Here is a 62,675-nt window from a genome sequence, read left to right on the forward strand (position 1 = left end):
GTTTGTGAATTCTGGTGCAGAGACATTATTTACCTTTGGTTGATCATCTGCCATCAGACATGTGACAACTTCATTCTCTTTTTCGGTAGGAGGCTCCTCCGAATCACTGTCAGCCCAACTGGATTTGTTTTTACTGCATATGAACGCTTTCTGGTTCTTCTTTGCTTGAGAGTTTGCACCGTAGATCTAATTAAGCTTATCCCAGATCTCTTTAGCAGTGGAACAGGACTTGATCTCACAGAACATATTCATATTGAGTGACTGATACAGAATATTCTTAGCAACATTATCCAGGTTGTTGGTCATCTTATCTTCAGTAGTCCACTCACTTCTTGGCTTTGAAATCTTTATGGGGCCATCAGTGATAACGCTCCACATATCATATTCAATAGCAGCCAAGTGAGCATGCATTCTTATCCTCCAACATTCGTAGTTTCTCTTGACAGAAGAGGAATTTCATTGATGATAGACATGCTTCGGGTTCTTGATGCTTGAGAATAGAAACAAGGCTCTGATACCAATTGATAGGATCGGCTTTATCGATAGAGACGAGGGTCTGGCTAAGGATGAAGACTTATGAAAAATGGTTTGAAAGAAATCTTGTTAGGGATTTAATTCGCTTTCTATTCTACACAAACTTGTGTAAATACTTGAAACAGGTTCAAGGCGGAATTGTTTACTTGGGTTTGAAGCACAAGATGAAATATAAAAAGATGACAGAAATGAAGAACAGAGCAGTTTGTTTATGAATGTTCGGAGAAACTCTCCTACATCACCCCTTCTTCCAACCACCGGAATGATTCACTATAATATGATTCGAATCAAATACAGTTTACACACACACTTAGCTCACAATTGAACAGAACACTTTCTGTTCAATTACAAGATGAAGAATATCACTCAGCTAAAGGTGTTTTAATTCTAGCTCTCTCTTGATTCACACACAGTACAATCAGAAAGTAGCTTCACAGTATGAGTTCAGTAAGCAAGATGATTGAGTAGTTTCTCTCTCTGCAAAATCAGATTGCTTGTTTGTTAGGCTAATTCGTAAGGCTCCAGTCACTACTTCGTCCGTTGTCCTTGAGATTTGTTAAATACTGAGCAGGAGCTAACGGTCGAATCTTCAAGAATGATACGTGGCACTCTTCCATTGGAAAGCCTCCATTGTACACAGCAGGTTCTGAGCACAAGGATCGTGGTCGTACATCACTAGTAGTGCGCTGAATATTCCATTAGGGATTTACTTGTAAAACAAGTAATGTGAGGAAAACTCTCTTACGTGGCGATCCTTGATTGGATGCATATAACTGTTGTACTAATCTTCATTAGAAAGTGGAGCAGAAGTAGGGTACAGATATAGCACGTGGGTAGGTGAAATGCTAGATTCAAGCGTACTACTTAAACTGAGCATTAGACGTATTTCAGTTAGACGGATTGTGAAAATCAGTCTAATGAAATAACACATCTCCTTCTAAAGGAAAAACGTCTATTAGACCGCCTGGTCTAATAAAATTAGACTCGCGTCTAATTACAATAACTATTAGACTGCACGTCTAACTCCACTGAGTTAGACTACACGTCTAATTCCGGTTCTACCTCAGACTTGTCTGAAGGAGTTAGACGCACGTCTAACTTTCACTAATTAGACTACACGTCTAATTATCCAATAACCATTAGACTGCACGTCTAACTCCACTGAGTTAGACTGCACGTCTAATTCTTGTTGTCTACCTCAGACTTGTCTGAAGGAGTTAGACGCACGTCTAACTTTCACTAATTAGACTACACATCTAATTATCCAATAACCATTAGACTGCACGTCTAACTCCACTGAGTTAGACTGCACGTCTAATTCCAGTTCTACCTCAGACTTGTCTGAAGGAGTTAGACGCATGTCTAACTTTCAATTTCTATTAGATTGCACGTCTAACTCCACTGAGTTAAACTGCACGTCTAATTCGCATAAATTAGACTACCCATATAATTGCAAATATATTAGACTACACGTCTAACTCCGGTGAGTTAGACTGTACGTCTAATTCCGTGTATTCATTAGACTTACGTCTAATTCTTTACATTCATTAGACTACACGTCTAACTCCGATGAGTTAGACTGTACGTCTAATTCTATGCATTCATTAGACTACACGTCCAACTCAGATGAGTTAGACTGTACGTCTAATTCTATGCATTAGACTTACGTCTAATTCAGTGTATCTATTAGACCATCCGTCTAATTACACGTCTATTAGACTACATGTCTAACTCCGATGAGTTAGACTGTACGTATAATTTTATGCATTGAAAGCCAAAATCGGTCTAATGACCCTCATTAGATTCAAGTCTTATGACATGTTATTTCAATACACCTGTATCAAAACTCATAAGTTATTTCATCATCAAAATCTCAGTGGTTAAATTATTTCAACACTTAGTCAAAATAATTTGACCCAACAGGTGTCACCTCACCCCATCACTTTAGATAATTTGTGGCAGTTTGTCTTCGTGAGTTAATCATTTTTAATATACATTTTCGTTTGAAATTAATCATTTGTTTTTATAAATCGTTTTATTTCAGGATATATTTAATTCAAATGATATTGGGAGTTACCGAGACAACGCCTTGAGAGACATAAAGACGAGGTGAGAGGATTGGAGGTACTAAATTAATGTCAACAATATAAAGAAGCACAATAGAAATGTGGAAGCAATCAGGACGGATAACCCTAATGAAATAACCCAACAAGATTGAGAGTTACTACTTAGAAATCATTATTTTACCGATAAATTTCAGGTTTCGTCTTTCAATTTTTTTACTTAATATAACATTTTTAATCTAACATTATATATATTAATTGTAGAAACTAAGCGCTACCATCATAGAAAACAAAACAAAAAATCAAAATATGCACATTAGTTTGGTAGCAAATCATTTACACAACTACAACGAGAAATGGTAAGACTTATTTTTTAACTTTTGCTTTCAAATAAAAAAAAATTAAACTTTACAATATTAGAAAGTGCAAGAAGGATCAACTCCAATATAAAATATAAAATATAAAATATAAAATATCTTTACTTTACATTTTATCTATTATTGGTATTAATATATTTTGTTGTAGGATGAACTAAGACATATGTGAGCTGAATGTCCCAACATTTCTAATATCGATTTAGTTGAAGGAGATTTTGGCCCTCAAGACAAGGGAAAAATTATTGGGATCACTTTTACCTTCCTAAGTTCAAGGGTCAGCATAGTCCAAAAAATAACTACGTCGAGACAATATGAAAATGCAAAGAATACTCGATGATATGGAAGAGACAATGAGGGGCCGAGTGGGCCGAGATGGAAAACATGTTGAGGATTGATAAGGAAGAGAGGATGAGGGTGGAGAGAGTCGAGATGATGAGTCTTATCTAACAGTTTATGTCTGGCGGTGCATCAATAGATCCTATATTGTTTGCACAATTTACTAATATTGGCGGTCAATCATCGGGTCAAGGGTCATTCACAACAATATTTCCACTTGTGCAGCCCCAACAACAAGACAACAATGATTCTAGGGAAGACACAAATTAAATAAGAACTTTTGTTATAATTTTGGTTCAATTTCAAATGTTGGTGTAGTACTTTGATTATGTGTTTGTTTAAGAACTTCTTTTGTTATGATTTTGGTTCATCTTGGTGTAATACTTTGATTATGTGTTTGTTTAAGAACTTCTTTTGTTATGATTTTGGTTCATCTTGGTGTAATACTTTGATTATGTGTTTGTTTAAGAACTTCTTTTATTATGATTTTGGTTTATCTTGGTGCAATACTTTGATTATGTGTTTGTTTAAGAACATTGGTTATGATTTTGGTTCAATTCAAGGTTTGATTTATGGTATTGTAATTTTTTGTTTTATACTAGGTATTGTAATATTATTTAAATTTGTATTTTTAATTATATATGTGTTATCGATTGGTCAATCAACCAATCGGTGCTTCTCCATAAGCCTGTACCGATTGGTCAATTAACCAATCAGTATAGCCTTATGGAGAATCACCATTTGGTTGATTGGCCAATCGGTATAGCCTTATGGAGAAGCACTGTTTGGTTGATTGACCAATCTATATAGGCTTACGGAGAAGCACAGTTTGGTTGATTGACCAATCGGTATAAGCTTATGGAGAAGCACTAATTGGTCAATCAACCAATCAGTGTTTCTCCATAAGACTATATAGATTGGTCAATCAACCAATCGGTACAGGCTTATGGAGAAGCATTAATTGGTTATTAACCAATCGGTGTTACCTAATAAGGTAACACCGAGAGAGCTTTTATCGATTGAGACCGATTTGAATAAAACCAATCGGTATTGGCTTATATCAGAAATCAGGTTAGTACTGATCGGTATATGATATTTTTTACTACTGTTAAAAGGAGTGATAGGGGAGAGAAATTATAAGAGGAAATGGGAGAGAGAATGACGTGGCATCACATCATTGGCTAAAAAAATAAAAAAAGTGTGAAAAGAGAGAGAAAATTTTATATTTTTCGGTCAATCAGATTGCGCTATGTTATTCCCTTTCTCATTCTCTCTTTCAATTTTCTTCTCCTTATCATTTCTCATAAAGTAATTAGCATTGGTGGTTTAGTTGAACATCGAAAGCATAATTGGTTCATCAAAACCATCTATTCACTTGTTGTTGAGTTTTGTTTCATATTTTATTATAGTTTATATATTGTAATGGTCTTTAGCCTTTATTAGTCTTAGGAGAAATAGTTTAGTCTTTAAGCTTTTTTATGTACTCTTATAAATAGAGACATTGTAACCTGGGATTATTTGGACCATTATTCCATAGATAATAAATATAATGGACGATTTCCCGAGGATGTAGTCATTTGTTAACCGAACCTCATAAAGTTATTTTAATTTAAGTTATCATGTATAATATTTTTTATGTTAACATTTTATACTAACTATTATAATGTCAATTCATATCAAAATATGATGGCAACTACAAAAATTTAGTTGCAAGAGTTATGTACATGTGGGTTGCAATAAATACTAAAAAAAAATAATGAATTACTAAGTATTGATTTCATATTAATAGACAAGGATGTAAGTGTGTTTAGTATTTTGTTATATATTAATGTATGTTATTATAATGTGCATCTTATTACTACAAACTGTTTCTGAGATTCTAACTATTCTGAGATATAAATTAGATTTATGTGATTACAAGGAGGTTGTTTCTAGAGGTGACAATTGCTCACAACTAACCGATAGTGTTTTAATTAACTATTGTATTTCATTCATTTTTTTAACTTACATTTTGCTTTTTTATGTTATAGTTTTTATAGCTCGTCTTATTAGTTTGGGCTCTAAGACATTTAACAAAATTGGATATAACACAGTTGCGAGACGTGGTTTGAACCTTCAATTTGATAGGTTGATCATTTATAAATCTATAAGTTAAATGAGTTCTTTTGTTTTTTTACTCTATTAAATATTTTAATTTTTAAAATATTTGTATATGTTATTTTATAGTGGAGAAGATATTAATCGAACTTTATGAGGAAACATAGCCGACAAATTCCAAGATCCTATCGTAGTAGTTGTGATCGGCTTACTTGTCAAGTTATACCAAGGTATGAATTGTAAAATAAAATATGCTTATACGTGCTAACCATTTGTCTTAATTTGTTTGTGTTAACCATTTTTACGTGCTTTCAATAGGCCATTATGTCCTTTTTTCAACAACAAGCCATACAAGTTTTTCAAAATCTAATGATTCCAAAGGTGGTGACTATGCGACAAAGGTTGATATTGTCTTTCTTTATTCAATACTCTTTGTTTAAATATTTGTTGTTTTAATGGCTATTATGTTTGTGCCACATTTACTCAACTAATTGTAGATTTTTTGTTCATCCATCTCAACTATGTTTGTTGGATGATACTATTGAAAGTTCGATGTCTTTACAAGATGAGATAACGAAAGATCGACACACAATTGAGGAATTATACAATCTATTGTCAAATGAGGATAACAAGGTTGGTAAAATTAGTATTTCAATATTTTATAATTATCTTACTGGTTTATTGATTAACAGGAGTGTATACGTACCGTTGAAGCGACAATCAACAATGTATACAACCACAATGGTTGGTTTTACTACTCTTGTGATGATTGTCGCAGAAAAGTAACGCTCGAGAACAATGTTTTTTTGTAACTCATGTGTTAAAGTTACAAAAAAACTCCGACTCCAAGGTGTTAAATGTTTATATTTTGTCTATTTGATCATTAACCAACTATGTTCATATATCTGATTATATCTATTTTCTTTTCTCATTGATTATTTTTTTATACATTTTAGATATAAATTGGAGATTGAGGTTAGTGACGAGTTAAAAGCTACATTGTTTGTGACGTTTGATAGAGTTGTCAATAAGTTAGTTAATTTAACTATTTCAGATTTGTTACAATTATATCCAAATTGTGATAAGGATTTACCATTGCCGCTATCATCGATGTCATCGTGAAAACTTGTGTTCCAAGTTAAAATAACCGATTACAACTTAAAGAAAAAATCGCACAATTTTATGATTATAAAAGTGTTTGATCCAAGTCAATCACTGATTAAGGTAAACATATTTTGAATATCTCTGTACTATTTGTTGTATGCAACTTTGAAATATATTTTATATATTAAATTAAATTTTGTTAAGGGAGGAGAATCAACTTTAGGAAAAAAATGTTGAAAATATACTTTTTTAAATTTTTGTGATTAAATAAATTGTTTTTTTTATATATTTTAATGTCTTATCTTGGTTTTTGAAACGTGCTTTATATATTAAATTAAATTTTATTAAGGAGAAACATTAACTTTGGACAAAATTATTGAAGAGGTACTTTTTCAATTTTTGTGATTAAATAAATTGTTTTCTTATATTGTTTAATATTTTAATGTCTTAATTAGGTTGTTAAAAATACAAATAAATTTGAAAATAATTGCTTGAATGACAATTTACTATGACGAAAAAACAGAAGATTTAGTTTTTTTTTCATTTTACATTTTTTAATTTCGTTTTATGGAATTTTTTTTTATTAATAAACATTATACATGTCTTATTTTTTCTATAGTATAGGATATTTTAAACTACACCAGAGTTGTACATTTAATTTTTTTTTATTAATGTTAGTTTAATATTATCTTTTAGTTTTTATATATGGTCTTTTAGAATGACAAAATAATTCATATTAATTAATTTGTTAACTTAAATTTTTATTTTTATGTTTTGTATTATTATTATTTTCAGTTTTAATCAACTCCTTTTTTATTTTCTCATCTTATTATATATATATATATATATATATATATATATATTATCTTTCATAACTAATTTTATATAAATATTTTTTTTTCACATAATTTTTTCCGTGAATATATAATTTATTTGACTATTAATTCCAAAAAAAACACCACTAAATTTCCATTAAAAAATTATTATCTAACTTTAAAAAAATATAAATTATAAAAATGAATACAAAATTATTGCAAATTCATGTTTATATGTATATATAAAAATATTTGGTTCATAAAAGTTTGTTTCATAACTTTTTCCATATATATATATATATATATAATATTATATATTTATTTATTTTATACAATTTATTTATATTATGAAATAACTACTAATAATTAATTATATATTTATATTAAATATATTATCTTTTATTAAATTAAATATTTTTACAAAAATGGTTTATATTTTTCATGTATAAGGTATTCGGCTAATTAGTGATAATTTTGAAAATGTATTAATTTTGAGAAATGACAATGAGAAAATTGGATGATGGAATGTGTGAAGAAATGATATATTATATTCATCATTTCATTAGTTAAAAAAAAATGTGAGTAGAGAGAATGAAAAATTAAAAAAAAAAAATTCAGGCAATCCAATTTATTCTCTCCTTATCATTTTTCTGTATTTTGTTTTTAGTAAAAGAGTTAAATATATATAATGATAAAATAAAAAATAATAATTTAAAATAAAAAAATATTTTAATATTTTAATTAATTAATTAACGAAAGAAGTCTAATGATGTTTTTAAATTGAGTTATTTAAATAATTCAAACTGAACAAATCAACAAATCATGAGGGAGGATTATTAACAACTTTGTTCGCCTTATTACAAATACAACACCTAGTAAAAACAAAACATTTCTTTTTCTAATTTGATATATGAACATTTGCAAGAATATCTATATACCACACTTCCATTCAAATAAAATTGGAACCTTATAATTACAAATTCGCACTCAATCATAAATACACTTCCAACTTCCAACTCATGTAGAATAACTTTAGAAAATAAATGGGAAATTGTATGTACACCAAAGGAGGAAGGAAGGTTTGGCATTTAAAATGGTGTCATATGGAATCGAGCGCTCACAATCAGACATGTATGGGCTCTTGAGATGAAGGCAAATTCATTATGGGTCAAATGGGTTCATACGAGATTCATGAAAGGAGAAGCTAGCATATGGACATGCCAAATCAAAAATGAAATGGCATGGTCCTTAAAGAAAATCCTAAGAACTAGAGGAGAGGCATATCAAATGATAAAGTTCAGAATCGGGAATGGAAATGGAATATTATTCTGGCACGATCCATGGTTAGAGAATAATCTCATAATTCTTCGGGAGGAATTCCAATCTATTAGAGTCAAAATCAGAAGAAAATGTCTCTTGTACTCAATTAGAGATATTCAAAAAGGAAAATGCAGCTCTATTCTTAGGTGTATTCCAGAAGGAGTCAGAATTCTAAATCTGATCAATAATATATAATTCAATGGAAACATTGATACAAAGAGTTGGGATACTGTTATGAATGAAAAGTTCGTGGCAGGAAAAGCATGGGAGATCATTAAAAAAAAGGAGATGGTGGTCGATTGGCACAAAGTAGTATGGTCTTCAAATGTTATATCTCGAAACCAATTCATTCTTTGGCTGACATTTAGGAAAAGATTGGCGACAAGACAAAGAATTAAGAAGTATATGAATATTCAAAATGTCAATTGCCCAATCTTCACAGAAAAAGAGGAAAGCATTGATCACTTGTTTGGAGAGTGCGCATTTGTATCCAAGTTGTGGATTAATTTTGCTCAGAACATTAATATCACTAAATTTCCATGTACATGGAACAAAATCATAGAGCTTGTAAAGAAAAAGGCAAAGGGAGATAACTTTTACGCGAATGTTTTCAAATGGTTCTTTGGAGCTCTGGTCTACAATATTTGGAGAGAAAAAAATACAAGAATTCATAGCACGAATAAAAGAATAGAAGGAAAAGTTAAGGATGATATTGTTTCTGATGGCAACGTTCTCATACATACATGGAGGGGAATTCCGATTAATGAAGATAGTTGAAAGCTCAGTCAAAGATGAAATATCCCCTATAAAATCATTACAAGGAAATGAAGATTTAAATAGTTCTTGTTTGATGACTTATTTGTAATTCAATTGTTTGTTGTTCTCATTTGGTTTTTTCAACAAAGCTAAGGTTTGTCTAGCTTTGTTTCTTGAAACTCATTTTTCCTCTTTGAGGGTTTTTAATGAAATGGCACTAAGCCATTTTTTAAAAAAAAAATAACTTTAGAAAATATAAATAGTAACTTGAATATAAGTATATATATTAGTATAAGTTTTAACTAGAAAACGTCAAAAAAAAATATTAATTCACGCCTAATTAAATTATGTTTCAAAATATTATATCACCTAAAACAATGTCTCAATTAAATTCAATACAAAATAGTTCAAATAATTTTATTAAAAAAATATCATACAAACTGAGGTACATATTCAACTCACAAAAGTATTTTAAAATGAAATACCTTGTGATTATACCAAACAAGTTTCCAAATACTCAAAGAGGATAAACATGTTTAATTAAGTGTTAGTTTGATAGAACTTATAGTCTTAAATTGTCACAGTAACATTAATCAATAAATTATCTTGAATAAATAAAATCAAATATACTTGTTCGTTAAACAAATAAGTTGAATAATTTGAAACAAGTAAAAAGAATAAGCCGAAATAATTAAGCATATCAAACACAACCAAAATAAACTTCCCATCATTTTTAAATTTTCTCAATAAGACTTTTTTTGTCACCGGGTTCCACTTGATCTCTATATATAACCCTGCCTACACCTTTGGTCTTTACCAAAATCAAAGAGCCAAATAACTAATAATCTATCATCAAAGAAAGACAAATTAAGATGATGAAGTCCCAGCTGGAGATTGAAGTTATTTCAATTGAGAAAATCATACCATCATGTCCCACCCCTCACCACCTTAGACACTATAACTTTTCCTTCCAAGATCAGATTAATCCACCCGTTTTCATGCCCATGGTTCTCTTCTATCCAAACCCTAATCCTAATACTATTTTCATGGATCATCATGAAGATTATGAACGTCAAACTAAATGTAACCATCTCAAGATTGCCCTATCCCAGGCCTTGACACAATTCTATGTCCTTGCTGGCCGAGTTGTTGATAATTCCCATGTCAATTGTGAAGACCAGGGAGTACCCTATGTCGAGGCACGAGCTAATTGTCAAATGTCGAATGTCATTCAAAACCCGGTTCCTTCTGAAATGAATATGTTTGTGCCTCGTGCTCTCGACGATGTTCAAGACCTTCCTATGGTCATCCAGGTAATTAATATTTTCATATTTTTTAAACAACTTTCCTCTCTTTTTTGAAAAAAATGAAAATCATTCAAACCGTACTTAGTTAATGTCAATGTCCCATTGACTTTGGTAATAGAAAATGAACCAAATAAATACAAGTAATTACATGGAAATTAACCAACGTAGGTTTTACTTTTTGAAACAACAATTAAAAAATGTCGTGTTTGTTGTTTAAAATTAGTTATCTCCACCTTTATATCGATTATGAAATTAATAATGAAAATTGTATTATCCTTTAAAAAAATATATATAATGTTTGATAAACAAAAATAGATTATTTGGATAACTAGTGACTAAAATATTGTTTGTGTTTAATCTTTAAAATTTTATAAAAAAAAAATTAAAGTATGACTAATTTTGTATTGTAGTAAATAATTTGATTGGACTTAATTTTTTATTCCATTTCTTAAGAGCATAGTCTATAATTTTGTTTTTTTCTATATTTTTCTTCTATATGATTTTCTCTTTCTCTATTTCATTAATTTGTCACCATTTCAATCTAAAATAACTTATAATTTACCAATTTGTAACTTTTTTTTGTTTATTATTATAACAGATCACTCACTTTGATTGTGGTGGCTTAGCCGTTAGTGTCGCGGTCTCCCATAAAGTGGGGGACGCCTTGTCCTTTTTCATGTTTCTCAATGCATGGGCAGCCACAGCCCGGGGCGAGACCACCGGTCCACCCCCACGGTTTGAATCCGCCACCTTATTCCCTCCAAAAAACATCGATAGCTTCAAGCCCAACATCGGAATGGTTAAGGAAAACATCTCGACTAAACGGTTCGTCTTCACTGCCCCAAACATAGCTTCTCTCCGAGACAAATATGAGTTCCCCGCAGGGCGACCCACACGGATCGAGGCCCTCTCAGCCTTCATATGGACAAGGTTCATATCCGCAACCAAATCAAAGATATTTGAATCCAAAAACAAGATCCACACCATTTTTCACGCGGTTAACCTCCGCCCAAGGGTGGACCCGCCGCTGCCCGAGAATTACTTCGGGAACATCAGCCGCCCCGCGATAACAATCCCCACGAACGATAACAATGATGACGACGTGGCAAGGTGTCGGGGGATTATAGAGACGATGAGGAGTGCTATAAGAAAGGTGGGAGATATAGGTGATGGTGAGAAGCATTTGAGTTGGATGAAAGAAAAAGGGAGAAGCTTTGTTAAAGGAGAATTGGTGACATTTAATTTCACTAGCTTGTGTAGGTTTCCGGTTTATGAGGCGGATTTCGGGTGGGGAAAAGCCGAGTGGGCCGGGTCGGCTAGCTTGACCTTTAAGAACCTTGTTGTGTTTATGGACACGAAAAATGGGGGCGGGATCGAGGCGTGGATTAACTTGAAGGAGGAAGATATGGAAAAGATGGAGGCTGATAAGGAATTTCTATCCTATGTTAATTCATCATAATCCATCAACCCAATTACCACTCATGCATGTTTAATTAATTACAATATATAGGGTTTTTAATAATTAATTTCAAACTATCTAGTCAGTCTATATGAATATGAATGTAAGTGTGTACAATTGTTGTCATGTAAATGCAAGAATGTGCTATATGATTGACATTCTCTTTTTGGTAGTACCTTAAATTTTTATTTTTTATTTTCTTTTCTTTAGTATATGATTCGAGTTTATGGAAAAATTTTGTATCACAGTTTGTTTTATCAATAGTTTTAACTTTTAACTAGGTCTAAAAGACATACTTTTTATTTTAACAGTTCTTTTGAACTTATCTTCATTTTTCTTCATATTTTTATGGGTTTTAATTTTTTTTAAATAATAATTTCAATAAAATTTCAATAATCAGGTCAAAAGTCAAAATTATGATCATCAAAATTCACTAACAAAAATACACTAGCTATCTTTTTTTTTTTTTAAATATAAAATGACATTTTTTAAAAATAGTTTTAGATCCTTAAAAGGTAAAATTTATTGGAAAAAATTATCGGACCCTAAACCCTAAAAAAGATAAAATTTTATAATTCCGTGCGAAATAATTATTTTTTTATGTTAAAACTAGATAATCAACGAACTAAACCAAATAATAAATAATAAAACCAAGCACACAACAAAGACATAATTTTAGCGTAAAAAAATCAATAAAAAAATAAAATTACAGGATTTTATAATTGCCAGCAAAATAATTATTTTTTAAGTCAAAATTAGATAATCAACTAACTAAACCAAATAATAAATAATAAAACCAATCACACAACAAAGACATCAATTTTAGCGTGAAAAAATCAATAAAATAAAATAAAATTACAGGACTTGTATGCCTCTTAAGACAATCTTCAACCCACAAATTCATTCTCAAACTCAAAATACAGTAAACGTCACATCAAACAGTAATTCATCTCCAACCCAAAAACTTATTTTCAAACTCAAAAAAATATTTTTAAAATATTTCTTTCTTACTCTAACTTGTTAGTCTTATTAATATTATTTATATATTTATTAACTTTACATATTTAATCTCAATCTTTTCTCATTCATTTAATAAAATTATGATAAAATTAATTATATATTAATAATTCATACACAACAAAATAAACATTACTAAAAATAAATTATATAACAAAATTAATATATAAATAAATTATATAAAAAATAAAATTAAACCTACCTATAACTTTAAACTCAGTTTGTAAATATTAAAATACATGAAAGACTGAAATATATATAAAATTGTTTTTGGTTGATGAATAGTAAAAACGCATATATATGCGTTTCTAGGAGAGATAAATTGATAAAAAAAAAACTCATTATACATATGAGTTTGATGGTGGGATGGAGCTTCTAAACCCAAAATGAGTTTGGGTATGCCGTTAGGTTGGAGACGGTCTAAAACCATATTCACTGTATTATAATAAGTTTCACTAAAAATTTCTCTAACACCCTAAAAGTTCACTAATAAAAAAAACTTGTCACCATTAATGTTGAATTAAAGGAAAAAAAAATTGATATTACCAAAGTGGAATACCCAAACGAGTATCTTAAATAAGTTCAAACAAAAATTTAAACCGGTCGAATTGTAGAGAACACCGCGAGAATTCATCACTTATGATTCGAGTAGAAACAAATATCGTTAGACAGGTCTCGCTAAAATCCTGAACTCAACCTTGCTTTACTTTTTAAATTTTCTTATTTGTGTATATTTTTACTCTTTTCTAAGCAAAGAGAATTATTTATAAAGATTTTATGTTTTATTTGGTCTTTTAGTTTTTATTGTTCAAGTCCATCACATGAGCTGACATTTAAAAAAAAAAAATTCATTCAACTCCCAACCTAATTAATTGATCAAGCGAGAATTATAATAACTAATCATTAATTTTTCTTAATTCACTAATAAAAATATTCTTATCTTATTTTTATTAAATTTTAATTTAAATATAAAATGTCATTTTATAATATTTTTTTAGTTTGCAAAATCAAACAAAGTTTTTAGTATATAAATAATAGTTGACGATAAAAGAATATTGATCGACAATTTAAAAAGAAATGAATAAAAGAACATTTCAAACAAAAGTTTTAGAGGGTAAGTGTTTTATGTTAAATGAGTTTGCTTTTATAAAAAAAAAAATAGTTTTGTACAAGAGGTGAATTTTTTTATTTTATTAGCATTTAATTTATCTTTAAATGTTTTTTTTTCTCTTTATCTCTTTAATTTGTAATATTTTTAACACTTTATTAAATTTTCTTTTATTTTAATGAAAATTGAACTTCTAACAAATAAAAAAGGGTCTCTCTTTTTATTGGAAATTTCTCAATCCATCTAATCATTATTATACTTTCATTTACCTTTGTTATTAGATTTGTTTGGAAGTATTTTATTTTTAGATTTAAATATGAATTCCATTTATGATGAAAAATAACTATTAAATTTATGAATCTCTTTCTGATTAAGATGAAGTAGTCATTAAATTTAAAATTTTGTATCTTATTAAATTTTTCAAAAGGTGATCTGATTAAATATTTCATATGAAATAATTCACCTCTCCTAAGCCAACAACTTAAGTATAGCTCATAATAATTATACATTATTGAACTCTTAAAATAGTGTGCTTCTGGAAGACCAAAAAAATCAACCATATTATTATAAATTAACAATATTTTTCTCCATTCAAAATAAAGAAAGATGTGACCTCTCACTCATTCAAATTAATCATCTCCTTTTTAAAATGAGATGTTCATATCAATTTGACTTAATTTGTGGTTTAATTTTAAACCATTTTTCCATTAAATATTATATATTACAATTCAATTTTCCCATTTTGCTTGGCCTCTTCTGTTTGTTGCCTGAACCTATATATAATTGGACTATATCTAACAAAAAGCAAATTGTATTCCATGTAAATTATCTCTAATTATATAAATGTAAATTAACCTAATTGAGTGTTGTTTTAAGAGAATACAAATCCCGAGTTCAAGTAATAAGGGTTTGGTTTAAAATAAAAATAAATGTTGAGTTTGATTCTGACTCTCTAGATTGAAGGGAAGGTTTATAACTGAATTTTCAAAATTAATATATATTAATTTTGAAAATTCAGTTATAAACCTTCCCTTCAATCTAGAAAGTCAGAATCAAATATATATATAAATAAATAAATAAATAAATAAAAGGTCAATTTTAAAAGTAAGTAAATGTCTTTGTCATTACAATTTTAATATCGTTTAAAATATTTGTTAAAGGGTTTTTCAGCACCGTTTAAATGGTTTGTTCGACTTACTCTATTTTATTACTCATCATTACGAGTATTTAGAGTTTACCCTTAAACTTAAACTTACAAGATTGTTTGATCTTTTATAATTATAATTTTAATTATTACAAATATGTTATATTATTTAACATTTAATTTTTTATTTAATTTATTAAATTTTTGTTGACATTATTTTGTAATATAATTTTGTATACTTAACACTTTATTTAATTAATTATTTATAATTAATTCCTAAATAAATAATAAATAAAAGTCTTTTATTCATTTTCATGATTAAGAGAACTTTTTCATAACATCTAAGAATATAAAAATGGCCAGTCTTTTTCATGTCTTTAAAGTCAATGAACATGAAATATGAGAAATGGCTTAATTATCCTTGAACTTACACATAATGTGCAAATTAAGGTCTGAATAATATATTATGTAAATGATATGAATGCATAGAACAACCCTATCACTGAAACTGAAATATCATTTTATTATGAAATGTCTAAATTATCCACTTTGAATAACTTAATAACAAGATATTTAGACAAAATGATCTAAAATGTATAAATTAAGTGATATAGTAAGTACAAAAGTCTAAGCTTATAAGAGAAAGCATTCAAATTTGCAAACAACTAGTAATACTAAATAATGAAGTGTTGGATAAGAAAGAAAGAGATTAGTAATAACTAATCTCCAACTGTTTTTTCAAGAGAAAATTACAATAAATAGACACCAAATCATTGAGTAAAATGGGCAAATGTAATAGTTTTGACATAATAATAATAATAATTAATAATAATAGTAAGCCACAGTCAATCATTCATTCATCTTGGGCCATAGATTCAATTTCTCTTTACAAGTAGTAGTTCTTCATCCAAATATCCTGCCTGAACCCACAAACAAACACTCAAACCGAAGAAATGCGTAAGCGTGCTAAATTTGGCATAAGCACGGCTTGATTGTTGGTAGATTTGGCTGCAGCAATTTCTTCCATTCGCCTCCAAGTGGATTCGCGCTTTACCTTTGCCTCTTCTTCCTTCAGTTCGTCTTCTTGAAACTTTGCGGTGCATTCTTTGAATAAATCTGAATCGAAGTCAAAGAAAATCTTGCGAACATTCAGTGTCAAACTGTGGACAGCTTGATTCCAGTGATTTTGAGCATTTTTCTCCAGTGCTGGGAATATAATTGGAAGAACAACCCTTCGATTTTGCTTTATCAAGTTGTCAATGTGATCATTGTTCCACAAGAATAAGGCTCTTTCTGCCACCTGCAAATAAATATGATTGTTTTAGCAGTAGTCTGTAGACTACTGGATTTTCAATGATTTTGAAAGTTTATTCTCCAAAAAGGTACACACATATCATACACAGAAGTTAGTAGTAGAAAAACTAAATAAGCAAGTTCCACATCATCCTAATATGGATCTAAACAGGATGGCCTCATTTTGATCACATTTGACAACTAAACTTAGGCCACTATTGATGAAAGATTTTTTGGATTTCATCCGAATAACCCCTTATCTCATTATCAATCAAATCATCCCCCATTTTAAAGGTATACAAGAAATGATTATTTCATAAAGCCCTAAATCAAACAAGCTCACAAAGGACAGATTCTGGAAGTTCCTCATCTGGATCCAGAAACAATGACAAAAGTGTTTCCAAATAGAGTATTCAAAACTTTATTTGTGGTGTCTCATCCAGATCCAGATTGAGATACCGAAACATAATAGTTTCCAAATATGCGTTATAACTTGCAACAACATTATACAAATCCAGAATCATGCTCCTAGATCTAACCAATCAATCTCTATATTAAACCTGAACTTTGGATGCCAAAAAAGTGACTAGACTTTGGTTTTCTATCACATTGAAATGTCAGAGACATAAAAGAAAGCCACTAAACCCATTCTATATTGCAGAGAATCAAACACGATATAGAACTCGAAGTCAATGCTCCATGTTATGGAGAAAGATTATCTTGAAGACCTATCATAGCAACAGAAGGTCAAACAACTAGAAATATGCAAAAGTATCAAACATAAGACAAAACTATGATCGGATGGCCATATTCTCGGCCAAGAATAGCTAAAGAATGAAGCATAGGACTTTTCTTTATTTAGGTTAAATATTTCATCACCAATCTCCTCGTCAATCACATCATTCAAATCGCCAACCAAAATACCCTATAATATACCTCTCTTTTTCTTATTATACTATATTTAAAAGGGGATTTGGTACTAGAATCTCAAATAACCCGGTTATTTGAATGTGCGCAGCAAACAACGTCATTTTCAAATAACCCAAGATCAAAAAAGGCCTTTACAGAACCAAACTACTAAGACACCAAAGATTGGCTAAAAAAGATTAGAGTGAAAAAGACGGAACCTGGAAATGCAAACTATTCAAGCAACGAGCAATTTGTCTGAACAGTGGTACCATGCAGCGTTGGAATTCGGGAGGTTGAGTTAATTCAAGAACTTCTTCCAACTCATTCAAAAATAACACTTCCTTCGAACTGTTGGTGACCGGCCAATACTTTAACAAACCCCTAATAACTGTATCAGCGAGCTTGCAGTCTTTCTCTACAAATTGAGTAATACAATAGGACAATTGCTGGTGATACATGGCTAAACATTTTGGTTTGTGCAGAGGAATTAAAGCTCTTACAAGAAAGAGCTTATGTTCTTCTTTGAGTGGCAAGGCAAATCCATTAATGATACTCCCCAAGATCTCCAAAAGTTCGGCAATCCCATTATGCTTTTCCGTCTCAAAAATGAAATTATAGAATATGTTATTTATAGCTTTCCTGATGTAAGGCCGATGCACCATGAACTTCCCGTAGATCCTATGTAGTATCGTCTTCAAGTATTCCCTTTCTCTAGGATCCTCAGAATCAAACAGATCCAGCAATTTAAGGACAAAGGAATGATCTATATACCTTTTAGCCAGCTTAGCATCGGTTTCAGGCGAAACGAGAAACCTTAGAAGATATTCGTATACAATCTGTAAATGAGGCCAAGCAGGATCCATGGCAGGCTCATCTTCTTCCAAATCGTAAGCTTCCAATACTTTGTTCTCACGTGGTTGAGGAGTGGGTGCTCTGAATATATTAGCTGATACCATCTTCACAGCCTCTTGCATAACATTCTCTGGGAATTTCCCATTCGCAGAAGTGACATAATCTACTAGCTCCAGTAATGTCTGACGCTTAATCTCTTTTTCCTTGATATTCTTAGTAGGATCGGTGAAATCGAATATGACAGAACACATGTTAAGCTTTCTGATGAAAAGATTCTGCTTCTCAGAGTTTGGAACATCCCGAAAACCTGGCAGTGCTTCATAAGTAAAGATTGGATTTCTGTTCAGTCTGGTGTTTATACCAACTGATCCTTGATTTTGGACTGCGTTAGAACCAGAATATTGGCTGGAAACTGGTCTGCTAATTGCCTCTCCAGTTTTGCTATTTCCGTTATTGTTATTCTTTGAGTTGGCATAAGCGTTTGAAGATGATAAACTATTTCCTGACAATTCATGGTTGCCTCCTGATTTCGAGCTCTTTCGAGGAAGCTTGCTAAGGAACTGCTTGAACATATCTGGGCTTAATCAACAAAAACCCACCCTAAAGCAGACAAACCAAAACAAAACAAAACAAAAATATGAAGGTCTAAGAAGATACACAATATTGGACGGAGTAGCAAAAAAAGTAAATTTTGGTACGAATATGTCTCACCCAGAATCACATGTATTTGCTAATTGAAACATGGGGAAAAGAAAGCCCCCATTCTCATCTGAAAAGCGAGGAATCGAAAGTCAAATCTACAGATCAGCTTCAATCACCACGAATGTCTCGATCAAACCAAACAGAAAACCCTTTGTTTATCTTTCAGATATAAACTCCCAAAGAATCCGCTTATTGTCCCACCTTTTGCTTAATCTTTAGAAGAAGAAGAAGAAAAAAAAAAAAAGATAAAGCTTTAACTTACGAATCAACTCAAAATTCGCAGAAGAAATTCGAAAGCAGAAATCGACAATATCGCCTTCCTATATCCTTTAGAAGCAGTAGAAATCGAATCGATTAATGATATTACCCTGACTCGGCGTTGATCTCAACTCAACCTCAATCTTGTTTTATAGAAAAGTTGAAACATAAACAGAATTCCGATCAGGGTACCAACGAAAACGAAAGAGATGAGCCACTGAGCAGTAATAAGTTACAGATGTCGATGGAATAATAGAAGGAACATGTAAAAAGTAGAAAGAATCAAATGAAAAGAGAGAGGGAGAGAATGGGCGATGATGACGCTTACAGATGAGATGAACTTGTTCGTAGGTGTAAAGCTTAGTTCTTTATGGCCGCCCCAACCAAAGATTTTCTTCTTCCCTCTTTCTTCACTTGTTCGTCCGAACAATGTTGACTTAGTAATGAATCGCACCTTTTTAATGCAATTGAGTTTGTGGGTCGTAGTAAAATCATCTGTTCTTCCTTGGTACGGCTTCCATTTTATTAGGTCAAAATAAGCAATAAAGAATACCATTGGTAAAATTTTGGTTCAAACCCACAAATTTCCATAAACAAACATCACTTGGTTGCAGAAAAATCTTCATAATATCATTTTTATGAAATTTTATTTTCTTAAGATTCTCTCCTTTTTTCTTTCTATTTTCATTCATTGTTTCAATTCATCCTCAAGTCAAAGACAATATTTGAAAATGGTTAATGTCAACTCTGAAATATTTTAACAATTCTTTTTGTTTTAACCATAATAACTTTCATATGATGTTTTAAAAAAAAAAAAAAAACCTTAAACTAAATCTTTTATCATTGAGTTGTTCATGTCTCTGGTCACAAGTTACTTGGGATTAAAATATTATTTTATAATATCTCAACTAAACCAATATAAAATTTATACCAAATAAAATTTTATATTTTGTGAATTTTCTTAACAAGAAAAGAACAATTTTAACAAGACATCTCAAATTGTAAGTATTGTGAACTAAGAGTAAATAATGTCTCAGGTTGGTAAGGTCTAAATGAACCATGGACTCAAAAAGAAGAAAATAATTCAAATAGGCTCAAAATTAAAACAGTAAATGCATTAAGAGTGAGTATCGCTATTTCTCTCCAAAAGTTACAACCAGAATTCAGCCTTACTCGAATCGGAAAAAAAATTTGGATACATACTCCCTTAGGGTGTGTCTAGTTAACCAAAATTCTACATTATTTAAGGATAACATGGAATTCTTAAAGCAACCAAAATTTGCTAGAGCTTCATAGACCTAAGACAGTTCTGCTGTCGATAAATGCCTGTATCGACGGTTCTCTTCCCAGAAAATCTGATAGAATCTTGTGAGGGTCCTTTGAACCACCTTGAGCCAATACCTGTAAAATCAGTTCCAGCAAAGGAAGCAAGGAAAGAGAAATATCGATAATCAAGATCGTCTCCAGCAATGGAAGATTTACTTAGGTATAAATTGATGTGAATGATTTGATCTCACCTTAGACCTGAATTGCATGCCTACATGCTCATCCAAAAGATTATGATGAAATCTTGAAGAAAATATATCAGCAGCAAGAACCTGTTGAAGAAAGGAACTTCCAGAAAAGGTTACAAATGAACAAGGTACTGCTTAAGTTATTAACATGCATATCAAGTATGCTAATAATTACAATCAGACCTCACTCCAAATACGACTATAGCAGGCTGCTTCATAGCCGAGAGCAGTGCGTGGGAAACATGAAGCAGGATTTGTTCCTTCTAACATTGGCAATCCAAGCATTATCTGAGGAAACAAAGAGTATCAATTCCATTTGGAAACTATAGAAAATATTGAGTTGTATCTTAATCCCAACGAGAGATTGTCAGATTTGTTGTGGGATTTTTTCCTCAGTTTCTGAAGTTGTAGCTGGATCATGATCCCAATTGTTGTGAAACAGATATGTTTTTGTGGAAAAAACAAAAATACATGGTTTTAAGTTGGATCATAATAAACTGAATATTGGTTGGATGGCAAACAAAATTTGAGTGGAATGAAATCACATATTATAAATCAAAAGGGCCCATTGTATTGAATATGAGATTCAATTCTTCATGTGAGAGATAACCACATAGCAACAATTACCTGCGGATGGAGGTGCTTGAATAACCCAACCATGTCCACATTTTCAGTTGTGTGTATTATTTGATCGAAAAGGCCTGAAAAAGAATATCAATCAAACTTCAAAAGGACAAACTTAGGAACTATAATCTACAAAAAGAAAAAGAGATGGGTAGTGATGATCTATAGGGCCAAGATAAAGAGTTTCTCAATTTAGGATAGTGACCAAATAAGAGTGAGACTGCAGATGGGTTCATTAAGAAACACCATCTATTTGTTATCACATACCAAAATAATTTTGATCATGATTAGGAAAACAATCTTCGACCAAATGAAAAAGAAAATTATCAGTTTCAATTTTAACTTTGGCGATTATTCAATGAGATTGTCGTTGTGCCACATATTGTGACAAAAATACTAATTTTCAAATAGGCTCTATTTCTGCCAGACTTCGTCTAAGTGTGGATGAAGATAGGGATCATTTGGAAATGTGATGTTTCTGAACTAAATGTGACACAAATTTCATAACTTTATTGAAAGTTTTCAAGAACTCAAGTTTTTCCAAAAGGGGCCATTATCAGCAAAACTAGACAAACACACCACATCATATTTTATCCCTCAGACAACCAAGGTAGGGCAACTCCATACACCAAACTCCCAGATCATCTACCTTTGCCTAACTAACCATCATAACATGTTCTTTGTTTGGGGGTTTGTTTCATTTTGACATATTCGTATGCCTTTCTTCCCAAGAATAATTAGACTCATTTCCAAGACTTCAGCATTGTTAATCAAAAATCGTAATCATGTATTCACTTAATAGCCTGTAACTGCACTCCTCCACTGAATGCTTTTCAAATATTTTAAGAGGAAATATTTTATCAAGATTTTAATCCCTTGTCTTTTTCTATACTACTCACATTATAATTTGTACTAGTTGTATATCTATCATAGGTCATGCAACTTTAGCGGTGACTGATTATAATGATATTTTCATCTTTCAACAGAAAAATGTACCAACAGAAAGGAATTCCATCTTCCATGAATTTACATACACATTGAAGAGATATTAGGAACTTAAGTCTGAAAAAAGAACAAATATATATATATATGAAGGACTCACAATACAGAACTTCTTGCTTCAACTTAAGTGCTGAAAATGAATGCCTCCATCTTTTGAGTTTTTCACAAACTTCATCCTTGATGGGCTTTGTGATGTCCTAGAAATAAAATGTGCACTTATTGAAGTACTAGCTTGGAAATTTTCAGTTACTCATGAATAAACTTGACCAAAGTGCAAGCAAACCCCAAATCATATTTGCAAATGAGAAATAAGAAGATGAAAGTATGATTCACCTGATGGAAACCGGATACTAATTTCAGAGGGATGCTTTCATAACACCTATCAGAATGTTTGAAAAGAATGTGAGCTTGAGTTGTGCACACTACATGGATGTATAAAATTGTAAGCTCAAACGTTTACCAATTTTCTAGAAGTTTGGCGGGAATCTCTAAAAAATCTGGATCAATCCGTAGTCCAGAAAATCTAGCAAATGATGAGAGATTGCAAATATGATGTACCTGCCAATATGCAAGGAAATTATTAGTTCATTAACCATAAAGATTAGATTAGTGCAGAAAAGCAGCATATGGAACAATTTCAGATCTAGAAAATCAATTAAAGAGGAATCCACTTGAATCCTGCAGATTCTGAAACTGCTTGGCTCTACATTTTTTATTTTTTTTTAACTGTTTGGCTCTACATTTATATATATATATATGTTTCAAAAAAGAATTTGTATAATCTTCAATAATAGTAGAAGGCCTTGAGGATAAAAAAAAAAGTACATTGTATCAAATGGATGCAAGATCAAATATTTGAGGATTGAACAATTAAATGAAACCAAATTATTACATAGATTTGGGGAAAGTTCACACAACTAAATGAGAACAGACTGATGGCTTGAATATCAAAGCATACATGTACTAGTCTGCAATGTAGCTTCCATATGAACCATGTCAAGGAAAGACGAAAACATACCACATGAGCAAATTCATGGAAAAGATTAACCACTTCAGAGAATGGCAACAACCCAGGACGGCCATCAACTTCAGTGGGAAGCTGAGAAATAAGAAGGACAACTGCAATCTAGAAAAGATAACAAAAAAACAGTTTTCATTTCAATAACAGGAAATCCAGATAAGCTCAATATAAGTGAATGAACTTGAAACAATTAGCTAGAAATATCAATAATGTAAAGACAGTCCAATGTTCAGCATTTCAGCTAATGCATTTTTTTTCTTCTGAAATTATTCCCACACAGATAGTTTACATGTTCAATGTGGGAGTACACTTTTGATTTCAGTGTGGAAATTCAAATTTATGGAGTAGTTCAGAAAGCCATTTTTTTTATATCCTGGTTGACCACAGCTCACTACAAGAAGGAACACATGGTACATGGGTAATTGACACCTGAACATCGCATGAAATTGTTTTTGTCCATAAATTATGGAGGTTGCTCTAGGGTGTAAGTGATTAAAATAAATTGTTTATTTGAACAAAAAGTTCATCAACCGTTAATTTGTTGGTTAGAGAAAACTGAATAACTAAATATAAGGAAAATATAATTAACATTAAAATAATATCATTCTAAGTTGTGTTGATTTGGTTTGGTTCAAGTATATTCGTTTAGTGAGTTCTAAAAACATATATTCAAACATCGAGAATTTCGTTAGACAATTCTTCTCATAGAGCGGCTTGGAAAACCTATCATTTCTCTGTTTTTAAATGAAATGGATGATCTGAATGAGTTGATCACTTACACTGTTGCTTGAAAAAGAAACATGGCTGGTTGATCTAGGACACTGTAATTAGAATCTGATTGAAGCACATTTTCAAAAGATTGTATTATTACAGAACATGATATAGAATTTTGATTCTTCAATATTTGTCTAATATGACTTGATGAAACATGTATGAAATTGTCTGACCTGTTCCTAGAGAAGAAACTCATGTTGTTCCAAACAGAATTTAACATTATTGTGTTTATGGTTCTAAACCAGCTAACCATAGTCCAGGGACCAAAAAAGACATTTTGATAAGTTTAGGGTTCTAAAGCTTGCAACAAATAATACAGAGCTACAATCAGACATGTCAGTTCAGGGCCAATATACCAATTTGGCCTATGCATATCCCTCCTGTGCTCCTTTCCAAAAATAAATACTCTCTGAGATGAAAGAATTTTCTTTTCAGATTCAATTTCTATGAAATATAGAAAGGTTTGCAGGCAAGTTAATCAATTTCCCACTAACTCCTATTGGCCAATAAAAGTTGAGAGCAGAAAACGATGGGCTATAAATATACCTGTCGTGCACCATTAACAAATGAGCCATTTTGAAGAGGCACAACACAGGTGTGAGCATACTTCCCTTCCCTACAAGAATGTATGTCAAACTAATTTGTTTTGCATATGAATTTGAAAGTCAGAGCAATTATGTCATTACAAAGTTAACTTTCAAAAACGAACCTGGAATATAAATCAAGATAAATGTAGCCCAAAATTTCACCAGAGGACAAGTCAGAAATTGAGTATAGGTGAACACGAGGGTGCCAGACATCAGCATCTGGAATTTCTTCGTACCTCAATCCTGAAAGAATCACCAGGTAAGTGACATTATACATTGTAAACCTATCTGTCAAAATTGCTACACCTGAAAACTAAAATATTTACCAAAAAGGTCCTGGCAAATCTTGAAGATTCCAGACAAAACTAAATTGACAGGAAAATATTCTTTAAGGGCTCCAAAGTCCAAGTTGTGTTCCTGATCTTCATATCTCTTCACATAATATGGTAGATCTTCAACTCCAAATGGAGAATCTCCCTCCTCTTTCTTCTGATGAACCAGAAAGTGAAGAAGATCATGGATACACGTGCATACAAGTAACAGTTCGGAAACTGAATGCATAAAAGAAGAAATCCAACCTTTAGTTCTTTCAGAACACTAAGCTCTCGAGAGGCTAAGCTGGTTAAACGGTTAGACAACTCCTCTAAAAATTCAAATACCTAAGAAGAGTAATCACATGTGCCTCAGAAAGACATATCAATCAACATGTTGTGAAGCTGGAGAGATGGTTAACATACTAAGAAAGCAATCATTAATAGGTGAAGAATGAATAGAAGTACGGAAATTAGGCTGGTGCCTACTGCAACGCCTAAACTCGTCTCATCTCAAAAATGAGTGTCTATGCCTACCTTTTGGGATGAATTTGCCATTCTGATATCGAGAATATAATCTGCATAGTTTGCATGCCCCAATAATCTAGAACATTTATGGCGTAACTCAACCTACACAACATAATAAAACATTCAACAGGTCTCAGGCTTACAAAAGAAGATTTAGGAATGAAATCACATGAGAAATGCTTGATTGCATGATACACCTTTTTCATGTAGCTTACCAGATTTTGTAAGACAGAAAGGTTGATTTCACATCTCCTACCATAAGCCGTAGCAACAATCCTCCTAGTTGATCCTACCTTCAGCAAGTTAAAAGATAATTCTATAAATTACTATGCAGCCATTATGAAAAGCACCCTGTGTACTACAAACAATCATCATGAAAGTAAAAGAATAGGACTCTCTAACAAGCAAGACCTATCGAAAATATGCAAAATGTGATACACGGTTGCAAAGATAAACTGAAACCTTATGCCCATGCATTCTCCATGAAACTCAGCAACTTGAGAAAAGTTCCAGGAGAAAATAGGTACAACTGCTTTTAAACTAGACAAAATGACTCAATAAATTAAAGAGATAAAGATAAACATTGTTTTTAATAACTATTATATTGAGTAGACTAGATGTTACAGCCTATTCCACAAAGCAAGAATACAATTGCAGTAGATAAGGATGAGGTAGACCAAAATAGATACAAGTCTTGACACTTAAAACCAACATAGTTCCCTTTTAAGGGGATCGTGAGAAGGATAGCACCACATGCTAGTAGACAATTTTCCATCAGAACGTCATTAATATATTCCGGTCATTAAATAAATTCAGAATTTTTAGATGCAATAGCATGTTCTCAAATAAAGAATTGAAGAGAGAATCAAAAGAATGAAGTCAAGTATGTACCTTACAAAGCTCTACTATAGGGGAAACATGATGACTTCGTAAGGAGACTTTGAATTTACCAATATCTGCTTTCTCTAAGCTCTGCATAGTCTCAATTTTTAGTGAAGAAACAATATAAAGAACAATATCCCCAAATCAAGATCCATACATAACAAGTGCAGACAGCAAAAGAAAAGGAATATGGTAAGTGGACAGAAACAAGAATCACTCAAGTAGTGTTGCAACTTGCAAGAAATCATGTTCTGTTTATAAGAAAGCAAACAATAAAGATGGAAATATATTATATATGATAGCACTTTCTTGAGGAGAACACCTTGACAAACATGCATATTAACCAATGAAACTGAAGTCAAGCCCTATGCTCTATCTTACACTGGCCTAACTTCTTCTCTTAGACACCACACTTATCACCTTATGTTAATTATAATCTTATGATAACATCAGTAATATTTACAAGTGTATGAAACACACCAGAAAGATGGAACAATATAGAGATTAACTAGGTTCTATGCAATGGACTAATTGGCAGTACAACCAAATACTAATAGAAACACATTTAAGTTACTCAGCCATCCTGGAATTTACTAACTTTACACACAATAATTCAGCCAGCTTATTAACAGGTAGAAACAACAAAAGTACCACAATGTGAAGCAAAGACATCTCTGAAAATGGTTCCAAAGAGTTGTTAAGCATAAAATATTTGATATAACATAGAGAGGCTATGAATGGACCTTAAGGAATTCCATGGGCAATCCAACAAGTTCTGATTCACTAAAGAGAAGAGATTCAGTATCGTCATTCAGGTTCTGAATGTATTGCATGCTCAGATCATCAATCTGCTCCTTCAAGTGCTGTAACTGCTCTCTTTTGGTGGAAGTGAGGTTCAATCCATTACGCTCAAAGTCTCTAACCTGTCACTGATGAGAAAGATTAAATATTTTGAACTTGATGCCTCTTATCTAGCTTAAAAAGACTTCAAGCAAGAATCAAAAGTTTTCTTTTAAGACACACACATTATATTCCACACCAAAAACATGTGAAGTTGGTTACCAAGATGTCGAATTCTATTCACTCATAGATCCCATGTTCATCGATCACCACTACAAATATAATGGCAAAATACTGCATGACATAGTTTTGTGGGTAAAAACACTTGTTTACTTTGAGGTTGTTAGTTTTGGGGAGAAGTGGATTTTGATTATAATCTGAAGTGATTTTGTGGTGAAAAATATTAAATGAAATTGAAATATATATATATATATATATATATATATATATAATATATTCAGATAATAGTGTTATTGAACTATTAATGTCATCACATATCAAATTTGGGATCAAAATAACATCATTTGATAAAAAGTGATTTTTGGGAAAGGTGAATTATAGGGAGAATCCAATTCTCTCCAAACAATGTCTTTTTTCTTAAAGTACTGTTTTCTATGTGACAGTCTGTAGAAACCTTTGAGAGAATAAATGCCAAATCATATATCACTGAGAAAACAAGATAAATGGAATCAAGATAAACTTATATTACAGATGAAAATGATAACTTATTCAGTACCAATGACTTGGTATATTGTTTAGCTTCAAGGTCCATCCACTCTGCCCTAGCTGCAAAAGCTTTGATGACACGGTAAACATCTTCACGATTGCTGTACAATTTGCATGAATAAGAAGATCAAACAGCTTAGATGGAATTAAAAGAGCTGTACACATAATAATCATCAATGTAAGCCAGGACTTGCAGCAAATAATTCCATTAAGTAAGGGGCTGCTATTAGAAGCCAGATATGACCATAGAAAAACAAGCTAGAAGAATCACAGTAGCATTTAAATGCATAGGGTGTAGAAATTATCAAATTGGCCTTGGGATGAAAAGTTATTGTGAAACAAGCTACTTTTTCTACATGCACAAGTTTTATGGTACTGTCTCAGTTATCACATCTCTTTGTGTAGAACACAATAACAACATAGGTATAGAGTGACAGTCTACATGCATAACTCTAGCCCAAAATATATATTATATAACTCGTTATTTCATTTTCATAAGCAATCAATCCTTGGTTTCATTTGAAACACATTTTCTCTCAAAATTATCATCGAAATGCGGATCCAGATGGCGTTACATTTGGAAATTGAAGGCAGTTTCTCATTCGGATTCAGATACATAGACATAAGTTTTCAAACAGGCATTGTCAATAATTCTGGACAAGCTATGATCTTCCCGACTTAGATACATCGTCCGTTCAGTCGCAGACCCGGTTAGGACTCAAGAGGTCACCTCATGGCACTTTGTTCTATCACAAATATCTCTTTAATACACTATATGGAATGCCGAAACTACACCTTTGTGACACGAGAGAATACATATAATAAGTAGCTTAGGTAAAAATAACTAGGTCACCATAGGCCAAGCCCAAAATGTACTTAAGAAGGTGATCATAATTTTCAATTTATAGATGGTCTATAACTCTTTGTAAATTGCCAATGTGGAACATTGGAAAGAAAATACCTGCAACTTGATATATGAGCATCAATTCTCTTTTCAGCTTCTGCACTGGCTTTCTTTACATCTTCAGAAGTGGACACCCATCTAAAAAAGATACACGATTGAACCAATGGAAACTGCTTTGCTTCCAATTCTGCCAAAGGCATTATGACATTTGAATATGCAACCTAGCACAATGAGAAAGAGAATCAACTGGATTAATTATTATATAAACACATTCTTTACAATATTTGAATAAAATTCAAATAAAACATTCTAAAAGTCATTAAATTTTTATTATGTGAACATGTTCGTGGTTCCCAGTAAAGGTGAGTGTAACATCGATTCTTCCAAATGACTCAATATAAAGTCTCCTCACTTTTATTTACACAATTCTTATAATAAAACTGCTGAAGCATATTAAACAAGTTTATGGAAAATGTGAACAAATTAAACAAATTTGTTACTTTAACAAACTAATGCTCCCCAATTCATGCTAGAAAATACCTTATCAAGAGGGACCAAAGCAACTGCATCATGAACCTCCTTCGATTTTGCAACAATGTGGTCTGCTAACCTTAATATCTCAGAGGCAGATAGACTAACATTGACATTTGAACCAGGAAGAACTGAAAAAACAACCAATTGGGTTAGTCAGTGCAGCAACAATAAACAGAAAATTAAGATGACCATGTTCGAGTTTCATGTTCACAACAGAGAGGAAGGAGGAAAAAACCTTTCTTTCTGCTATTCTTCTTGTGGGTGTTGATAGAAGTGACTACAAAATTGACTGCAATAGCAAGAAGAGCAGCAACTCCGACTCCAACTCCGGTGAAAGCTATAATATTAACATTCTTCTTTTTCTTGCTTTCTTCGCCCTCCATTTTGCCGGAAATGGAGGTGAATTGTGATGATGCGGCCGTCAAATATGTACAGTTGCTTCCTCACCAGACGGCAAATGCGAGGGAAATCTCTGCCTCTGATGAAGGATTAAAAATTGAGTCTTTATTAAATATTGTAAAAGAAAAACAAAAGAAACTATTTTATTATAAAATATAAATAAATATTTTAACTATATTTTAGGCCTGCATTTCAAAATGAATCTAGATCTGTAAATTAATTTAATAATATATGACCCATTTCAAAACATTTTTTTAAAAGTTATTGGATTTAAATTTAAGTTTATAAATATTTAACTAAGTTATAAACGTTATATAATTTAAATAATATCTAAATAAGAAACTTAATAAAGAAAAATTATTAAATATATTGATACAAAAAATTATCTTTTTTTTTTGTTTTTTTCTAAATTCTACTCAATTTTAAATTCAGATTAACTGAAGATAGTGTTTTCATATAAATAAAAATATGAATAAAATTCTTAACTTCAAATATTTTATATGAAAGGTATTACTGTAATATTTTCTAATAAAGGTATGATTTACTAATATCATGTTTGATTTAATAAATTCACCTTATTCTTAAGTTTTGAATTTTAAAAAGTAATTTTTTAAAATAAAAATATACTAATATATAATAATATTATTAGAACTAAATTGACTATTCATAATATATAATGATATTATTATAACTAAACTGACCATTCAAATTCATTTGAATTACACTTATGAATCGAGGATTCACTAAATATAAGGATGGATATAAATTTTTTATACACTAAAAATTGAGATTGAATATAGAATATATAAAAATATAGAATATATAAAAAATTCAAAATAGTTAAACAAATTTGATTTGCACTTATAACATTTTAATTAAAATTATATTATACTAATAAATTACATTATTGTTTAATAAAAAATTTAATCTCAACAATGTATTTCAATTAGTAAAAATCCGTCACGGATTGGTTTAAATTGAAGTATAAATATTTAATGACTGTGTTATCGTGCTAGTTTTCTAAATTAAATATATATATATATATATATATATTAATATTTTTATAATTAATTTTGTTTAACTGGATATTAAAAAATAATATATTATTTTTTCTGCCACTATTATAGAGTCAATAGTAGGGCTGAGTATAAAATTCTTAAAAGTAATGATTCAATCCAATTTCAACATCTTAAATTAGAAAAGTCCTAAGAATGAGAAGATCTTAGTTTATTTAGATTATTAAATAATCTCAACCAACAATACCTAAACTTAAAAAGAAAATGATGTAATTTTCAAACTTCTTATGTTAGATTATTTACTATAATATTTTATACATTTTGTTTGTCAGAAACTTACTTTAAACCTTAAAATGTATATTTTTTTTTTATCACAATCATATTTAATAATTGTTAAAAATAATATAGAAAAATAAATATTGTAACCTGATCCAGATAAAAAATAAATTTATAATCTAATATGAATAATTTGTTCCTTACATTTTTTTTATATTAGTCCATTGAATTCAGTGGGGTTATACCCAACATTATTATTCACTTGCCATTATACCTACATCATTCTCATTCAATTAATCAAGTTTTTTTTAAATTCACAAATTATTTAATTTCATAAATATAATATATATATATAATTAAAAATAAATATATTAAATTAAATAATTAAATATCTATTACATACATATTAAAATTGAAATAAAATGAATTACAAAAAAAATAACAATTTAAATTTTTATTATTTATTTTCTAATTTCAAAATATAATTATATAACGTCGACACAACACAAATTTGGATATTCATAATAAGTATATATTAGGCACGACAGAAAATGAAATATAATTATCCTGTACAATTAAATTTTAAAAAGTTAAATATTTAAAAGAATTGGAGTTCTATCATGACTAAATATAAATCCAATATTATGTTTATTTTTGTATACAATTATTGTCAATATAAATGGTCATATATATTTTATTTTAATATATAAAATTAAAATTGATTTTTTTATTTTATTTTAATTAATTATATATTGGGTATAACCGGATTGGAATGGATCCTTTGTCCATAATCCTTAATTTCTTTTGTTCAGATACGCCGTCTTCTTTGGCAAACCTCGATAACAATCCCTAAGAAAGGGCGAGAACTGCAAATCAGGCCAAAGAAGCTCAATCCTTCATGGCGCCGAAGGCAAAAGAGAAACCAAAGCCCTCACCAACTCCGGCTGCACAGCCGGCGATCGCCATTGAAGATTTGTTCACCAATCTTAATCGGCACATCCAAGATTCAAAAAACGAGCAGGCTGTTAAAGTCGCAGATCAAAGTCATTACCAGTCTCCGATTTTATTGATTTTATAGATTGTTGGTAGCTATGGTTGATTTGTTGTTTTAGGACATGCAATTGATGATTTTTCAAATTCTTTTGCAGTTCTCTTAATTGCACCAAATGATGAGGACGCGATTCGTTGCAAGGTTGTGGCTTTGATTAAGGCTGATAATGTTGATGAAGCTCTTTCAGCTATTGAAACTTATAAGCGACTTCCAATTGATTTCAGCTTCTTCAAGGTAAAAATCAGTGTGCATCTCATCTTCAATTATATTGCAGCCTTTTCAATGTTGTCCTGATTTTTGTTAGAACTCTGATTCTGTTTACTTGCATGTTTGAGATCTGTTCCTATAGACATTGTCAATGGCATTTGGACTCGCACGAATCTTCCAACTACTAATATATTCATCCTCTTAATGTTATGATCTGTATTCATGTTTTAGAAGTATCCTTATGCATGCACAACATATGATTCTGTTCTATACAATTGATGGTTGAAGAAAATAGATCATAACATGACCCTTTTATATAGTTCAGCAAAATTGAGCTAGTGTAGTAGTATTATTAATTTATCAGATTCTTTTCGATCTAAATTTTCACTGTGGTGTCACTCCCTAATAAATGGTGGAGTGCAAAAGTGCACAGTTAACTTCTGTAAAAGTTTTGTACTAATTGGAATTGTTTGCACAAGTATGCTGAGAAACTCTATGCAATTTGCCTTTAACTCTGAACTTTCTTTCTGAAAGATAATCAACATAGATGGGATGCCACAAACATTCGTGTCTTCTGTTATTTCCTGCATTTTGAATTATCTTCATTTTAGTAATTATAAATAGACTTCCCACCAAAATACTAAACTGAAAAACACTTTATCAGCTTCCTTGTTGAAGACAAGATTACTCACTTCTCAATTTTTTTCCGTATGAACTCTGATTCTAGAGCTTGTAAATGTTTATTCTTTGGATTCAGTTTCGGTCAAAAGGATTATAAGTTATTCAATCTGCACACAAATAATTTATTTGTTAGCTGAGATGTTGTTTTTCATGAGAATAAGTTTTCATTGTTATTCTGTAAAAAACAGCTGACATACCTTTGGCTAAGATATTTCATCAAATTCACGTCTCAATTCCTCCATCTTCTCCTTCATCCTCTATTCCTATTCAGTCATAGTGTGAGCCATTACCGCCTTCTGATTTACCATTTTTTGTTCCTATTCCTGCCGATCCTCCTCAAAATCTTGATACTACATTTAAAAATACTAGAATTCGAACTAAGCCGGCTTGGATGCAAGACTATGTTACAAATGTCAAACCATTAACTATTCCCACAAGTCTGTACCTAAACAAAAAAAAACATCATTTAAACACTCATAACTACCCTGATCAACCTTCAACGTGGGTTAACACAATACATATGCCTTTTTAGCAGAACTATCTAATTTACAGGCTGCCCAGGATCCCAAATGGCAAAAAGCTATGGATGAGGAATTGAAAGTTTTGGTACTCATTAATTCTTGGTTCATAATAGAGCCTCCTAAAGGTAAAAAGGCTATTGGATCTAAGTTTGCTTACGAAAAAACTCAAACCAGATAGCACAGTCGATAGAAATAAAACCAGACTAGTTGCTGGACACTTTAAACCAAAAAGAAGGGGTGGATTTTTCATGATAGTATTCACATGTTCCAAGTTGGTTACAGTTAGAATTTTTCTTGGCTTTAGCAGCTGCAAAATCTTGGCACCTGCACTAGTTACCATTTAGACATAAACAATGCCTTAATTCATGGAAACATTCTACCTCCACAGGGCTGTGGAAAAGCTTTTTCTTTAATTCGTTCTTCAGATTTACGCAGGCAATTACAAGCTTTATTTCTTTTTATGTAAATATCATATAGTCTACATTCTACTATATATATACATACCATGAATAAATTTATCTGAAAAACTTCATTACATACAATCTTTTCTTCCTGCTCATACACTGAAATTGTTCCGTGTTCATCCTGGTTTTGATGCTCCTTGTTTGTCTTTGGCAAAGAACATGAACGCTGTTAATTTGTTTTTATCGTGAACAGGCATACTGCTTATATAGACAAAATAAGTTAAATGAAGCCTTAGAGTTGCTGAAAGTCCAGGAAGGAGACACTGCAATCATGCTTCTAAAATCTCAGATTATGTCACGGTTGGGAAAGATGGATGCTTCTCTGGAAATATATCAAAAGCTTCAAAAATCAAAGATAGATTCACTGGAGATAAATCATGCTGCAAGCTTGATTTCTGCTGGAAGGGCTTCTGAGGTGCAAGGAATGTTGGACTCGCTCAGGGTGAAAGCAACTAGCAGCTTTGAGCTAGCATATAACACTGCTTGTTCTCTGATAGAGAGGAAAATGTATACAGATGCAGAACAACTCCTGCTTTCAGCTCAAAGGTGCACCTCTTTTTTTATTTACTTTTTTAGATATATATTTTTTGCTTCCAGATTTCCAGTTGCTGCGTGCATTTTTTTTCTCCTGCAACCTATCTTTATTATTGGATTGCATTACTAGAATGGTTTGAAATCATAATACTAGGCCTTGTTTAACCCCTTATTTTATCATCAATCAAATCATTCAAATTATCTACTAAAATACTACTACTTTATTTTTTTTATAACATTTTAAAATATTAAATACAAATGATTTTAGTAATTGTTTTTCAAAGAACACAAATAATCCACTTTTTCATCAAACAAGGATTTTCCAAACAAAAAAACGGATTATTTGAAAATAAAAACAAAATTAACCTACATCAAAAAGCTCCAATGTTGGTCTGAGTGCTTATTTCCCTAAATCTGAATGCTCTTTTTCTTACCTTTCTCCTTCTATTTTGTTGTGTCTGCTTTTGTCCCTCTAAAGAATTGGTACAGAGACATTAATGGAAGAAAATATGACAGAAGAGGATATAGAGGGTGAATTAGCACCTATAGCTGTCCAGTTGTCTTATGTGCAACAGGTAAAGCATTGATGCAGTCACTGCAGCCCTCTTATTTTAGAATGTCAATTAACCTAAGCTAATTCTTTTTTGTTCTTTCAGCTATTGGGAAATACACAGAAATCTTATGAATCTTATACCGAAATTATAAAGCGGAATCTAGCAGATGAAACATCACTTGCCATAGCAATAAATAATCTTATACCATTAAAAGGTCCTAAAGATGTGTCTGATAGCCTAAAGAAACTGGACCGGTTAATAGAAAAAGGCGGTGGACCTCAAAGCTTCCAGCTTGCTCATGGGCTTGATTTAAAGCTCCTCCAACACCAAAAGGAGGCTATATATAGTAATAAACTTCTTCTGCTTCTCCAATCAAATCGGATGGATCAGGTAAACACTCGAGTGATTGAGCTGTTTTGTTATCAATATTTTATAATCTGATCATGCCGGAAAAATTTACATTTATTATGTTTGTCAAAATTATAATGATGTATAAAATATTATCGATCATCGTCAAAAGATAATCTTTATGCCAAATTAAGCCAGAAATCACACAATAGTTTGATTCATGATCTAAAATTATTTTTTGAATGCTCGTTTAGTTCAGTGTAGAGAGAAATGCACACTCATGCCATTTGGAAACCCTTTCATTTATTTTCTGTCAATTATCTATCTGGATGTAGATCTAAATGGAGATCACGTTTAGGAATATAACTTATTTATGCATTGACGGTCTAGAAATTGTTTCCAATATGTAGCTTGCAAATATGTTGTCTAACACTGACTTGCATTCTACGAAAACTCAACAGGCTCGGGAGCTTGCTGCTGCTATCCAGGAAATGTTTCCTCAAAGCATAATGTCCGTGCTTCTACAAGCTGCAGTCTTGGTAAGAGAGAACAAGTCAGGAAAAGCTGAGGAGCTACTAGCACAATACGCTGAAAAGCTTCCCGAAAACTCAAAACCTCTCCTCCTAGCAAGAGCACAAATTGCCGCTGCTGCAGGTCACCCTCAAATCGCTGCAGAATCTCTTTCAAAAATACCCGATATCCAACACAATCCCGCAACTGTAGCAACACTCGTATCCCTAAAAGAACGCGCAGGAGACATAGACTCTGCAGTTTCCATTCTCGATTCATCAGTCCAGTGGTGGTCAAACGCCATGTCCGAAGATAACAAACTGAGCATCATAATGGAGGAAGCAGCCGCATTCAAACTTAAACACGGAAGAAAAGAAGAAGCTGCCCGTCTGTACGAAGAACTCGTTAAAAGTCACGGAACCACAGATGCATTGGTTGGACTCATTAAAACCGTGGCTTACACCGATATCGAGAAAGCAGAACTGTACGAGAAAAAACTCAAACCTCTGCCCGGTTTGAAATCAGTGGACGTGGATGGTTTGGAAAAGACTTCTGGGGCTAAGCCGGGTGAAAATGTGGTTATTACTGAACCGGCTGAACATAAGAGTAAGGAAAAGGGGAAGAAGAAAAGGAAGAGGAAACCCAGGTATCCGAAAGGGTTTGACCCGGCTAATCCGGGTCCTCTACCGGATCCTGAAAGGTGGTTACCTAAGAGGGAGAGGTCTAGCTATAGGCCTAAAAGGAAGGATAAGAGAGCGGCTCAGGTTAGAGGGTCACAGGGTGCGGTTGTGAAAGAAATGGCTGCTGCTAACTCGAAAGCTGCGAATACAAAGGCAGTGGTGGAGCCGGCTACTAAGCCTTCTTCGGGTAAGTCTTCGAAGAAGAAATCGAGGAAGTAAGTCATGAAAGCTTTGATGAAATGAAAACTGATCTTTTGAGTTTTATTTTCAAGCCAATGTTCTTTAAACTTATATCTTATTTCAGAATATAATTTTTCTTTTTGTATAACTGAGATTTTACCATTAATTTGGTTCATGTTGGACTGAAGTCTTCTTGAAAATGTTTTATGTTATGTGATTTTGTTTGATGAAAAAGTGGATTATGTTGGTTTAAGTTAAATGATTAAAATATTTTAGTTTTAATATTTTTTAGTAACAGTTTATAATTTATGTTCAATTTTATTTTGAATTTTGGGGTGAGAATTAGATAATAATATGAACATAAGTTGAATATGGATAAATTGAGAAGTAAAAATATTTTAGTTTGTTTTAAATTGATTGTATTGAGGATATTTTGATTAACTTTAAATAATCTTACCTGTGACAAATTCTTTTTTGGTATTTGAATATTCTACATTATATATCAAATAATTAATATTTGTTATATTTTAAACCAAACAAAATTCTTATTAATATTAATTAATATATTTCGAAGGCATAGTTCGATTATTTTTCAAATATTTTATGGTATTTATAACGGTTATAATATGTTTGAATCACCTTCGTAAATGATTTATGTAATCGCGAGAGACAAAAGTATAGTTCAGTTTTTTAGGTTAATATTATTATTTACAATTGTAATCAACAGTCATAATGATGATTAAGGCAAACAAATGACAAAAAAAAAATATGATCTGTGAAAACAATAATGGAAGAATTCATGATGAGAGATTGGCATTGGTGAATTAGGTTTTGTTGGATTTTTTGCCAAGATCCTTCATCCATTTGAGGCTGAGAAGCTTCTTACCCAGCGTGGTCTTGCCTGAACTATTTTGCCTCTTCTTCTTGTCTTTGTCTGAAGAAGGATTTGGCTCAGGGTCCCCCCATTGTTCAGCCCAAGATAGACCTGGAGAATCATAAACATCCATCTTCTTTTCCTAGAATTCTTGGTGGAATCAAACTATAGAAAAATGGGTTTTATTAGCTGATAATATTTTGTAATCAAAATTCCTTGTTGATACCTGTAAAAATATAAAAGTGCTTATTTTAGAAAACAGAATTTTGTATTTGATCCTTCTCCTCCACCTTTTATTAGGCAAATGATTGGACCAACTTCAACTTATTTAGGATCATTCATTTATCACCTCTACTAAAAGGGGTGTTTGATTTAATCATATTTATAAGATAATTGGGAGATGGGTTATTTGAAATTTTCCATCTAACTCAAACCAAACCACAACCAATGATATGAACAAAAAACCCATTATAATTTCAACTATAATGCCAAGATTCTAGTTCAAAAAATAAACATCCTTTGAAAAATATAAGGTTACAACAGCAACAAATTAAGAACATTATGACTTATAAAACTCTATCTGACCAGCAACTTCTCTACACAAAACTTCGGCCTCTTTGGCCATTCTAATACTCCTCGAGATTACAGCACCAGTCAATCTATGAGTCGAAGATGGTCGAAACAAACTCAATTCTTCCTCCCCTTTTCCAACCATCAAAGCTTCTCTAGCAGGAACAACATTTTCAAACCAAAACTCTCTCAAAACCCCTTGCATCAATATCCAATAATCTCTTTCTCTACAAACCCTAAATATAGTGCTACCATTTAATGTCCAACAATAAACATCAACCCAATCTCTATCCATTATCTCCATTTGACCTTGTACCTGTGGCATATAATAGAATGGTATAGTCTTCCATGGACGAGCAGCCTCAGTTTTACCTTTATTAAATGGGCATTTCACTTCAAGAATCCCTCCTTCTGGAAAACAACCGAGAAGACCATCCGGCGACGCACCAAGCCAGTCGAGCTGCTCCGACGAATGGATAGCGAATCCCAGTGAGGTAACATCTCGACCAGTTATGTTCTTGTACCTTTCTATAGCTGCTGATTCATTTAGAGTACCCCATTCTACAGCACACTTTTTTGAAGGGTCCATTGATTGAACAACTTGGGGTGGAAATACTTTCTCGTTCCAAAGCTCGTATCTTCGTTCTCCTTTCCAAAGACCCAGAGCTGTGCTGAACGTGCTCGTCGTTAGTTTGTCTCTACGGAGGGCAAACCATTCGTCTGAACGTTGCTGGGTAGTGGAAGGGATGATGCAGTTGGTGAACTTTAATGATGGCGGAGGAGAATTGAGAGGAATCGACGACGCACATGATGTCCAGTGTAGTCGGAGAAATTCACAGCCATGCATCATCTTCTTGTGACGGAGGCTGCAAAACCTAGTTGTGATAGATGGGTTTGTCATTTGTAAGGGTACTAGGGTTTAAGACTGCACAAATTTGTATGAGATGACTTCATATAAGCTGCAATTAAATTTCTGGAATCTCTAAAACCTCTGAAACACCATTACAAAGAAGGAGAACTAATTCTAAATGAGAAATGCTAAACAAACAAAGTTCATATTATGAATCATACCTTTCCAGATGCAGAAAAGAAGTGGGTTTCAGATTGTAATTGCTTTCCCGGCGGCGGATTATTTCGATTCTCCGAGTATTTCTTCTGCCGGCGGCCGGCGAGGAAAGAAAGAGAAGACGGATAAGTACTGTTTATGTAGAGGAAAACCCTTCTGCAAACATTCCTTGAGGAAGGAAGTGTTCATTTTTTTTTTAATATAGTTGATACTTTTAATTAATTTTATTAAAAATAATTGAGAAGAAAATTAAATCGACTTTGTAATTAAATATTATTAAATCTCCATTTTTTTTCATTTTTAAAACAAAAATTGTATTAAACGAGTAATTTAATTAATTTTTGATGTGTTTTAAAGTTTATTAATTACTATTATTATTTAATAAACATTATTCAATGTCAACAGATTATTTTGTTTTTTACTTATTACAAATAACAATAGACAAATAAAATTTCTATATTAGTTTGATTTTTTAATAATTCAATTATAATTGTGAAAGGTTTAGAAAGTGAGTAATTGTGTAACTCATAGCTAAAATCTAAGGATGTGAGTAATCTATTCAAATTGAACTAAAACTTCTCAAACCTAATATTTCAGTCTAACCAAATTAATAATGTTTTTTTATTAAATCAATCACAACGGTTTGGTTCTTCGGTTTAACGTCACTGAAAACATGAAAACTGATCAAATGTTTAAAGAGTGATATTTAAATAAGAAGAGTAAAAATTGAACTTAAATGATGAGTAATATATTATAATTATTAATTCATAACAAACATTTAAATTAATATTAATAATAAAAGAATATCATGAATTTAAAAATTTGTCAGTATTAATTAAAAATATTAATTATTATTAATAGATAAATTTAATTTCAAAATTGTTAACTAATTTTTAATATGATATTTATTAAAAAGTTATTAGTATAATATAGTTGTGTTTTTAGAAATTATGCTACTAATTCATTAATTATGTTATAGAGTTTTTTTTATAATATTTATAATGTTCATATACATGAAAATAAGTATGGGTTATATATATATATTGTTAATGAATCGAACTGATTAAACATATTAAATTATCTCATAATCGTTCAAAATGAGTCGATCAAACCGACAAATCAACGATTTGAAATTTAGTAAACCAATGACAATGATTTTGATTTGCATTTCGATCAATAAACCGATCAAACCGCCGCCTACATTCTTAGTTAAATTATTATGGTCATTTTTTTTAGTAAATATCAAATCGTCGATTCCGATTTAGTCGATTAAAATATTAATTTGGTTGGTTTGATCGATTCGATCGATTTTATTTATTCGTAAAAAATAATTGTTAAATAATAAAGTATACATAAAAAATTGTTTTTAATGGATATAAATAAAGAATAATAACCATAATTTTTTTTTTCATAGAATTGATTTAGTCTAAACATACTTTCTTTTTACTAAAAAAACAAAGTACTTTATACTATTATTATTATTATTTTTAAACGTTAAATGGTTTAAAATTTACCTATTAAAAGAAATAATAGAAATGATTAAGTATAAAAAAATAGAAATGATTAGGTAAATTTTTAGTCATAACTGAATTGTGTATATTTTTAACATTTTAATCATGATGTTAGTTTGACCTTTTTTTTTTATCGTCACTAAATGAAAAATCCACGTTAGTTTGATTTAAAAAGCAGTCGGATGATTAGGTTTGATCATTTAATTTGATATGGTTCGATTTATCAATTAGATAGGTTTCATGTCCCTTACTTTCACTGAAGGGGTGTTTTGAAAATGTTGGAAACAGGTCCACTAAAGTGACCCAATAACTAAATCAGGCATTTTTATTATTCAAACAACCCATTTTGGAAAGAAAGTCCAGTAAATAACCATGGACTTCATGTAATCTATAGGCCCATTTAGTTGAAATTTTAAAATCAATTTTTGGGGAAAAAAGAGTTGCCTCAAATTATATATTTTTATTTTGTTTGATTTACTCACTAGTAAAAAAAACATGTTTTTTTAACTAGGGCAAAAACCATCGGTGATAGTTAATTTTCACCGAGGACGATAAATGCTCTCATAAAAAGTCGGGAAAAGGTCAGTAATTCGTCTGTCGGTGAAAAAAAAAAAGTATCACGAGAGTATTTGCAGCCCTTGGAGATATTATTATCACCGGCGGTAATTCAATTCTTTTACCGAGAGTAGAGTCAATGCTCTCGGTGGTAGTCTTAAATAATTACCGAGAGCAAAAGTCTATTGCTCTTGGTGATTATGAGTTTTTTTTAAAAAATAAAATGGTTGTAAACCGATTATTACATATTTAAACCAAAACAATTTCAGAAATCATACACAAATTATAACAAAAATATACCAAATTTTATATACCAATAAACTAAAATCTCAATTTATCTAAAAATATAGTCATCCAAAAATTCATCATATACCAATCAATTCTAAAATATAATAGCTAGTTCTAAATAATATATCATATACCAGATTGATCCGGAGGTGGAGGATATCTAGCCATAAACGCTGCTAGCCGGTTTTGGAAATTTTCACTTTGTCTTTTTAAATGACTTTGTGTCTCAAGAGCTTGCTCCTATATCACATTTGCTTGCTCCTGTAATCGAGACTCCAAATGTTATCTTTTTGAAGACTTAACTTGTAATTCATTACGCAACTGCTCGAGCTCTTGCTCCTTTAGTTGCGATTGACTTCTACTCCGCAAATCTCTTAAAAACTAGGTGGGCCTCACCTGAGATCCCATCCCAATGACCCTATCGTGCCCTTGTCATCCAAAAACGTCCTCGGTCAGCTCATATTCGGACATATCGGATAGGATAGAACCGATCAATCGATCTAAATAACAAAAACTCAAATTTGAATTTCAAAAACCAAATAAACGGGTTTGTTGTTCTTGAGTTAATTCTATTGAATCAAATCCCATAAAGTTTCCCAACATGATTGTAATGATGCTGGGCAACTATTTGGATCATGTTTGATCAATCCCGATCATGATTAATCAAAATCAAAAATTTCAAAATCAAATGAAAATGTTGAGTTCTTGATTTTGTCAAAACGAACAACTAGTGTTCTTGTTTTGGTACCAATCAAATATATGTAGTATTATACTTTAAAATAACTTCAAAATCAAAACCCAAATTTTGACCACAAATTGTTTTGAATAAATTGATCATCATACATGTTGATCCATACCTTGAGATGATGATCAACATGTTCTTGGGAGCTTTGTAAAGCTACCCAAATTATTAGACCAAATAATAGAGCTAAAAAAACTAATTTAAAAAACTTGCACTTTGGTGTTCTAGCGGATCGAGGTTCTTAGCCTAGGATCGAGAGATTCGACCGAGGATCCTCGGCCTGGACCGAATCCTAAGACCGAGAAATCCAAATGAGGATTTTCACCTAGGACCGAGAGTTCTAACATTGAGACCGAAAATCCCAAACTCTAGGACCGAGAATCCCAAGACCTAGGACTGAGAGATCTGAGTTTATGACTAAGACTCTCGAGACCAAGGATCGAGAGCCCTAACCTTGGGACCGAGCATCCCAAGCTTAAGACCAAGAGCTCCCGAACCCAAGACCGAAGGACTTATACACCTCGACCAAGAAACATAGCCCCATGCTAGTCCAAGACCAAAAGTTTTTATACTTAGACCGATAAGATCAGCCAATGACCGAGAGTCCTTAACACCTCGACCAAGGAACTCCAATACTCTAACCGAGGGTCTCCGGACCCCGACCGACAAAAACAAACCTTAGACCTAGGTATCCGTTCCTAGGGCTTGTTTAGTTCCACTTTAAAAAATCCAAAATTATTTTTTTAGTTTTGGGACTCCAAATCAAATTCTAAAAATCCTTAAAAATTAGAAAATTCATTTAAACATTTTGGGATATTTCCACAAAAATATTTCAATAAAGGCTCTTTTGGTGTTTATTTATAAATCCTAATATTTTTAAAAACGATTGATATTCTTCGGGTATTTTCACCCTAGTTATCATCCGTAACAAGTACTAGTATTTAAATATTATTGTTTTAATATTTTAAATAACGCTAAAACCCAAAAACATGACTAAGACCGAAAGAATAATCGGTTAAAACTCAGATGTTATAAAACTGGTTTTCAAAAGACAACTTTATAAGTAAAGATCATTTTTAAAATGGGTACGGAGGATGAAGCACAAAATTATTTCCCGAGTATCATTAAACTACGAACTAAAATAAAACTCTGGTCAATACGTTTGTATACGTATGCCAACTTTTATCGATTTAAAAAAAATGAATTGGCGACTTTGTTTCAATATAAAAAATCTTTTAAATTAATTATATTTAATTAATTTAAAATAATGGATTTTTTAAATCAAATTATAATTTGATAAATTCCCAAATTATTTAAAATTAAACCCTCGAAATTAATTATTTTCAATTAATTTAAAAAAGTTGTCAAGAATTAGAGACATCTTTTAAAATAATGTTTTATTTTTCAATAAAATTCTTGGTACGCAAACCGATGTTGAACTTCTCAAACCTCTCGAACCTCGAGCTTTTCATTGAAGATCCGCTCCAAAGGTGAGATTTTTCCAGGGGTTACACCCTTAATTCAAGCAAAAAAAGATAAAGATCTTTTAAAACCATGATATACAAGCCTTCTTTGAGGCCCGTCAAGTTGATATATATACTACTAACAATTTTAAAATAAGTCCTGATAAATTGAGAATTATATTGAAGTGTCTATTAGTCAAGTTTGGACATTCATTTTCTAAAGTAAAAATATTTTTGCAAACTATGTCCAAGAGGGGCATTCTCTAGACACCTAAATTTTATATTTCTAATTTAAATAAAAATAAAATAATTTTGAACTATCTTAAAATAAAATAAAATAAAAATTAAAAATTAAAAAAGTAGGCCAAATATGATATGTTTGTCACTAATTTAATTATTTTTTTACAGGAAAAAACTAATAAAAATTAAAAGTTAATATAATAATAAATAATAATAAATGAAAAGAAAGTCAAATAAAAGAGGGAGAAGAAGAAAGAAGAAGAAAATAAGAAGATAATAAAAGACAAGAGAAAGGAGAGTAAAAAAGAGGAAAATCCCCCAAAAGAAGAAAGAAGAAAGAAGAAAGAAGAAAGAAGAAAGAAGAAAGAAGAAAGAGGAAAGGAAAGGAAAGGAAAGGAAAGGAAAGAAGAAAATCGAAGAAAAAAACAACAATAGGTTTAAAATCGATCAAATTCTATTTTTATGTATGATTTTGTTGGCTCTGATTATCGGATCTTCTGAGAACAATTATGAAAAAATGAAACTTTGGAAAATAGATAAGGACAATAATCTTTGTTAAAGAGGAAAAAAATCTAGAGTCTCAATTGTTGTATATCAACTTTTACAAACAATCCTTATAAATGAGTAATTAACATAGAAACTCTAAATCACTTATATATATAGGCCCAAACAATTAATAATTAAATAAGCCCTAATTGCATAAAAGACATTTAAGACCAACAACTTTCAATTTACTAACAATCAATGCTTAAACTCACAATCTTCCTCGTAAGCTTGATTTGGTTCAAGATTTTTCACGCCGAGTAGCTCTCGCATCTCTGCGAATTTGTCTCTTGTTAGCGCCTTGATGAGAATGTTTGCACATTACTCTCTAGTGCTTACGAACTCAACAACGATCTGTCGGTTCTCTACACATTCATGGATGAAGTGGAACCGAGTGTCGATGTGTTTGTTGCATCCATGAACCACTAGGTTCTTGATTAATTCTATTGTGGACTTGTTGTCGACATAAAGGTTTACTAGCCTCGGCTCACATCCAAGTACCCCGCTCAACAAGTTTCTTATCCAAAGTCCTTGACACGACACTACAATAGCTGCCAAAAACTTCGCCTCATATGAAGATAAAGCAACAGTTCACTGTTTCTGAGATTGCTAGGTGATCAAATTCCCATTGAGATAAAACACCACCCCCTAGAGAGAGAATTTACTCTAGAGACTTTTTTCTCACTTCGGACACAATCAGAAAAATCACCGTCGGCGACGCCAATTGTCAATTTGTCGGGCTGTCGGAAGTATATCGTCGTCAACCACTGTCGGGACCTTCTTCTCGCTGCAGACTGGTTCAGCTTCTCCTCTCGTGTATCGTTGACAGATTTTGTCAAGGTCTAGGTCTTGGCTTCAGTTCTCACCGCGGAGGTCGAGGGTCGGACCCTAGTGCACTTCCACTTCACCTTTTGAATCATTCGTCCACTTCGCACAACTGCTGCAACACTCATTGTGATGTGGTTCCATTGTAGGCTATTCTCTCTAAAGGATAGTCTATCTCATGACCGGCTCACGCCCGTCCAGTGTCATAACTCGGGCAAGATGTGTTGTCCTCAATCACCCATCTAGCTTGGAGAAGGTGCTCCCCGGTCCCTTGACAAGAAGCAGTTCGGGGAGGGCTAAAGTGTCACTGAAATCCCAGGGTAAACAACACAGGTCAATCAAGAGCAATTCCGTGGGTGATGGAAGCTTAGGCTCTTCTGAATTCAATGTTAAACAGGCTCCAAGTAAGTCTCCTTTATCCCTGACCCGCATTCTGAAGCATGTTGTGCTTTAAGTCCTACCGGGGACCCCTGTGTTGATAATTGTTTAGGTCCTGCTAGGAAATTGTGTGATGGTGTGCTTGATATTGTTTAGGTTCTAATAGGATTCTACAGTCTAGGAATGCTAGTGATTGCGGAATTACGAATGATAGTAACCCCTTTTATATTGATGAATTGCTATCTCTGAATGCATTGGGAGTTACTGCTGCACATGTTGATTTATTTGATCCTAGTTCTAGTCTCTACACCTTTGACACACCCTCTGAAATCCTTCATGCACCCCCTGTAATCTATCATGTTGAGCCTTCGGTTTTTACTAAGGTGTTATATTCATCTAGGCCTAAACTGTCTATTGTTTCAAAGTCTAGGGTTATTACGGTCTGCCCTGTGGGTCTTGAACCTATCGGGTCCTCTTTGGGTGCTTCTATAGGCTTTGTTGCGGCTGGGTCTGAAACAGGTGGAGTGGGTCCTATCGGGTCCTCTTTGGGTGCTCCTGTGGGCTATGTCGCGACTGGGTCTGAAATAGGTGTGGATGATGACTTAGGGTTGGATCGTTCAGTTGCTGGTTTGATGAATGACATTGGGGTCTGTCCTGGTGTAGCCTATAGTTTTGATGCTTTTGGGTCTGGTGGGGTGGTTGCTCTGTTGGGTTTTAGTGCAACCGAATCGGGTGTCGTACCTGGTGATGTTTTGAATGCAAGTTCTGGTTACAGTTTGATATCGGGTTGTCAACTTTGATTATGTCTTGTTCGCTAGGTCTGGGTGTAATCTGGGGTTGAGGGTTAGTGTTGAGTAGGATTCAAGTGCTAAGGTTTCAGGTTCGGCTGATGTTGTTGGGTCTGGTTCTGCTGGGTGCAGTTTGGGTGCGGATTATGTCAAGTCTGATGCTGTGTTGATAGTAGGGTCTGGGTATAATATGGGTTTAAGTGATGGCAACTCTAGTCATATTAGCATTGATCCTAGTAGTGTGCGGAGGCTTGCTGTTTCAGGTGTTAAGTTGGGTCGATGTGCTGAGGTTTCAAGTCTTTCTGATGCATCTGGAACTGGTGGGTCTAGTTTGGAACATGGGTCCTCTTTTGGGCCTAGTGCTGTTCATAATTTCGTGCTGCATGCTGAGGATTTCGCCCTTGCTGATGACATGGGACTTGCTGCTTTTGTCAAGAATGCTAGCCCTGGTCTTGGAGCTATTTCTGCAAATCCTGCTGGGCTGGTGGGTAGCGGTGCTTATATTATTGATCATTTTGCGTTAAAGATCTTGCCTGATTTTCCTAAGGCTACTTCTGCTGCCGTTAGATCTTGTGAAGAAATGTTGGACCCTGACTTTATTGATGGTGATAAAACAGATCATGCCATTCCTAGAGCTAGAACAAAAAGGATGAATAAAAAGCTGAGAAGGAGGTTGGAATTGTTTGGTTCTAGCTCCCGGTCGGATGGCTCTAACTCTACTGGTTCTCCGATTCCTATTCCTGGGCTTGTGTGCTCTACTGTGGTTGTCACTCGGTCTTCTGGCCCATTGTCTCAATTTAGCATGGGAATGAGTCTAATCCTGGTTTCATGGAGACTGTAATCTCTGCTGCTCACACTTAAACATCACATGCTAGCCTCGATCCTATAATTCGGTCTGTTGACCCTGCACATGACATATTACTGCAGACCACTCCGGGCAAACAGTCTTCACGGGCTGATGACGTCTTATCCCGGTTCTCATGTTCTAAAACTTCTGATAGTGCAGGTTTGTGCACAAATTCTAGTTTTTCTAGGTCAGTTGAGGTCAATAACAGCAAACAAAAGGCTAGGAGGAAGAAATCAAAAAAACGGGTGAACATTGATCTTATGGAGAACGTAATTGCTGCGCTTGATTCAACTAACAATTGTCATGAGATTGAAGACACCGCGTCTGATTTGGAATGTGATGGTGCAATTATTGGTGAATCTGAATCTCATATGTCCAAGCTGCAAATTCCTGATATGCAACAGGTTTTCTACATCAAACCTTGTTCCAGACCTGCAACAAGTCAAGGTGTTTGTACTAGTAATATGGCCAACTCAACTGGTTTTGAATTTTCCGATTCTGGTGAAGAAAGGCAATGTGATGTTTTAATTGCTGAATTCAAGTTAACTAACAAAAAAGATGGGATTGATGTTAGTCCCTCCACTCCAGTTTTTACCCTGATCCTGTCCCCAATGTAAATTCAACTGCTAATTTTGAACTTCCAAACCTGGGGCTGATTATATTGGCATTTATTCTCCTCTTTTTGATAATGACCCTGAGTTAAGGGTTCATGATGGGAAAGGTTCTCAGTGATCTGTAATTGTGGATGGGACTGGTCCATGGCTGAAGCCTAACCAAAGTAAAAGGGTGAGACCTCAAACTGGAGGGACAAATACTAATGCCGATATTTTGTTAAGGGTTGAGTTTGCTAACATTGCACCTGTTGGTAGTAAAAGGGTTAGGTGGGCTGAAAAAATTAATAAGGGGCATAAAGAAGGGGTTGCCCCGGCTGGGTCTGCACCTGAAGCTAGATGTATGGCTTCTGAAGCAGATGCTTCTCATGTTTAGAGTCAACCAAAGCCTGCTGGAAGTCCAAAACCTTCTGAAGTTGACGCTACTTAGGGGTAACTAAAAATGAGATCTCTAACTTAACTAGGTTACGAAATCAAATTAGAAAGAAGTTGTCTTAGATTAGACGTCAATAGATTGTCATGGCTAGGGATCGGTGTGATATGCTCAATGTCCAATTTAATGCTCATTATATGCGGGACTGGAACCTTTTCAATAAGGACCAATATGATACTGTTGTAAATTGGTCGGTTGATTTTATTAAAGAGGTCTTCAAATTCCCCAAAGCCCGGGTTTATTCTGTCAGAGATAATCCCAACAAGTCTTGGTAAAAAGACAATGTTTGGAATAATTCAACCACCCCGGACTCTAAAAAAGGGAAGTTCAATATTGACACTGCTTCTTTGGCAGCAATTACCCTTGATCAACCATACAAATTCAAACTTCCCCCTGAAGTTGAAGAAAAACATGTGTCAAGGCTTGGGAGTCCGTTTTGGTGGGTCTTTTTATGGGTAACACAAAGGTCCAATTCAACATTGTTAGAATTTTTTTGCTAGAATTATGGGAAAAGAGTGGGCTTGAGAGGGTGAACATTAATGATTTTAGGTTTTATTTTTTGAATTTCTGCAATGGAAGTGAGCTCCAAGATATTATAAATGCGGAATATGCCTTCATCATAAATCGCAGGTTCAAAATTTATAAATGGACTGAAACATTTAATACTAATTGCAAGCCTCTTGAAATTGAGCAGATCTGGGTTCAACTTAAGAACGTTCCTCCACATATCTGCAATCCTGTTGGGCTAGCTTATGTTGCCAGCATGCTTGGAAAGCCCTTGTTGTTTGATCCAGCCAGGGAGGGTTATGAAAGGGCCTTGGTGGCCAGGGTTTGTGTAGAAATACATCCGGCCAATAGTCTACCTTTGAAGCTTGAAATGGAGGACAGATTGGGAAATGTTTTTAATATTGGAGTGCAGTATGAGTGGAGACCAAATCGTTGTATCCGATGCAACACTTTTACCCACTCTATCAAAAACTGTCCTGTCAACAATTTTTGCTCTCCCAACAGTGCTAATCACTCCAATTCCTGTGCCCCCTCTTCAGCAGCTGAATCATCTCAGCAGCCTGATCAGAACCATATTAATACGCCCCAGGTCGGGAGCTTTGGCAACCGGTCTTATGTTGACACGGCTAATGTTGATAGGGTCAATGATATGTTTAGGGTTTTGAAGTCTTTGAGGATTGTAGGTATTGGTGCTGGAAATGAAATAGTCGATGGTTTGAATAAATTCTTGAAATTTGGGAAACTGGTTAACATTGGTGTTAAAGCTAAGGGTAAGTCAAGTCTGAAGTGTTTGATGAAACAGAATTGGGTTAAAGATAAGAAAGCGATTGTCAAACATGATTAGACTAATAATAGGGTTAGGAGTCATGACAAGTTGAATGTTCAGAAATGGGACCTAATAGTTCATGCTCCTAGTCATATGTGAGTGGAGGTCTAATGGCTAATACTAGCACTTTAGATGCTAGAGGGTTAGCTCAGATGCAAGTTGACAAGGAATCCTTTGGTCTGAAAATAAAAAAAAAGAAGCAGCTCAAACAGGTTTGGGTGCAAAAAAGAACTATGAATGAAAATGGCCACTCTCTCGGCAAAGATTGTTTTCCTCTTGGTCTGAATTGTGCCCCTCCTAGACAGGACTATGTTCCTCTCAGCCAGGACCAGGTCCTCCTCGGTCAGGATCATGTCTTACATAGTCATGACTGTGTCCCTCCTTGTCAGCATCATGTCACTCTTTTTCAAGACTATGTCCCTCATTGTTAGGATCATGTCACTCCTTGTCAGGAACATGTCACTCCTTGTCAAGATCGTGAAATTAGATGTCACGATCGGGTACTCCCAATTCAGAACCGGCAAATGGAGTCTTCTCAAGGACTTATATGTTCAGCACCCCTAACACACGAGATCATGGTCTCTTTTCAAAAATTAGGGTCTCCCCTCAATATGATGAAAGAGTCCCCAGTCAAGACCATGAGGATCCTATACGTGACAACAGTGATATTGTCTAGGACCGTGTCCCATGTCAGAATGTTGGGTATGATCGGAAAAACAGTTCTGTTAAGACCATTTTTTTTGTACTAGTAAGGATGTTAGTATTCAGTGCCTTGATGAATTTATACAGAATCGAGGATCTATTCACCAGGACCGCATGCTAGTCATTAAAGACTTTGAGGGTCATTGTCAGGACCCTATCTTAAGGTCGGAAGTTGCTGTTTCTGGTGGCAATCCTAACCTTCATGGGCATGAGCTCCCATTAGCATTAAATCCTCTTATGAATGATGCTGGATTTGATATTTTAGGAATTGCTAAGGTCTTTAGCCGTGAAAGCATTAGGATTTCTGATAAGACCGAGGTTGGCTTGCGAACTAATGTCACCCCTCGGTCTGAAGGTACTAATTGGGGTGGTATTTCTACTATGGATGATAAGTTTGACATTGCTAGTTGTGATCTGCATAAGAAAAGGGTTGGGCTTCAGCAGGTTCTAAGCAGTAATGATATGACTGAGTGAATAAATAGTGAAAGCCGCACAATTGGTCATGAGATTGATGGTTTTGAATTTGGTCGATCTGAAATTGGGTTGGTTGCTCCCAAAGCTGATTTGGCTGGTTATAATGGGTTGGTTAAAATTGATAATGCAAGGTCGGATGGGTCCTTTGAGTTGACATTGGCAGATCGGTCTAATTCCGGGTTTATTGTCTCAAAAGCTGATTTGGCTGAGCATTCTACTGCTCCTGATATTGATGGGTCTGTTGGATATGAAGGGGTTGATCTGAATGAATCTGGGCTGGGTTTACTTAGAATTCTTATTGCTGATCCTATTGCTTGCTGAAAAAAAATTTGACAACCATGAGCATCTTTTTGACTTATCGGGCAGAAACTTAATTGAATGTGGTTCTCATTCCTCCAGTAGGCCTAGCGTTGATGTTAATCACTATGTGGCTATTGATGACAATAAAGACAGTGATTCCTATGAGTTTTCTGAAGGCGAAAGCAGTGTTGAGGGGGGATAACAAAATGGCTAGAAGTCTTGCTAGCTGTAGTGACATTTTCAAAAGCCTAGCACGTATATCCATTCATGAATATTATGACATAAAATATATGGGGCCTCAATGATTCTATCAAATGCAAGGAAATTCGTAGAATCATTGAGGAGCATAAACTTACTATTTTAGGTATTCTTGAAACTAAGATAAAGGACCGCAATGTTGATCGCATCAAACGCCTTTGTATGGACAGCAATTGGAATATTTTACACAATTCTAACAGCAGAACCGACAGAATCTGGGTTGCCTGGAACAATGATGTGGCTGACATCAAGATGATCTACTCCTCTGATCAAGTTATTATGGTTGGAGTTAAAAGAAAAGTTGACGACAATTTTTTTCGTTTGGCTATTGTTTATGCCTGTAATTCGGGGTCGGATAGGAGGATTTTGTGGAGCTGTCTGAAAGCCAAGATTGTTGACAAGGATCTTTGGGCTATTATTGGGGATTTCAACGTTACTAGATTTGAAAATGAAAGGAGTCCTGAATCTGATATCACCCAAGACATGATAGACTTTTATGAGTGTATTCGTGACATTGGGTGTGTCGAACCGACCAACTTCGGCAACCTATTTACTTGGTCCTCTACGAGGGGTGATGAGCAAATTAGAAGGAGCAGAATTGACAGGGGTCTTATTAACTCGACTTGGACTGCTAAGTTTCCTAGAAGCCATGTTCATATCCTTAACCCGGGAATCTCTGATCATTGTCCACTTAAGCTCTATTGGGGAAAGAAAAAGAAAGTGAAGCATCCTTTTAAGTTCTTCAACTTTTGGATGGATAATGATAAGTTTAAAGACATTCTCCATGAGGTCTGGAACACTCGCGTGGATGACTCCAATATGTTTCGGGTGTCGGAGAAATTGAGACTTCTTAAGAATCGGCTTACTAAATTTGATCGTAAAAAATTCAGCAACATTTCTAAAAGAGTCATGGCTGCAAGGGCTGATCTTGAGGAGGTTCAATCCCGCTTTATTCATGAGGACATTGATGATCTCCTTTGGGATGAGGAAAAATTTGCTTTTGCTTATTTTAGAGAGCATAGTTCTATGGAGGAGAGTTTTGTAAGACAGAAAACGAGACAGAATTGAGTTTCTCTTGGGGACAAGAACACGACTTTCTTTTATCGGAAGTGTTCTTCCATAAATCTTCGAAACAACGTTCATAGACTCAAGAAGGATAGTGGGGACTTTGTGCATGGACATGAGAAAATTCAGAACTTGGCTGTCCAATTCTACCGTGGGCTTATGGGTACTAATATCGAGCAACATCTTAGTCACCTCAACACGCTTTATCAGATTGTTGACAAGAGGATCTCTACTGAGGATAGTTGGGATCTTATCAAGGTTGTGTCAAGGGATGAAGTCAGAAAGGCTCTCGCGAGTATCAATGGTAATAAGAGCCCCGGGCCTGATGGTTTAAATGTGGAATTTTTTAAGGTCAATTGGGATATTGTGGGTAATGACATTACAAAAGGAGTGCTTGAATTCTTTCGCAATAGGAAAATGTTAACCCAATGGAATGTCATCGTGCTTAATCTTATACCAAAAAATTTCGTGCCTGAAAAAATACAAGACTTTCGCCCCATTTCTTGTTGTAATGTTGTGTATAAAATCATTTCCAAAATTCTTGCTAAGTGCTTTCAAAGAGTTATTTCTAAGTTAATGAGTCTAGAACAATCTGCATTTATTCCCGGTAGGTCCATATCGCATAACATTCTTCTAATGCAGAATCTTCTTAAGGGTTATGGGAGAAGGAAGATTTCACCTCGGGTTGTATTTAAAATTGATATTCGCAAGGTTTTTGATTCTGTTAAATAGGGAACTATTAATGACTTTCTTGTTGTTTCTGATTTTCCTAGGATATATATTGATTGGATTATGCAGTGTGTCTCTACCTCCCGCTTTGTTGTCTGCGTTAATGGTGTACACATGGGCTATTTCAAGGGCGAAAATGGTGTGAGGCAGGGCGATCCTCTCTCTTCTTACATCTTCGTATTGATCATGAAGGTCTTTGAGAGTGTCTTAACGATATTCCGAAAGAATCGCCATTACACTTTCCACCCTTTCTACGAGGAGGAGAAGATCACCCATCTTTATTTTGTAGACGACCTATTCTTGCTTGCACATGCTGATGTTGAGACCATTCAAACTATAAAAGATGCGCTTACATTATAGGTTTATCAATTAATGTAGATAAGAGTGCAACGTTCTATGATAGTGTTGATGATGAGACAAAGGCAAGGATACAAGACATTATGGGCATCTCTAAAGGGTAGTTTCTGGTACGTTATTTGGGTATTCCGCTCACAACAAGGCAGATTCAAGTTATTCACTGTAGGCCGCTCATTGAAAAAGTCAAGAACGTCATTATGGGTTGGGCGGCTAAGAAGCTTTCGTATGCGGGAAGAATCGAGTTGGTTGGAAGCGTGGTCATGGGGTTAATTGGATATTGGTCTCAACAAATTGTTCTCCCTAAGAAAGTTATAAAAGAGATGGACACCACTATGTGTAACTTTATTTGGGGCAGCCAAGGTCGTGGGGGCAAGAAAGTCAAGTGGACCGGCGTTTGTAAACCGAAAGACGAAGGTGGTATTGGGCTGAGGAGCTGTGTGGAATGAAACTGGGCCGTTACTTATAAACATCTTTGGGCGTTGCAAACAAAACAAGATTCCTTATGGGTCAAATGGGTGCACTCTAGGTTTTTGAAGCGTGAATTGATCATTTGGACTTGCCCCAAGAGAATGACTTAGTCTTTGAAGAAGATTTTGAAACTGAAAAACAACCTTGATTTGATCTTTCATATTCATCTTGGAGATGGGCGTGGCACTCTCTTTTGACACGACCCTTGGTTCGAAAACCGACTGTTGGTCATTAAAGAGGAATTCCGAGGATTAAGAATTAGAAAGGATTGTGCGGCTGCCACGGTTTACGATATTAATGTTGGCCTTTGGGCTACGATTATTAGACGGGTTCCGGAAGGAAGACGAGTATTAGATTATTTGAGTAGTATTCGTCTAAGTGATAGGGTTGATGTTCACTCTTGGGTAGCTGAGGAAGATGGTAAATTAAAGTTGAGAATGGTTTGGAATGCTATAAGAGAAAGAGGTCAAATTGTCGATTGGGTTGCTCTCGTTTGGTCTTCAAAGGTTATTCCGAGGCATTGTTTCATCCTTTGGTTGGCTTTCCGTGGTTGACTTAGTACCCGTGATCGTATTCTTGCTTATATGAATATTCTAGACGCCAATAGTGTTCTTTGTAGTGGGTTTGCGGAGTCCATTGATCATCTTTTGGGTGGCTGTTTTTTTGCTAAGTCTATTTGGAATCTTTTCACTTTAGCCATGGGAATTGTGAGCTTTCCGGTGTTTTGGGAGGATATAAAAGTTGCTGCCTAAGTCTTATCATAAAGTAGTAAATTTCATGCTAATGTCTTTAAGTGTGACTTTGTTGCCATCGTTTATCATTTATGGGCCAATTGTGTTCTTTGTAGTGGGTTTGCGGAGTCCATTGATCATCTTTTGGGTGGCTGTTTTTTTGCTAAGTCTATTTGGAATCTTTTCACTTTAGCCATGGGAATTGTGAGCTTTCCGGGGTTTTGGGAGGATATAAAAGTTGCTGCCCAAGTCTTATCATAAGGTAGTAAATTTCATGCTAACGTCTTTAAGTGTGGGTTTGTTGCCATCGTTTATCATTTGTGGGCCGAGAGAAATGTTAGAGTCTTTGATAGAGTTCGTCGAAACGTTGATCATGTGTGGAGCGACATTGTATTTGATTGTGGTGCGCTAATTAGAACGTGGAGGCGGGTTCCTAAAGGCAAGCGAGAATGGGCCCTTTGCCGCGAATGGAATGTCAATTATGATGAAGTCACATCTTCTAAATGTTTTAAGGCTAGCTAGTTCTTTATGTTTTGTTTGTAAGTCATGTGTGTTGCTTTGTTAGAATTGTTTGTTTCTTGAATTTTAATCTAACTTTTTAGGTTTGTTAGAAAGTTAGAGGAAGCTATGTCCGTTTTCTTTCCCGTTTTGGGATTTTAATAAAATGACACTAAGTCGTTTTCCAAAAAAAAACACCATTCCTCTAGTACTTTTCTATCGTTTGTGTCACCAGCTAGATCGTTGTCAGTAAAACCAACGAGTTCTTCAACTTCTCATCCTCTTCATAACTGAATCACATAGCTCGTCGTTCCCTTCACGTAACGAAGAATGTGTTTTATTGCTTACTGGTGTAAAGTGGTAGGTTGCTCCATGTATCGACTCACTATGCCAATTGCACAAGAGTTATCGGGTCGAGTGTGTATCAAGTACCTAAGACACCCGATGATACGCCTATACTCTTTCGGATTCACTAAGCTTCCTTCCACATCCTTTCTGAGCTGCAACTTTGCTTCCATCGGATACTTGCTCGAGTTGTAGTCCTCAATTGTAAACTATTTCAACACCTTCTTTGTATAAGCTTCATGCTTCACCTCGATGCTATCTTTCTTCTGGTCCACCTCAATACCAAGATAATACGAGAGTATCCCAAGATCACTCATTTCGAACTCCTTCATCATCTCTTTTTTGAGCTCCTCAACACCCTTGATGCTTGATCCTGTCACGATCAAGTCGTCGACGTATACGCCAACAATGAGTACTTTTTCTCCATGGTTTCTCGTGTACACAGACTACTATTGAGAATATTTTATGAAGCCGAGACTTCTCATTCTCTTGTTGAGGCAAGTGTTCCACGTCCTTGGTGCTTGATGTAGTCCGTAGAGAGCCTTGTATAACTTGTACACCTCGTGCTCTTTATTTTTGATGATGAAGCCTTCAAGTTGAGCGACATAGACTACTTTTTTGATGTCACCATTGAGAAATGCTGATTTAATATCCAAGTGGTGACTCTCCCATCTACGGTGAGCTGCGATGGCAAGAATTAGCTAGATTATGTCAAGTTTCATCACTGGTCTCCTCAAAGTCAAACACTTGCTTCTGCACATAGACTTTTGCTACTAATCTCGTTTTGTGCTTGGGGATGTTGTCTTCGATGTCTCTTTTCAACTTAAAAACTCACTTTAACCCGATAGTCTTGTGACCGAGTGGTAAATTGGTGAGCTACCATGTCTTCTTCTTCCTAATAGACTCGATCTCTTTGTTCACGGCCTCATTCCACAACTCTTCGAATACCACCTCGTGATATGTTGTTGGCTCGTCGGTGGTGAGCAACAACAATTCATTAAAATCCATCTCTACTAGTGGTACCTCTGCATAGACATCTCGTAGGATTCTGAACTCCACGTAATTTTGTATGAGCTCATTATTGTCGTTGCACCACTCCCACTTCTTCTCTTCTTCGAACACGGTATCTCTACTCACACAAATTTTCCCGCTAGCTGGATCTGGAAACTTGTGCATCTTGCTTCTGTCTTCGAACTTCACATTTTTGTGTTTTTTTCGTCAAGCTCATTGAGCTTCTCTCGATGGCTCGTCATATGGTTCCTTGCTCCATTGTCAAGGTACCGCACCTCAGTGTGATTATACTCATCTCCACTTGCGAGGAGTTTCTCCAAGATTTTCTTTCATTGAGCAACACCACCTTTAGTTCCTCCTTGGATGATTCTTGCACAGACTCTTCAAGGTTTGCCTCATTGTCTTCGGGCAAATCATTTGTTACTCCCGCAACAAACATTAATACTGGCTCCTCGTCATAAAAGCTAGTGATGTTTGTTTCATTATCTTCAGGCAAGACATTCATCACTCCCTCATCAAACATTAATCATGACTCCTCGTCATAGAAGCTAGTGAGCTTTTCCTCATCATTATACCTTTTATTAGGGGACTTAGACGTGTAGTGTCCGTACGTTTGACAAGCATAACACTTCATTGTGCTTTTGTCTTTTCGGGGCTTAATTTCTTTTTGTCGATGTGAGTTTTTTATACGACCTCGCTCTTGACCTTGCCCTTTTCCACGAACTTTGTTATCTCCACCGTTGTTGCCGCGACTCGACAATCTAGAAGAAAAATTGGCTTCTCCATTTTTCTTCATTTGTCACATACATTCATCATGCAATGAGTAATATGTGCTCCTCCTCTTGGTCTCTATATCCGCGAAGTCTCTCCCTGTGGACTTTGAGACGATCGACGATCTTTTTGACGGTCATATTCTTGAGGTCACCAAATTGTTCGATCGCGGTAACGATCTACATGTATTTTTATGGTACGACTCTAAGGAACTTCTTGACGACAAAGATCTCCTCCACATTCTCTCCCAACGAGCGGATCCCGGTTACAATGAATGTTAGTTTAATGGAGAAATCATCCACTAATCCCCATTCATCATGTGAATCAGCTCGAAGCGTGTCTTTAAAGTTTTCACTTTTTCCTCATTGACTCTCTCCACTCCAACATGCATTGTCTTTAACGTCTCCCACGCTAGCTAGCAGAATTCTTCTCGGCCACCATGAGAAGGACGTCCTCAGGGAGCACTTGATAGATGGCAACGAGATCCATTTTATCCTTTCGTTCGCCGACCTCGTCGAACATCACGACTTCCCACACTCCTTGTGCTTGTAATATTACCCACATCTTCCACGCCCACACTGAGTAATTACTCTTCGTGAGTAACGGATATGAGAGCGTCACATTCACTTCTCTTCCATTCTTCACTGTCGCCGCATCTCTAGTTGATCTTGTCGACGACATGTTCTTTAGATAGGCTCTGATACCAAATATTGGCTCTAACTATCGAATCTTTTGAAAACAATTATGAAGAAATTAAACTCTGGAAAATAGATAAGGACAATAATCTTTGTTAAAGAGGAAAAAGTCTTAAGAGTCTTAAGTGTTGTATATCAACCTTTACAAACAACCCTTATAAATGAGTAATTAGCCTCAAAACTCTAAATTACTTATACATATAGACTCAAGCCTATTAATAATTAAATAAACCCTAATTGCATAAAAGACAATTAAAACGAACAACTTTCAATTTACTTACAATCAATGCTTAAACTCACATATTTAAACTATGAAATTTCAACATCTTCAATAATTATTGTTTAAATCATCTAAATATTACAAGTGTAAAATAATAAAATTTTAAAATTGGCAAAAAAATTAAAGTAGAGGCTATCGTTCTGACGGGGACAGAGGAGTAAGCGCGAAATCTCTTTCCCGAGTGTAACCAAGCCCTGAACCAAAACAGAATCTATAAAATGCATTTAATTACGGAATTGTTTTCCCAATTTTAGAAAAAATTGGTGGCTACTCTATAATCTAAAAGTCTATTTCCAATTTATTTAGAATATCAAAAGATATTTTCTAAAATAAATACGGGAATAAATAGACTAAATTTAAAACTTTAAAGATAGAGAGCCGAGAGTAATCGATGCGTTATTGCTCGTTAGTTTGAATCATATGGAATCCGTGATTTGCTAGTGGATTCTTCACTTCTGACTTGGGAATGATGTTGTTGTCGATTAGGTATTGGATTTTCTCCTTCAACTTAACACAATGATCGATATGGTGCCTTAATTTGATAGTATTCATAGAAGGCGTTCTCAAATTTCCCTAAAGATGTCTGATCTTTTTTAGGTTCTAATGGTACTATCAGCTTCCTTCTCTTCATCATTTCCAAAGCTCGACTTGGAGTCATGCCCAATTCATCATATTCTCTTGGCTTTCTTTCTTGGGTAAACGACCGCCCTTATTATGTACTACTTGCCCCACAATGTACTATCGCTCGGTTTCTCATTACCTTGGGTTCTTCCACCCATGCATCTGCCAAGTAGTGAACCTCTTTCCTTGGTTTCTTAACGAACTTATTTGGTGCATTAAAGGGTTTCACTTCTTGGCGAACGCACTATCGAGATGTTTTCCTGTCTTCATCAATTTTCTCAAATTCTAGAAATCCTTAATAGATAATTGTACATTATACTTTGGGTTGAGGTTTACAATGATCATGTCCACTTGTTTTTGCTTAGTGGGGAGAGAATCGATGTATAACACAATTTCGATCCATCGATCAATATACTTAGCAAACTTCTCGTGCTCCCCTTGCTTGACATGTTTCAAATCATGTTCGGTGTTATCTAAGCTCTAGTGCATGCTGAACCTGCCTATGAATGCCTCAGCCAAGTCATCCATCGTTTCAAATCAAGCCACATTATTTATCAAGTACCATCTGAGGGTAACATCATCGAGATACCTTTGAAAGATTTGGAGTAAAGTTATAGTTCCTAACTTCAAAGGGACCATGACTAAGAGCTAACCATTGATAAATAATGATGGATCACCATTCCCAATATATTTCTTAAGTTGTAGCAACGTAAGATCATGTGGGATTGTGGCCTTCTTGGTGGCTTCTAACCCTACTTTCCAATCGCCATATGTCTTGGCATTCTTTCCTTTCATCTTCACATGAGCGACCTCCAATTGAACAATCTTTTCCTCTTGTGGCGTGAGAGGTTTGTTTGTCGAACCAACATATCTTTCTCCAAATATTGAGTTATCCCTTCCTTCGGGTTGTCCCCTTTTTCTTTTCCCTAATTTCAAATATTGTAGTCGGGCTTCTTCTTTAGTTGACAAACATTCACCATCTAAATCAGAATCATTGTAGTACGTGACTTCCTTGATGAGTGGTTCGACATTAGGAATAATTAGGTTAGGAAGGTTGTGGATTGGGGGTTCGTGTGGGTTTGGGAGTGGGGATTTTGGTTCCTTTCTAGATGTGCTTGTGTGATATTGAGCCGAGTTAGCGGTTAGGAGCGCCATTTGTTTTGACATTTAGGTAATCACTTCTTTAAGGTCTGTGAACTCGGTCTGTGTGACCGCTTCACTTGTTCTTGGTTCCTCTTCCATTTATATGCTTATGAATCACCATGTTTTGAATCTCTTCTTCGTGTGTCTGATTCCTGTGAGCGAGAAAGTAAGGTTAAGAAAATAAATATCATTTGCCATATGATAAGCCATATCATCATTAATTCACATATGTGTTCTTAAAGGGAAATGGACGTCTATTTTCTATTTTACATTTATGTGAAAATGATAGATTGTATTAAATGTGAGAGTTAGTGTCAAAACACACAATCAAAAGGTTACAAACATTCCCACATCCTCTTCCTCGCTTTTATATTTTGCACTCATGTGTTTTGCAAGCGTAGGTGAAGGAATAACATTTAATACATTACAAAATGACATATAAAGGTGAATTTAAACTATGCTCAAGCTCGTCTTCTGTCATTTGTTTGTCCTTGTCCTCTTCTTTCGAGCTTGTTTCGCCTCTCTCCTAGCATCGTCCAAACAATTGATCCTCTTCTTGGATATTGTTACTACCTTTACTTGGTTCCATTTTTCGAAGTTAGTGGCTTACATCTTGTAGTAGAACCTTCCATTTGTGGCCAAGACATCTCCTTCGAAGGAAGGCTTTGTATCTTGGTCAAATTTCCTAAACAAAGGCAATGTGTAATATGATATAGTGGACTCAAATCTGAAGAGCATGATTAAGGGTTTGTCATTCATCATGTGTTCCATCTTTGATATGCGACACCAATGCATGGTATGTCGTTAAGGATGTCATTCTTGATCGTAGGCTTCAGGTTTTCCAAATTCAACCTATCTATTTGAGTTTTTTTAAGAAAACGGTTAAAACCATTTCATTAAAATCCCAAAAGTGGGAGGATCAGAAATCAAAGCTAGACAAACTCTAGTTATGATTAAGGATGACAATCAAAAGACCCAAAAAAATTGATTAGTAGCATTCATACATTCTAAAAAAACAGAGATTACAAATAGAAAAGACTACGTTCAAACCTAATCATCCCAACCTGGGATTTTCGCATGCCATCTATCTTCATTGAGAGGCCTTCTTCTCCTTCCTCTTCCTCTCCCTCTCCCTCTTCCTCTTCCTCTTCCTCCAACAATAAAAGAAGATTATATTGAAGATGATGATGAGTATTGTTGTTTCTCATTTTGAATTCTCTCTTTGTACGAGCCCGTTCTGATTTGATAGAAATAATTATTTCTGAGATTTTTAGGACTTTTACCTTTGTTATCTTCAACTTGAATTTCTATATTCTTGTCTTATTTATCTTCAACTTCATATCTCCTTGAGTTATGGTGTTGAACCTGAAATATATTGGCAAAGGAGGGAACATCTTGAGCTTGTTGATCAACCATATGTAGAAGATCAATGTTGCACCCCTCCTTTATATAACATTGAGTTGATAAGACTCGTTTAAGCCCAAAAGTGTTTTAGGTATGATAAGCTCGGATGGGTCTTTGCTTCCCCCTTCCATGTGGTATGTTGTATCAAGCACCTTGGCTGTTGGTTGTCCGTCGAATGGAGCTAAAAAGAAATAGGTAAAAGGATTGTAATTTACATTGGCTCAGAATTCCTCCAAAGTGGGACATATTTGTCTTTCCTTGATGTGAAATGTTCTTGTAACAAGATTCCATCTTTTGTACATGTGACTCATGAGCCTCTCATTGACCTTAGTTCCAATAAACTTAAGCATTCCGTCTAACCCAAACATCCCAAAGTTAAGAGGGAGCTCATCGTAATGGCACAAACGAGTGCCACTTCTTGAAATTGATGACACCTCTATTGATCAAGGTATCCGATATAGTCTTTGTGCAACCAAACTCCTCCTAGAGGACCTTCCTCAACGACATGGATTCTGATAGTGGCTTAAGGTGTAAGAGGCCCGCTCTCCTAATCATAAGAATTGCTCGAAATTCCTCCAAAGTGGGACATATTTATCTTTCCCCAATGTGAAAGGTTCTTGTAACAGGATTCTACCTT

The 62,675-nt window shown here is 33.9% G+C and overlaps 5 protein-coding genes across 7 annotated transcripts; 2 read left to right on the forward strand and 3 right to left on the reverse strand.

Annotated features, from left to right (window-relative positions):
- The first annotated feature begins 10,252 nt into the window (after positions 1–10,252).
- Positions 10,253–12,168, forward strand: LOC124922409 (stemmadenine O-acetyltransferase). The gene is made up of 2 exons (XM_047463143.1): positions 10,253–10,715; positions 11,308–12,168. Exons 1-2 carry the CDS (start codon positions 10,275–10,277, stop codon positions 12,166–12,168), a joined length of 1,302 nt encoding a protein of 433 aa, XP_047319099.1. The 5' UTR covers positions 10,253–10,274.
- Positions 12,169–16,091: 3,923 nt separating this feature from the next.
- On the reverse strand, positions 16,092–19,950 carry LOC124922261 (serine/threonine protein phosphatase 2A 57 kDa regulatory subunit B' theta isoform-like). Its single transcript, XM_047462997.1, has 4 exons — positions 19,780–19,950; positions 19,203–19,406; positions 17,858–19,091; positions 16,092–16,737 (listed from the first exon to the last, which is right to left on the reverse strand). Exons 3-4 carry the CDS (start codon positions 19,061–19,063, stop codon positions 16,378–16,380), a joined length of 1,566 nt encoding a protein of 521 aa, XP_047318953.1. The 5' UTR covers positions 19,064–19,091; positions 19,203–19,406; positions 19,780–19,950; the 3' UTR covers positions 16,092–16,377.
- Positions 19,951–20,516: 566 nt separating this feature from the next.
- LOC124922263 (probable thimet oligopeptidase) lies at positions 20,517–30,192 on the reverse strand. Its single transcript, XM_047462999.1, has 20 exons — positions 29,934–30,192; positions 29,705–29,826; positions 29,222–29,385; positions 28,271–28,361; positions 27,438–27,617; positions 26,704–26,784; positions 26,028–26,105; positions 25,822–25,914; positions 25,552–25,632; positions 25,300–25,462; positions 25,096–25,216; positions 24,933–25,002; positions 23,610–23,717; positions 23,052–23,149; positions 22,925–22,970; positions 22,692–22,788; positions 21,593–21,666; positions 21,149–21,253; positions 20,969–21,049; positions 20,517–20,852 (listed from the first exon to the last, which is right to left on the reverse strand). The coding sequence occupies exons 1-20, from the start codon at positions 30,079–30,081 to the stop codon at positions 20,742–20,744; spliced, it is 2,112 nt and encodes a 703-aa protein (XP_047318955.1). The 5' UTR covers positions 30,082–30,192; the 3' UTR covers positions 20,517–20,741.
- Positions 30,193–32,179: 1,987 nt separating this feature from the next.
- LOC124922264 (signal recognition particle subunit SRP72) lies at positions 32,180–37,306 on the forward strand. Its single transcript, XM_047463000.1, has 6 exons — positions 32,180–32,432; positions 32,538–32,674; positions 34,507–34,859; positions 35,326–35,422; positions 35,504–35,791; positions 36,211–37,306. The coding sequence occupies exons 1-6, from the start codon at positions 32,288–32,290 to the stop codon at positions 37,156–37,158; spliced, it is 1,968 nt and encodes a 655-aa protein (XP_047318956.1). The 5' UTR covers positions 32,180–32,287; the 3' UTR covers positions 37,159–37,306.
- A 1,140-nt stretch (positions 37,307–38,446) lies between these two features.
- On the reverse strand, positions 38,447–39,800 carry LOC124919997. 3 transcript variants are annotated; one of them, XM_047460379.1, is made up of 2 exons: positions 39,635–39,800; positions 38,447–39,488 (listed from the first exon to the last, which is right to left on the reverse strand). In XM_047460379.1, exon 2 carries the CDS (start codon positions 39,462–39,464, stop codon positions 38,553–38,555), a length of 912 nt encoding a protein of 303 aa, XP_047316335.1. In that variant the 5' UTR covers positions 39,465–39,488; positions 39,635–39,800; the 3' UTR covers positions 38,447–38,552. The 3 variants fall into 3 exon arrangements, with proteins under 3 accessions (XP_047316335.1, XP_047316334.1, XP_047316337.1); XM_047460378.1 differs by having other exon boundaries at positions 38,447–39,554; XM_047460381.1 differs by having other exon boundaries at positions 38,447–39,438; positions 39,635–39,799.
- Between the last annotated feature and the right edge of the window lie 22,875 nt (positions 39,801–62,675).

This window comes from Impatiens glandulifera, chromosome 1 (assembly GCF_907164915.1).
Source record: "Impatiens glandulifera chromosome 1, dImpGla2.1, whole genome shotgun sequence".
NCBI lineage: Eukaryota > Viridiplantae > Streptophyta > Magnoliopsida > Ericales > Balsaminaceae > Impatiens > Impatiens glandulifera.

Coding starts and splice junctions, on each gene's coding strand:
- LOC124922264 (XM_047463000.1), top strand. CDS start 32,288: ATGGCGCCGAAGGCAAAAGAGAAACCAAAGCCCTCACCAACTCCGGCT. Junction 34,860..35,325: donor CTCCTGCTTTCAGCTCAAAG/GTGCACCTCTTT, acceptor GTCCCTCTAAAG/AATTGGTACAGAGACATTAA. Junction 35,423..35,503: donor AGTTGTCTTATGTGCAACAG/GTAAAGCATTGA, acceptor TTGTTCTTTCAG/CTATTGGGAAATACACAGAA.
- LOC124919997 (XM_047460379.1), bottom strand. CDS start 39,464: ATGACAAACCCATCTATCACAACTAGGTTTTGCAGCCTCCGTCACAAG.
- LOC124922261 (XM_047462997.1), bottom strand. CDS start 19,063: ATGTTCAAGCAGTTCCTTAGCAAGCTTCCTCGAAAGAGCTCGAAATCA. Junction 16,738..17,857: donor TGAATAGTTTGCATTTCCAG/GTTCCGTCTTTT, acceptor ATTTATTTGCAG/GTGGCAGAAAGAGCCTTATT.
- LOC124922409 (XM_047463143.1), top strand. CDS start 10,275: ATGATGAAGTCCCAGCTGGAGATTGAAGTTATTTCAATTGAGAAAATC. Junction 10,716..11,307: donor ACCTTCCTATGGTCATCCAG/GTAATTAATATT, acceptor TTATTATAACAG/ATCACTCACTTTGATTGTGG.
- LOC124922263 (XM_047462999.1), bottom strand. CDS start 30,081: ATGGAGGGCGAAGAAAGCAAGAAAAAGAAGAATGTTAATATTATAGCT. Junction 29,827..29,933: donor GAAGAATAGCAGAAAGAAAG/GTTTTTTCCTCC, acceptor TTGTTTTTTCAG/TTCTTCCTGGTTCAAATGTC. Junction 28,362..29,221: donor GCTCATATATCAAGTTGCAG/GTATTTTCTTTC, acceptor CAAATTGTACAG/CAATCGTGAAGATGTTTACC.